At 43.3% G+C, this 72,089-nt stretch overlaps 2 protein-coding genes and 1 pseudogene across 2 annotated transcripts; all 3 read left to right on the forward strand.

Annotated features, from left to right (window-relative positions):
• Window positions 1-623: 623 nt before the first annotated feature.
• TENT5D (terminal nucleotidyltransferase 5D) lies at window positions 624-20,772 on the forward strand. Its single transcript, XM_090061114.1, has 3 exons — window positions 624-752; window positions 8,167-8,289; window positions 15,182-20,772. Exon 3 carries the CDS (start codon window positions 15,201-15,203, stop codon window positions 16,374-16,376), a length of 1,176 nt encoding a protein of 391 aa, XP_089917240.1. The 5' UTR covers window positions 624-752; window positions 8,167-8,289; window positions 15,182-15,200; the 3' UTR covers window positions 16,377-20,772.
• A 31,551-nt stretch (window positions 20,773-52,323) lies between these two features.
• LOC149858221 (uncharacterized) lies at window positions 52,324-54,483 on the forward strand. Its single transcript, XM_090059038.1, has one exon. The coding sequence runs from the start codon at window positions 52,387-52,389 to the stop codon at window positions 54,481-54,483; it is 2,097 nt and encodes a 698-aa protein (XP_089915164.1). The 5' UTR covers window positions 52,324-52,386.
• Window positions 54,484-55,302: 819 nt separating this feature from the next.
• LOC149858222 (endogenous retrovirus group 3 member 1 Env polyprotein-like) lies at window positions 55,303-56,254 on the forward strand (annotated as a pseudogene).
• The last annotated feature ends 15,835 nt before the right edge of the window (window positions 56,255-72,089 follow it).

Genomic DNA, 72,089 nt, shown 5'->3' on the forward strand with positions numbered 1-72,089 from the left:
TCCCCTACGTGGGGCCAGGACAGACGTGGGATAATGCCAGATGATTCTGCACGGAGAAACTTGAGCAGAGAACTTGATTTGGTTTTTGGATTGAGGTGAAAACAAAACCTGTCAGGAGGAGGTTTGAAAGCGGTTCTAACTCTAGCAGTCCTCCTTTATTCTCCCGCCTCCACAAGGGGTTTGGGCTGAGGGAGGACTGCAAGAGGAGGGCTTTTCATTCACTGTTTTGCAGCCTGCTCCCCCCTCACCCTCGATCCTGCGGAGGGGGGATCCCAGGGCACGAGGAATATGGGACCTTCTGGAGATCAGGGGCGGGGAGGGGGTTAGGGAGGCGAACTGCTGCGGGCGAGAGGAGGCAGCTGCGGGCTGGCACGAGGGCGCTGGAGGGAAGGGAGCCCGCTACGGCTGAGGGAGACGTCGGGGGAGCAGCGGGCTCCCGGGGGAAGGGCTGCTTCCCCTCGGTGCCGAGCGCGGGTCGCCCCAGCCTGGCGGGCGCGGGAGCCCGGGGCGGGCGCGGCACCACCTTAAGCGGTGTGACGCCGCGTTGCCATGGCCACGGGTTTACGCTACAAGGGCTGGCGGGGGAGGCGCGGGGAGGGACCATTTCAGCACCCGCCTGGCCGCGGACAGCAGCGGCCGCCCCGGCTCCGCGGCTCGGGGGCACTGGCGGCTGCCTGCGGCTCCGAGACACCCTCCGCGCCCGTCGCCCGCCCGCAGGGCAGGGAGGAGGCGGCGCCCGCGCCAGCCCGGCGGTGAGTGCGGCCGCGCGGGGCGGGGGGCAGCGCCACGGGGCCGCCTGTGCCCCGCTCGGCGCGGCGCGGCTCGGCTCGGCTCGGCGCGGCTGGGCGGGGGCGGGGGCGGGGGCGGCTGCACTTGGCACCAACTTCACTGTGACGCCAGGACCCGGGCGGCGCCGCCCGGCAAGCGCTCGCACAGCCCGGCCGGCCCCGGCTCGGGGTCCCCGCCGCCCCGGGACATGCTTCGCGGCCCGCGGGACGCCCCGGCGCCTGCCCTCGCTGCGCTCGGGGCCGTGCCGGACGGCTCGGCCTGTGCCCGCTGGCGGGCGCCGCGGCGGGAGAGCCGCTGCTCGGGGGACCCCCGAGAACCTCCCCCGCACGTGAGCCGGCCCGGCCGGGAAGGGCGGCGCTGGGCCGGGCGGGCGCCGGCACAAGTGCCCGGGAGTTTGGGGCGTTCGAGGGCGAAGGAGCGCTTCTCCCCGGGCGCTCGCTCGCTCTCCTTCCTCCTGCCGGGGAGTAAAACGGGGCCACGTGGCTCCGAGGACAAATCAGCCGCCGCCGAAACCGAGCCGCAAACAGTTGAAGTGACAAGTCCTGTCCGGGGGAGCCCGAGCACGGCAGGCCTTTCCAGACACGGGCTCTCCCAAGTGACTGGAGCCTGTCGATGGGCAGATAACGGGCAGCGCATCCTTTAGTGATGACTTGCAAACAACCGAGGCATTTCTGGAAATCAGCACTGGCTCCCAAACAACTTGTCGACGAGGAAAGGAGAGGAAAAAAAGACTGTATCGTTTCTTCACAGCCCCTTCTCTGCCCCACCCACGTCTCTCTCTAGTACAGTTTTCAAACCACTGAAAATTTCTCAACTAAACGTATTAATTATTGCATCCAGAAGAACATGGCTGACTAACCAGGGATATTCATGATGCTGCCTGTGTGTTTTATGCCCAGGGATAGTCCTTGCAATGCCTGGTTTGGAAAGGACTGGTAAGGATGTCAGTAGGGAGGCGGATTACTGTTAAAAGCAAATGTTGAGGAATAACTGAAAGAGTTGATAGTGGACTTCCCTGTCCACTGTTTAAACTGTCCTTCTCCCTAAACTTTAGAACTAGATTGGGACTCCTACCACACCTCCTAGGTCTGGATAGCTACCAAAATGTGTGGAGTGCACACAGAGTCTGAACCAAAATAGGTAAGGAGTTAGTACAGAACCTCCGACAGCAGGAAAAGGAATTGGGCCTTGGAGAAACATGGGTCTCCAAAAGCTGCACAGAGAGTTGTGGACTGGTATAACTTACCAACCATCTTTGCTCAGCTGTGTACCTGAAAACAACCTTAGAATGCATGTGTCCCACTGTCTCTTAGTAATGTAAGTCATGCAACATGATGTAAGTACTGTATATGCTGTAATTATAATTCAGAGCTGACCCTAGCACTTCCAGCACTAAAAGCATAAACACCTACACCTCTAACTTGTAACTGTATTGGCCTCAGGTACTTTAAGGACCAGGCACAAGGGGGGGTAAAGTGGATTAAAATACATGAGCAATCATATTAAAGTTGGGGGTTTTTTGTAAGGAAAGAGCATTCAAAGTAGATGGTTTAGATGATTGTCTAAACCTGATCCACAATAAGGCTTAATTCCCTTATCACCTATACTCTGCCTTCAGGTAAAGTGGTGTAAATCCATCACCAGCTTGTAAATCTCTGAGCAGACAGTCCAATTCTTTCCTTAGCTATACTTATTGGCCTGCAATAAACGAAGTTGGCCTAATGCAACTGGGGGATGAATTTGGGCTCATGGGCCTTTCAGTATTTGGGTAAAAGGAGGTGCTGTGTGTTAAGAGAACTGACAAATACTGTGTGCCATACTCCACTATTAGTTTATGTTGAATAGCCCCTTTCTTTGCATATCCCAGTGATTCCATTGGTACTATTTGCAGAAGTCAGTAATACCCAGCACACAAAAGGGTGGCCCAATTAGGTCCCTTTGTGAGTCCAGTTTCAGGGTGTTTAAAAGTTTGCCCTTTAAATGTAATGTACACAGAAGGCAAACAATTCAGCAGCTATGTGACTTTTAGAGAACATGAATTTCAGGCATATTTCTATAACACATGGTAACAAAAAAGACCTGACCTATTTTCGTAGCTTTCACTTGAAAATAAAACCCCTCTCTTGTTGACTTTTGCAGAGTCAACGTCTATATCATGATTACAGGATTGGACTTGTGGCAAATGAATGCTAGTACTATAATTTTTTTGTTTCTGTTTTCTCCTAAAACAATTCCAGTGTTTGGTCTAGACATCCTTGTCTGTGTGGAACTCTCATTAATTTCACTGGGAGTACTGCATATGGGGCTGGATATTGCTTCCACTGAAATCAGTAAAATAACCTGCATGGATTTTAATGGTACAGCACCAAGCTCACTGAGCATTTACAAAATCTGGAACTACATATGGACAACTTTAGCAATTACACCAGGTGCAACCTGACATACCTGGTTTCATCGAAATCCACACAGTAAAAGTGAGAGTGGAATTTGTCTAAGTATGGTGAAATTCTGTTACTTTACAATTAGGCAATCTCTCTGACATCAAAAAAGTGGCATGGGTCTAAGCCAGTATATAATTTATTTTCTTGGGTTCAGAAAATAAAAATCTATCCTTTTACAGATCATACTGCCCCACTGTTCATACTCAGCACTTAACTGACTTCTCTTCTTTAGCCTGTGTGGGTCCATAACTACAAAGAAAACTAGGCCAAGGACCAGCACTAGCACAGGATATCAGCAATTTACACATGAGCTACTGATGTACAAAATTAGAATGTTGTAGCATATAACATGAGAACGTAGTCACAACTGTAAAATGAAGATGTCTGCATATTTAAATATCAGGATAATTGTGTTCCACTGATACATTAGGATTTGCTGCTAGTGCCATGGTCTCCAGCAAATACCAACAAACGGATGGTCTTTTTTTTCCATGCAACACTGTAGAGCTCCATATCAGGCATTGTTTTTGTCTGTGTGTACTGATCTTCTCATTAATTCCCTTTTTCTATATCTTTATGTGTCTGGCAACATTTAGTTTTTTGATATCCAAATGCCATGGTGATAAATCTCTTTTCACAGCTTTGGGTGATCGAAAGTTTGACTAAAGCCATCTTAGCAGTTAGTGTCATTAACCACATGCCATTTGACATGCATTATTGATGGCAATGGGAAAGCCATGAATACAGACATCTGTGCTAGGTCTCACACTTTGCCTTGCTTCATCATTGTTTTACTTTCTTTCAACTGTGTGGCAATACCGGCAGTGACATTTCATTCTACTTTCAATATGAACAATAGCAATACTGAGGTCACTTTCTTACTAATACATCTTAAGTGAAATAAAGCAGCTTACTTTATCACAGGATCCAAAACATATTTGGTCAAATTCTGAAGGAAATCTCTTTAATTACATAAAAACTATGTTTGCGGAAGTGCTCTAGATCAATGGGGACTAACCTTTTTGGCAAGTGCACCACAAATAAGTTTCCAATCGTCTGAGTACCGCTCCAGTCTCCTTCCTCTGCTGCTCTGCCTTCTGCCATGTGATCCTGGATCAATCTGATGCTCTGCTTTGTGCCCTGACCTACTCCATTGCTTCCTGCACTGTCCATAGCTGTGCTGCCTGCCCCCTACTTGGTCTGTCACACACAAGGGCTACCCGTGCCACTTGTGGCAGGTTGGCCACCCCTGCTCTAGAGGAACCCTAAGTCTTCCTGAAGAAAATTAAGACTCTTACTAAGCTGGTACTTAAATTAGTAAATATTTCATACATTTCCCCATGTAGCTCATAAAATAAGTATAAAATAAAATAGCCCAACATTTATTTTATAAAATAAAATAAATATATCCCAAAAATGAAAGTTCATTAGTATATTTTTCAGTCATTGGAATACTGATTTTAACTTTGAATTTTTAAAAATCACTACTTAATAGTAGCTTAATATTATTACAGATTGAAGGAAAAGTCATTCATGAACAAACATCTCAGTTGTATGTAATCAATTATGCAAGTCTTTGACATAAAAGCTCAGAGCTTACTTCAGACAAAGTGGCCCAATAGGCTAATGTTGTTAAAAGTGCACCAGCTTCTGTAGCCAGTGGCACATGAGACAGTAGCTTTTGGCTGCCTTTAATACCCCCAACTCAAAGCACCAGGCACCTACTTATACATACTGAATGCTTAGCCCAGTTAACCCACAAACATGTTCAATAAGGCTAGTTTTCACACCACTAAAAATTAAATAGAGTACAGTACAACATTTCCTAAACTGGAAGTTAGCCAGAGCTACCCATTTAAAAAACACCACTCTTACAAATAACATCAAGAAATTTTTAGGGATAGCAAGCAGGTGTATCCTTAACTTTAGATCCCAGCCAAAGGAGAAGCTTCCAAAGGAAGCATACATCCTAACAGAATCTGACTTATTAGTTCACTCCTTATTCAGGAAAAAGACTACTACTTACTGAATCATGAGATACAACCTCCTACAGCACACAGGTATTCATCAGAGTTCAGTTATGCAAGCACAAAATCTATCCAATTCAGTTCACCTTATGTGATGTAATATAATCTCAAAAAATGGAACTATAACTGCAAGCCAGTTCAAGCCATGGTACTTTCACTGCATAATACCAAACTATGTGGGTGGCTGTTTGTCTCTTTGAGCCATCCTGCCGAAGTTTGTGATCAGCATAGACACTCAAGCTAGAATAAATGAGCAGCTGGCAGGGTGTTCTCAGTAGGTGCCCCCTGACTTTATAACTCCCTCCATCCTTGATCTGAAATAGCCCACATTCAATGACCTTCATAGTACACTATGAAGCTCCTCTTTTTTCTGCATGAACCCAAAAAACAGAGATAAGTATGAGGATAATAAAAGATAGAAAAAGAGGATTGTTTCAGTCTTTAGCTTGCCTGTTCTTTCTGCAGTTCAGCCATAATGATGGGGATTTTTCATGTTTGATTTTAAAGTTGAGTCATGGAGGCTTAGATGAAAGGGTAAGTTTGACCTTCCATTAAAATAAATAAATACAGTGATAAATAATAATAGATTTCATTTAGAAACAGGGATAGAAAAGTAAAATGCAGCATTTTCAGAAGGGGTCACTGATTTTGAGATGCTGCAAGTTTTGGGCCTGAAGTTCTGAAGTGCCCAACTGCTGCTAGTGCACAGCAGTTCTGAATATCAGCCCCAAAATGTCTCAAATCAGACAACCAGAAATGGAGATATCTCAAAACAGCAGCTGCTTTTGAAAATCTGTGTGAGTCATAGGTAGAGCATTACTAATACAACCCATGTCCTAGAGCAGGGGTAGCCAACCAGCTTTATGAATGCCACAAGTGGCATGATCAGCCTTGGTGTGTGGCACACAGCAAATCAGGGAGGGGACAGGCAACATAGCAGCAGATAGGACAGGAAGCAGAAAGCAGAGCAGTAGATCAGACAGGGAGTGCAGGGCGGGGAGCAGAAAGCAGAGTAGTAGATTGGGTAGGGGAAGGTGATTGGAATGGGCCTTGGGGAGGCTGCAGGCTAATTTGCGGTATGTCTGCCAAAAAGGTCTGTCCCCCACTATCAGTCATTATATGTAACAGCACCAATATATGACTGGAATTTGCTCTAATAGACATATATTTCTATTCCCAAATAGTAACAGCCAAAATATTCTCTTAAGAAATAAAAATATAAACCATAAGAGGTTTTAAATTCATGTTTTATTTAAAACTATCTTTCTCTGTAAATTCTGAATCAACAAAACACAACCACTGAGATTAATGTCCAAAGAGCAGCTGAAGCATTTAATCAGTCTCAAATGCTGTTTTATGAGCATGCTACATCCTAATAGGTATTTTTTCCTAGAAAAAATACGAATTCCCTAAATGTTACAAGGACAAACCATTAATGTTGCCATGTTAATTTATTCCATCACCATGAGATACTTAATATCCATCATCCCCCATCCTCACAAACATACACAGCTACACTGTTAAAAAACCCCCCACACAATGTAAAACTTATGATTTTTTGGTTTAAGACTAATTACTTAAACATTTTTATTTTATTTTACTTTCTATGCTCTCCAAATGATTTGACATCATTTTCAAACTTTGGAGCTCCAGAACCTCTTTTTCCTGCCAAAGCATCCACAGAACCCTTTCGAGCTGCATCTCACCTAGAAGGTTCCCCAGGCCTCAGCCACTCCCAGCCTAAACACTCTTCCTCCATTCTCTGGTTGCAAAATGGACTTCAACACTGGCTCCTGAACCCCTGCTGCTTGGTTCCACAGAACAATGCAGGGAGCATGCGCTGTAATCCAATTAGCTGTTCATTGTGAAGAGCTAAGCAAAAGACAGCTGCAGACAGGTCCTGGCAGGGCAGAGACAGCAAATACAATATCAGGCTCCTGGCTGTAGAAAAATGGAATATTTTGCTACAAAAATGTGAATCCTGTGGCATTTTGGAAAAAGTCACAAGGCCATAATGGAAATGAATAAAACAGTTCACACCTCACAGAGCTGTTTTAGGAACTCTGCAGACTCACTGTATGTAGATATCAGACACTGATTTTCAAGCTTATACCTGCAACCACAAAGACCAGAAACATAAATAGTTGAAACATAAAGAAAGAGACTGTGGAATGCAGTTCTGCAGCAAAGAGTAAATTCTGCGGTTATGAATAAATATGGGCCCCTGCTTGTGATGCTTTAAGGGTCCTTGCTTTTAGAATTGCCACACATTGGGTAGTTTAATGCTAGAGGGAAGATGAAAATAGCTTTTCTGATTGTCAGCAGGCCTTGAACTGAATATGGCATAGAAATGAAGATTGTTGTGACAACATATGTGTGTAATATTAATAAAAAAAAATCCCTATAATTTATGCATAGATAGTCAAAGACCCATTCAATTTATACACTCTTAGCATAATTTATAATTCTCATAAATTACTTCGAGAATTGCCTAATTTGCTAAAGCAAGAAGGTTTTGGAAAGTGCAAGACCATCTTTGCATTTATGTAAATTTAATATTTAATTTTTGCTGGGTTCTTATTCTAATTTTTCTCTTGCACAATTCTACTACATTCTTGTTAATTTACTTATCTCAAAGTATTAAAAATTCTTTAAGCCCTTAAAGATATAGCAAGACATTAACATCTTCCAAGTACATTGGCAGAAGACTATGACTTGAAGCCAAGATTGTTTTTAAGTACTGCTGTCTTCCCATTCATAGCTCTCACCTTATCATTCATGACTAAAAAGGCTATTGTCATGACTGCAGCAGTGCCAAGCCATAATGTATGATTTATTATGTACAGCAGGTGACTGGTAGTTAACATTTATCTCAAAAAAGAATGTAATTGTTTGGTTTTTTCCTGCAGCTTTCTCTGGGAGGTGCATGTTTGTATCAGTGACAAGATGACAATTCATATTCTTACCAAAAGAACCAGTGAGTCATCTTGTTAACTCTACTGAAATACATGCTTGGCAACAGTCCTACCACGGTAAGTCTATATTTTTTTATTCTCCCTGGAAATATAATTTAGGAATTAGTGAGCTGTAGTATCCATTCAAGAGTAAAAGCATTTTTCTTTGCAAAATGTAGTAAATTAATACAAATGGCAACAGTCAAAAGTAGATCAAATATTGTGCACTTCACTCTATTTTTTAACATTTATAACAATCTTTTAGAGCCCTGGATGTTATTTTGCAAAATGAAGTATTGTGAGAGCCTTGTTATTGACATGGAGTATTCTGTTTTGTGCATTGCCTGTATTGATATGGAAAAAAGATAAATAGCAAAACTTCATGTGTTACATGAAGGAGATTGCTTGGTATAATATCCTACAATATATGGGCCTGAAAAGTGGTTGCCCATGTGATGGCTCCACAAGCATCTGAAACATGGTATATTCTGAAACTTAGTGGAAAGATATAGAGGGCAAAAAGAATGGGCTCTATGATGAATTATGTGCAGTACTGCACATATAAAGCCAGCTGCTTAATTATTAACTCCTCTGCATCCTACCCCTCTTAAAGCTACCAGTTCATCTGTTTTGATAGAGGCTAAAAATTATGCTAATATTTTATACTTTTGGGTTTCTTTCTCAAATCCACAACTGTGCATGATGGAATATTATGGCTGCTTGCATATTTCCCAGTTCTGAAAACTGATGTGTGGTTAGTTTGTGACAATGCTGCTTTTTCTCCATGGCTTTGGTTTAGCTGGGGGAAAAGACATAACATGTTTTCTCTGACCATGACCCTGCTTTTCTTTGAATACTTACTTGTTCTGTCCTGAGGGATGACATGCGCTAGGAGAGTCCAAACCATTTGCTTTCTGCTTAGATTTATTTGCACACATTGCAGGCAGTCTTTTCTCACAAAAGAACATATGGGCCAGAGTTACAATTTGTTATTTCAAGGTAACTAGATGGTAACTGTACTGAAAACTCATGGCAAATCAAGCATTAGCTCAGGTTAACAGAGTAAATAAATAATCGCTGAACTGTATGCATTAAACCTTAGCTTAATGGGAAACATCTTGAAAACCAAGATCTTTCTAACTGGTCAGAATATTTTCTTAATTCAGGTGCCCTTTGCCCCTACACTGCTTAAACTTCTTTCTTGCACACTAGAACTGTGAACAGAAATCCTTGGATATTTGCTATTTCTGCTTAGAGGACCAGTGGTGGTTGCAGTTTACAAAGCTGATGAATATGCAGAGTACAGCAAAACCTGGTTAACCGGTCACCGGGGTTAGGGGGACAGACATTACACATAAACCAGTGTAAGTGATCAGAAACTGATTTAAGCCTGTAACTGGACAGATGTTTAATGCACATAAAACACTTTGAAAATGGCTGAAACCAGTTTGAGATAAACTTGGTTGAATGTAGTATCAGACTTAACTGATCTGGGTCAAACTGGTTTATGCAATGTCTGTCCCAGACCCCTTGGTGCTTTAAGATAAATCAGACTCTCCCAGCATGCTCTGTGTTCTGGGAGGGGCTCTCTGCTCCACAGCAGGGCTGGCCCCTCCCCTCTGCTCCCTGGCTGAAGCTCTGGAAGGGCTTGCAGGCACAGAGCATCTGCCTGGCTTCTCTCTCCTAAGCAGGGATTATTCTTCCCTCCATTCTGCTTTAATGCAGACACCTCAGCATTAGCTAGCAGACCACACACTGACTATGGTCTGTGCTATGGGGCAGACAGGCTTTTTGGAACTAATGGTAACTTAATGTTCTTCCTTGGAAAAGCTGTTTAAGAAGAGTTCCATTAGTTAATGGAGAGAGACTTTGTTTTCTTAATGGGTTGATAAACACTGAATTAGGCATTATTAATATTCTCTGCTGGGCTGTTTAGGGTGGGGTAGGGTTGGGGTAATAAGAGCATCCTGAGGGGTCTGGCCACACCCCGTCAGCACAGCCTGCGGAAGCGAAGGGAGGGCTGCTCTAGTGCCCACCAGCTTCTAGCCTGAGCCACTGCAGGCATGTGCCTGCATATCTGGAATGAAAAGAGAATGTCTGTCTACCTCCAAATTGGTTCAAGCTTTGCAGGTTAGACTAATCTGCAAAGATTTATCAATTCAGGCTCAGGCTTTTTGAATGTCTGTCTCTAGCCTGGGATAACTCATCACTAGTTTCAATTAGCCAGTACACTGAATCTTTGCCAGAATCCTACTGAATTGTACATAAAACACTTTGGGAAATTCATCTTCTGTTAAAGCATAGTCATTTCCAAATATAGAGGTATATTGAATTTCAATGGAATTGACTCCTGATAATTAGATGACTTAAAACGCACTGACCTATATCCTCCATTGCACGTGTGAAGCCAACCCACTGTTAATAAAGCATCCACTTTTCTTCAGCTTTTCAGGGATCTGGGTTTTCTGTTTGTAATGGAAAAATGTGGTAAAATGCAGATTTTCTCATTTTAAGGAGAAAAACATGGATTTTCTCATTTTAAGGAGAAAACCCCAGATTTTCTTTTTTAAAGGAGAAGAAGCTGTTGGAAATGGTGGGTTTCCTTTTGCAGGCTGGCAGAGTTCCAGCCTGCAAGGGGCTGGGGGGAGCAGGAGAAGGAGAAGGGCAATCAGGCAGGGGGCACCATGTGCATATGCTTGCTCACACAGGTACATGGCCACCAGGCAGCCTGGAGAGCAGCTCCCAGAGCTCCCTGTGGGTAAGTCAGGGGAGAAGGGGATTGAGGCCCTCATAGTGATGGAGGGAGTTGGTCAGGGCTGGGGCTGCTGCCCAGCCTGTTTGTATGTGGGACTTGGGGCCTAGGGCAGGAATGTGCAGCTGCAGGGCCTGGGCAGGGATGGGATGGGGCTGCGTGTGGCTCATCTGGGGGGGAGGGGAGTTGGCTTCTTATCTCTGTGCACACTTCTGGGGGGGAGTGAGGGACACATCCCTCCAGATTTATGTGCAGGGCAGAGGCAGGCTGCCTGCTGTGGGCTCAGGCTCCCAGCTCTGTTGCCCTCCCCCTGGGGCCTCTGCAACTGAGCAAGTGGAACCTGGCATGGAAGGGCAGAGCAGGGCCGGGTGGGGAAGTTTGGTGCCATCGCCATGAGCCCCAAGTCACCATGATGAGGCTCCCTCTGCCTACCCAGCAGCAGCAAGGGGCACAACTCCACATTGGCACTTCTGCTGCTGCTGGGCAGGCAGAGTGCACTTCGCCATGGCAGTGTTTTGCTCGCAGCTCACTGAGTTTCATTGTTCCACTTTGCCCCACTGTGCCCTGAAGCACTGGGTCTTGACTGCTGGGCTGAAAAAGTCCTGGTGGGAGGTCAATGGGGAGGAACCTGCAGCTACAGTGGGTCACCCACACCTGCCCCCCAATGGGCTATGCTCTGGCTGTGCTGCCTGTGGGGGAGGGGGAGTTAGGCTCTGCTCCACTGAGGCAGCTTCCACCACCTCTCACGGGCAGCAGCTGGGGTCAAGTGATGCTGCAGGAAGCAGGGGGCTACAGACACAGGTCCCTGGCCCTGTATATCTGGCAGCTGGGATCCCCCTCTGGCAGGGTTAGGTTGTTGGGATGCTGTGGATGGGGAGTGAGGGGCATCAGCAGGGGTGGGGGGATCTGTGGGTCAAGAGTGAGGCACCAGCAAGTCTGGGGGGCTGTGGGTCAGGAGTGAGGGGCAATAGGGGCGTGTGAAGCAGGCCAATTCGATTTGAATTGGTCCAATTCAGGGACAGTGATTTGATTAGTTGATTTGGATCACTGTCCCTGATTTGATTCCGCTGAATTCAAATCTGAAGATTTGATGCTGATTCAGATAATCAGCAATTCAGACATAGACACAGCTTTAAAAGTTTTTTCTACATACTTTGAGTAAGCAGGCGGGGCTCATGATGGCTGTGATGCTGGGGCACATGGAGCATCCCACGGGAGTGTGGAGGGTTCTCCACATGCATGTGAACACTGCTATGGTGGGGCAGATGGAGCATCCCACAGGAGCTTGGGGGTGCCCTCCATGTGCTCAGTGGTGAACCCGGAAGTGGACCAGAAGTACTTCTGGCCCACTTCTGGGTCTGCTGGGGAGCATGTAGGAGGCCTTCCTGCATTGCCCTGGCTTCATGATTGGCCACAGGGGGACCCAGCTGGGGAATACGAGGGCTCCCCCCACCCCCCACATGCTCCCCAGCAGACCCAAAAGTGGACCAGACTTTTTGTTTTCCAAAATCTTTCATAATTAATCTTTCAATTCTTCCTGTCTGCCACTGAATACTAGACTTTTTATTCTAAGCCTTTAGCAACTTAATGCACCTTTTTAATAAAACAACAGGAATCCTAACTGGAAAGGCATTGTGACAAGGGAATTTTGTATTTTACTTTACAGAAGATAAGAAACAAATAATACTGTCACAAAACAACACCCATTTTGTCTTTGCACAGGTATTCAGGTATATTAGGGGCTGTTCTCCTGATCCTTCTGTAGTGTTGTAACAGCACATTTCAAGTGCAATCACATGAAAAATCCTCCCTCACTCTTTATACACAATTTGAGGAAGAATTTCAAAATAAGAGTATCTTTAGTTCCACTGAAACTTCTACAAGCTAATACACAAAACCAAGGAAAGTATATTTTAAAAATAAGACTTGAACTCATGTAAAATAAGGAAGGGGAAAAATCATAAGGCTAATATAGGAAAATAAACCCCTTTCAATTAACAAAGCCCAATTTTTAGTACCATACGTGTCTAAAACGGTATCTATCAGATGTCTAAATAACAGCCTCTCATATCCAGAGGAATGCTCACTCCTGAACATTTCTGTTAGTCTCCAAGAGACTTTAACTAAAGACTTTTTCCCTTCTTGAGCTGAAAAAGAAGGCCCTTGCATTTTCATAATCACTGCTTTCATTACCCAGCCATTCAGAGCAAGAAACAGCCTTTCAACTTAGCTTCACATTCAGCACTATAAGTTACAGAAACCAAGCACCAAACTTAATTGAAAAGTCAACAAATCAAAGTATCTGTTGTGATGGGACTTATAGAAGAGTGATGGAAAACTTTATGATAGGATTCAGCAATGAAACTCCTTAAGACAGGTTTGCCTTGCTTTATGCTGTACATGCCTTCCTGGAAAACAGTACATAAGTTGAATTCACATAAAGGGAACCCACTTTACAATGTAACAAATAGGAATGTGTTCCAAGACGTCCACCGTACTGAATCCGGAGTCATTTCTACCCCTTTTACAAGACAATTTTGGTACTCACCAACAGTACATACAAGCACAGAGCACTATCATAATGGGATGGCAACTACAGAAACACGTGTTGCAGAGTACAAGTGAGGAGCACAGATCCACACAGGAGACTATATTTGGGTGCGCATCACCCCCACAATACACAGCACAAAGCAGCTGACTGTGGGCTTTCACCACACCGATCACATAACAGTGAATTTACCTCGCATATAATACATTTTTTATATAAAAAAGGTCATTGCATAAGAGCAAATTCACACATACAGAACCCACACAAAGTGAAGGAAACCTGTATGTGGTGATCCCCTGCAATGCAGGAGTTGAGGAAGCTTAGGCAGGTAAGGAGAGAATCATAACTAAAGAACATGAACAGATTCTGGGAAAAGTGTTTAGAAATTTGGACAGCATTTTTCATTCAATACCAACAATAAAGATTAGTAATAAGTAATATTAAGTTAGTTCTTCTTTCCTTACACAATGGAGACCAATGCTAGATTGTGATTTTTTTTCACTTTGTGTAACTTCTTGAATGCAATTCTTAGCGACTTATGCAATTACTGTAATTACACCTAATTACCTAATTGTATAATTGTTTTTAATTACACTCATAGTGTACATACTTAAAATTACAAAATTAGAGCATTTAATTACATAAATCCATTATGAAGCTTCATGAAAATAATGTTTTGCACATGTTCAGTTAGCAATATTGTAAGCCCAACATTTTGGCCTTTGCAGTTTTTTCTGATTATAATATTAAAACAATTAATCTACATTATGGCTGAATTGCCTGCTAAATGTGACGTGGTAAAGGCAGAAGTTTAGATGCAGGTGTGCTAAAGCCAGAATTTTACCCAATACCTTTTATATCAATTTTCTAGTCGCATGTAGTGGGAGTGAAACAAGGCACTTCTGACTAGTTTTTACTTCATGGGAGCCAAACTTCATTGTAAACAGACATAGGTTTATCACAATCCCTGAAGACTAAACCTTGTTGTTAGGTTAGGCAGAAGAGAGAGATTTTGCTTCAGAGATGGGATGAAAACAATTTGACAGACTCTTAGGTATCCAGCTCTTAAATGACAAAGAAAAATATTAGATGCTCTGCATACCTAGATGGCATTCAGAGACCAAAGTGATAGGTGTACTAGAAACGTTAAAGATCAAGATCAATATGATGCTTTGTTTCTGTTGTTCTTATATCATTTCCTGACCCTCCAGCTGTTCTACATATTTAAATCCCAGTGAACACAATGGGAGATTTGGCTGCAAGACTGAAAGGTCTGAACTTAAATATTTAATTCTGAAGGTTGAAAAACTATTGAATTTAACTGTAACAACTGGGAAGCTTGCACAGCTAATCTCGAGTGGTTTTGCACTGAATCATGTATGGCTTACTAAATTGACTTTAAATGTCTTTTGTCTCTCTATACAATAATAAATTGTTGCCTGGTAGGATTAAAGCATGAATAAATTAAAATTGCTTGATAAGAAATTACAGTGGTTTAGTCAGATATCCAGCTCATGTTACAGTTCCATGTAAAATGCATTAATTTGTCATTGTACCTAAATTTGCCTTCTATAGCTATGATGTATTTGTCAGTTTGTATGAAAATGTCAGGCTTTCTAATGTTTGAGTAGATCCTAACATTTTCCTCTTAACTATTTTCTTTTTCTTAGTTAACCAACTGACTTCACGATGACTGAGGGCTTAGATTCCAGATTCAGTAACCTCAATTGGGATCAGATTAGAATATTGGATCAAGTACTAACTGAAGTGATACCTATTCATGGAAGAGGAAATTTTCCAACACTAGAAGTAAAACCAAAGGATATTATTCATGTTGTAAAGGAACAACTGATTGAGAAGGAAATCAGTGTTAGAGACATCCGCCTGAATGGTTCAACAGCTAGCCACATCCTTGTAAAACAAAAGGGAACTAGCTACAAGGATTTAGATATCATTTTTGGTGTTGAACTTCCAAGTGAACATGAATTTCAGGTTGTTAAGGAGGCTGTTCTGAATTGCCTACTGGACTTTTTACCAAAATGTGTCAATAAAGAAAAAATCACTGCTCAGACTATGAAGGATGCATATGTGCAGAAGATGGTCAAAGTCTCCACTGATCATGATCGCTGGAGCCTTATATCATTGTCAAACAACAGTGGCAAAAATGTAGAACTAAAATTTGTAAACTCGCTCAGACGACAGTTTGAATTTAGCGTGGACTCTTTTCAAATTATCCTGGATTCCATATTAAATGTTTACAGTGACACAGACTGTGAATTGACAGAAGACTCGCATCCTACTGTTATTGCAGAGAGCATGTATGGTGACTTCAGAGAGGCAATGGACCATTTAAAATACAAACTTATTTCCACGAGGAACCCTGAGGAAATCAGAGGTGGAGGCCTTCTGAAATACAGCAATCTCCTGGTTCGTGATTTTAAGCCAGCGGATGAGGCTGAAATCAAATCATTGGAACGTTACATGTGTTCCAGATTCTTCATTGATTTTCCTGATGTGGCTGAGCAGCAAAGGAAAATTGAGTCATACCTGCGCAACCACTTCATTGGGGAAGAAAAGAGCAAATATGACTACCTGATGACTCTGCGTGGAGTTGTAAATGAGAGTACAGTATGTCTCATGGGACATGAACGAAGACAAACTCTGAACATGATTACAATTCTGGCTTTAAAAGTACTAGGAGAACAAAATATCATCCCAAATGCAGCCAATGTTACATGCTACTATCAGCCTGCTCCATATATCAGTGATAGAAACTTCAGTAATTACTACATTGCTCATGGACAGCCACCTGTCATCTACCAGCCATACCCATTTCACATACAAATGCAAAGTGGCATGGTTTAGAAAAACATTAACCTCTCACTGCACACCCATCCCCTTCCAATACTTTCCACAATAAAGGCCTCGTTAAAGCAAGTTTTACAATCACTTTTGATTTTAGGACTTTCTCGCAGATTGCCAACAGTCTTGATCAGTCAGTACTTAAAATCATCGTTACACAAGGCATCAGATAAGTTATGTACATGTAAAATTGCTAGCCACTATTCTACAAATTCATGATGCTCTTCATATTTTCCTAAAACAGAAATACTCTGTGACTGAGTTTTACATTCCTTTGAGCCAAAAAGTGAGAGATATAAACAGTTCTAATTTTATAAAGTACTATAGACAGTGGTTCTAAAGAATTCTTTCATATAATTTAAACAGTGTAATTGGAAAAATATGCTAAAAGGTATTTAAGGTTGTTCAGTAGAAAGACCTGATTTTGAAGTTAACAGATTTAAAAAACATTGGCATTACAGATATAGTAAACAAACTGGACCAAATTTGTCAGCTGTACCCAACTCAAATACAGTTGGAGTCGCAGTGCATTTTGAAATTTGCACTGGTCAACTGACTTTGTTAAATACCCCAATAGGTTAAATTCTGCTTTTTGGGTGCAAGCCAGCAAGATGCCAAACAACTCTCAACTCCCATTAAAGAGATTAGTACTTGAGGATAATTTCCTCACCTGTGTGCTGCTCAACACCTAACAAGATTAATTAACACCATAGCCCAATTCTACAGTATGGGTCCACCCCAAATTCCCCCTGATTTCATTGAGAGATACGGGTAGCCAAGGAATGCAAGGCTGGCTTCTTGGTTTGAATTCCAGACAATAGAAGTTGCTTAAGCAGGTGATTTAGTCATTCTGCTCAATTAGTCATGAAAAGTAAGCCAAAATCATGAGGGAGAAGGTGACTATTCTGCATGTGGATGTTTTCTTTCCGTAGATATTTAATAGTGACCAGAAATAAAGTAAGGTAAACGAATACCAAATGGTAATCAGGAAAAAAAAGGGACTGTGTGATTTTTAAGTGATTTTAAAACCATGTTCTTAGCAGGGGCATTTGATATACTATTTTATACTAGAAGTGTCCTGTATATGCTTAGACGTCTGTGCACATACAATAGTAGCAAATCAAAATCTCTCTCATGATCTCATTTTTTGAGTGTGTTTACCAAAGATAAGTTTCAAACATGTCACTTAAGTGCCTCCCTGTGCCAGTTGTTCCATGAAAAGTGTAATGTATTTTAGAATATGTCATGCTAGATAGCTCCTGAAATAGAAACAAGGGTACGTGAAATATTGTGGCTGGAACTCCACCTCTGGCTTACAAAATATCCTCTTCTCTTAAAAAGTGGTCCAATCCTGCAGCACTGAAGTCGATGGAAATGTACCATTCACTTCAATGTGTCAGAATCACAATCCTACTCCCATTGAAACAAGCCAAGTTCAGCAATTGACTACAATGCAAGGAGCAGATATTGGAAAAGCTCCCTAATAAAAAACATAATTAGAGTAGATTCTGTTTCAAAATATAAGCTGTAAGCCAGTTGAAAAATGCAGCAAGAGGTATTGTTAGTTCTGACGCTTCGTATGTCACTTGCTTATCCTTAGAGCTAATGATAAAGTGATGCATCATTTTACATCATGTTATGCAGACCAAAGTATTGACTACATTTTATTTGAATAAAAACAACTCTCCAGTTTTAGAAATATGTGCAGTTTGAAAAAAAAAGGTTTGAGTTAATGTATGTATTGGTACATTAAATCATACATTTCCAAATTTATATTTCTAAGAACTATGGTCTGTAATTATCTGCTTGCCAATGAAAGTAACTTTACTGAGGCCCACATATGATCTCGCCAGTAGATTAAAAAACTGTTTGTAAGACTGTTTTGTTGACTTTTCCCTCTTGAGTAAATTCCTTTCAGTATAATGTAGTGCAATATAAAACTACTCCATACTATGGAATGATGTACATGAAATGATTGTAAGAGGAATAAGGGTGCAATAATCCACTTGGAGGCAAATGAACAGTGCAATGTCTTTCATGAATACATTATCTTTTTTTATTGATTTATCAAATATGTCCAATTGCATGTCTCAGGGCACATTTAGTTCAATTTTCAATGATTATGATCTTACCACTTGCGTCAATTGTATTTAATAAAATAGGCAATTTTAATTTCTATGTTACTGTATTGCTGTATGGAACTGAAGCACTTCCAAAAAAATTCCACTAGTAAAATAGTGGTCCACATACACAGCGCAGTAAATTTCTAACAATAGAACTTGTGATTTTCATCTGCTTTTCACCAAAAGGAATAGTGCTGTATACTGTTCCATAATGCCATTTATACTATGACTCTTCTGGTACTTATGCTTGTACTTAATTTTCAGCCCATCTGCAATCTCATTGACTTCCATGAGACTATTTATTAAAGTTATGCACAACTAATTTTCAAAGAAGCCTTAGCTGGACAGTTGGGCAAATCTCATGGAATGTCAGTGGGAGCAGGGTTCTTCTGAAAATCCCTATCCCACAGTTATAAATGATACAGGTTTGGGGGTACTGATATGGTGATTTTATACTAATTGAAACCAAAAAAAAAATGTAAAGCTTCCTTAGCTGTGATGGGAATTTTGTAGAGAAATTTGATGACCTAAAGAATCAAAACACAGATCCGTAAAGATGGAGGGTTTTCTTACATCCCCTTCACATCCAACACATCAGTAACTGGAGAAACATTTAAGAATGTTATCAGTTTATACTAACAAGTAGTAGTATCATAATGCAACATTTCTGTAGTAGGACTATCATGGCTATTTGGCTAGTGAAGAAGTCCTTGTTAAAAAGTACAGCTAATGGTGAAATAGCTGCAGGTATGTATAAACTAACTCATGCTATCATACAGCAACTGCTCAGATTTTCTTTTCTTTTCTGGATTTTTTAAAGTACTTGACACATCTCTGTTTAAATCCAGGTTAGACAATGAGGGATGGATCCAGAAGTCACTGAAGTTACTGGAATGAATCTAGTTGGCTTAAGTGGGCTTTGGATTTGATTGTAAGGGAACATAAAGGACATATTTATAGTACCTACAGGTAAATATATAAAAGACATCAATATGCAAAAATGTCTCAGGTATAAATAAACCCTTTTAATTTATTAAAAAGGTCTTGTATTTCTTAGGTAGAGGTAGTCATTCAATTTTGAAGGCTATTGGGGGGTAATGATTTGATACACACACACATACACACACATTATATATACATACACAAACAATTAAAAATACAACTTTTAAAATGTTTCATTGAATAGATCATATAAATAATTAGCAGCAGTATCAAACCTGGAGATTTTTAAAGACAGTACTGATTCTGTAAATTAATATTAGAGACAGGGATGTGATATATACATATATGTATACTGCTGCTTGAAAAACATTGACATCAACATGTAAGATACGATACTGTAACCTCTTCTCCAGTCCTTATCTATTTTACTATGTGCAAATATAAATCTCTACAAAGAATTAATTCTGAGACTTTTTTCGGTACCAGTATCTTGAGCTTCATGTTTACATTATTAACTTGTTGTTACAATCTGTTTAATAATTATAACAACTGGGAAATGTAATGCTGATTTTATTTAATCATATTCAAAACTTCTCAAAGTTTACAGTTTAAAGTAATCTAATGTTGTCAGGATGTAAGTGTAAAAGTTTCAAGTGCTTTCTTAAAAATGTCATTTGAATTTTGTGTTATATTGTAAAAGGTCCATTTGAAGCATATTCTTTCTGGTATTTTGTTTCAATTGTAATTTGTGAGCTTTATACTCAATACATTACGAGGTTTTTGCAATGGATAACCAAGGTGTGAAACTGTCCTCTGTCATGATGTTATATTGTCTATTGTGTTACACTGATCCTACAAATGTATAAAAAGTAAAACTGATAGATCTGGTTTACCATAGAGTTACTCCAGTTTTATACCTTTGCAGCTCTACTGATGTCAGTGGAGTCATACCAACATGAAACTGGCATAGCAAAGTGATGAATTGGAAATTATGTTTGTAATTAGAAATATTTTTGGAAGGACAGCAAAAGAAGTTTAGGCAGTTCAGTATTGCAAGAAATCCTACCTATCCTCTCCCGTTTGGTGTGTTTTTCTATTAAAAATTATGAATATTCAGGAATACATCTGTTATGATAAGGAAGTATTTTACTTAATGTGCCATCTGAAGTTGTTGAAGAATATTGTAATGCTAATACTTTGTATTAACCAGACAAATTTGTAGGTCATTAGTCCACAGTGTTGACTAGTGCCTTTGGGTACTTGGGGAAAAATCATTAAAATAACCTTCTTGTTATTCCAGATGCCTGGTTTACTTCAAATATATTTGTTATTTGTTAAAATGCTGTTCTTAACATGATGACCACATGCTGTAGATGCATGACTGGCAGATTGGCATGTTATAGTAGCAGGAACAATTAAAGAGGATAGTATGGCTAGTTAAATCAGTAAACCATAAATTGAATTTTGCCATTGATCCACAGTCAAAATTAATAGTTATTTAAAGGAATTCCACATGCAAAATGAGTTGGTCTTAAAGTATGATAATTATGATAAATTATAACAACCCTTATACTATTCATGCAAAACATCTTAGGTCAACAATTCATATTTTAAGTATCTAAATAAATATTTATCTAATACAGATTTAATAGATTTCATAGACATTAGGGCTGGAAGGGACCTCGGAAGATCATTGAGTCCAGCCCCCTGCCCCAGGGGCAGGAAGTCAGCTGGGGTTATAGGATCCCAGCAAGATAAACGTCCAAATTTCTCTTGAAGGTGTTCAAAGTAGTTGCTTGAACCACCTCCGGCGACAGTCTATTCCAGATGTGATTGTCTATTGGGTAAATGATACATGTATCAAAATACATACTTAAATGGGTAATGTATTTGACTTCAGATATGTTTGGATTGAGACCATACCTACTGTGAATACCTATTTACATATGCCTTACTACATATTTATCCAAGACACTTAAATCTGTGCTGACAGAGAAGCAATCCTTATTTAATTCCTCATGACTTCATTGGACATTACAACATACAATATGCATTCTTGAGAAAAGAAAAGCACATACTTTACTTTTTAAATTTAACCTTATTTTTCTTTAATCTTGTATTTATTTTATTTATTCCCTTTATTCATGTCCTAAATTTTTACTTAATTAAAATCCCACTGGAAGCTGTGAGAGAATTCATGAGTTTTTCTGTAAGGTGTGTAGGATTAGGTCTCTGCGTTTATATTGGCCTCTCACAAAAACTCTGTCCAATTTCTGAGCAGTCTACAACATATGCTGGACTCCTACTAAAATATTTTTTTAAATTCTAAAATGTGAGGCAATTTCCCTTGGTCATATCCTATAACAAATCCAGGGCAACAATAAACAGTACTTCCTTACCCCTTCCACATAAATGCATGAAATAGAGTTGTACTGTGACATGCTCCTGGTTTAACTTAGTTTAGATGGTTACTTTCCTGTCTTCCATGTTTTTCTGATGGGTCTAATATTCCCTTCCCAGATTTTTGAAAGTTGTCTTCCTGGGTTTCATAGAATGACAGCACAGTTGCTGTCAGAGGTCTCATCTCTTCTGGTATGATATCATGGCAGCTCAGATCACAAAGGCACTCCAGCTAACACCACTTGCTAGACTGGGAAAGAGCAACCTTAGCTCTGGTATTTATTTCAGCCTTGTTTTAACTTATATCTTTCTCAATTTTTTGGTGCATGGCTTACCAGAAATCACAGACTTTTTTCCAGCAAAAGAATGGCTGTGTCATTCTGGGGGATGTTGGGAGTGCTTTGGAGAAAGTCCAGCAGTATTTGGCAAAAGGGTGTTGATTTTTTTTTTCTATTTTGATCTCCATTATCTTAATGTTTTAGTTTCTGTGCAGTTGTACAAAGCACAGTGATTTATTTAAAAATATCCTGGCCTAGAACCTAAACAACTAGTTCCTGAAAAGTCTAATCTGAAGGGTTCAAAAAAGATCCATGCAGTTAAAACCTCTGGAAATGTGGCTCATAGTATCCTGCATCATGTTTCAGTCAAAGACAAGTGGCGATTCCCAGTGACATGAAAGAGGGAGTGCAAAACAGGTTGGGTTTCTTAATCCTACTTAACCCTGCTTTATCTGAACATGCCTTAAATGTTTTCTGTTGTCAGTTACACTAATATACAGTTGTACTATTATTTCCTTTGCAAGAATTGACTAAAAGCCCTATAATAAGAAATTGTTACAGAACATGACAGTTTATCCTTTTTAAGCTGCTGTAAAACGACAGGCACAATTTTCTAAAGCTTTCAATATTGGTCTAACTCTTCCTATTGAAAAAAATGAATTCCTAATTGACTTCCTATTCAAAAAAATCCTGTCAACTTCAACATGAGAAAAATTAAACCAATCCTCAGCATTTTTAAAGCCACACCTGATACACATGAAATTCATGAAAGCTACGAAGCAGACTGTCAGTCTTTTAGTCAGATGTACATTTCTGCTAAGAATGATTAGCAGGAATACAGATAAACGAGCAATAGTGTGCTATCTATAATTTGATTTTTGGATGTCCTTGCTGGCTTTCCATGTAATGAATTGAAAGATGATTGTATGCGTTGCCGTGTACAACCAAGAAGGTTTACAAAATACTGATCTCTGTACACTGTTTTTTTAGCGTAATTAGATCATTAGTTTGAAGTAAGCTGCTGTACCTTCCTCTTGCACATTGTTGCTTTCCAGAAAAATACTTGGAAAGCCAGTTTCTGCCATTAGCATGTCCTGCATGCAGTTATTTCATTCTTAGCCTACAATAAAGGCAACCTTGGGTGTTTTTTCAGATCTTTGGCTTGTGGCATTTAGAGAGTCTGCTGATAGGCCTTGACCAGGCCTAATGGTGCAAAAGGGTAATGCTGGATATTGCTGAAAAAAAATCAAGGGCAAACCATAGAACCCTCGTGTTGTGAGCACTTTCTCATGCAAACACATCAATGGGACTGCTCAAGTGACTAAACCCCAGTCTGCATGCCAGTAAGTATGCCTTTGTTACCTCCTAGTGGCTGGAACTTAAAACAGATTTATGATGACTATTACCAGCTTCAAGCTAGCAGGCATGACAGCTTTGTTCCACCTGTAGAAGCTTGTCTTTTTAGGTTCATAAATCCTTGGTTTGGTCCTTGGTTCAATACCCAGTTGGAAGCTGTGTTACATAAGAACTGCACAATCTAACCCTAACTAATCTGAAAATCACTTTACCAGTTTTGTGTGGGAAATTTTATTCTGGTAGGAGGATGACTTTCATATACCCTCTACATGTAGGCTTCTCCACAGCAGCTATTTAAGTCCATGAACTGGAATAATCCCCTGCAAGGAGTTTTGTGGCCACTAGATGCTGCAAGTGCAGAGCAAGTTTCCCTTTTCCTGGTTTATTCTTGGGATAGCTCAAAACACAACAGCCCAGGTCAGGAAAAAAAAGCCCTCTTCAGGGAGTAGGGGTGCCAGAGGCCCCTTCCACTTGACTTTTTTTTTTTTATCCTACTCCTCTGCAGAGGATAAAAACTGGGCTGCAGTGCTTGGCAGGAACTCCGAACTGTTCATTTTTTGAAAAACCTGCTAGTTTCAGAACAGGAACCCACACTTCATTTGCAGTAGTTTGTTATCAGCAGAAGGACAATATAACTGTTTACCAATTCCTCTGCTTCGTGCTGGCTCGCAATCAGAAGGAATTTATATGGCATGAAGTCATGGCCCTAGTGCAAGATCTCAAAATTCCAGTCTGGGTTTTATTTATTTGCATTGTTTGCTCTCCATTCTTACCAACACACTGACCTGGTTCACGTACAGCGAGGGCTTCCTGCCTTGTTTAGGCCTGATTGATCTGACTCAACCAGTCATTTAATGAAAACTGTAGCTGATTTGCCCCTAAACCATGTCTCTGACTGTCTTTATTTTGCAGTCTGGCACACAATGGAAGACTGTGCAAAATCCCACACAAATGCCATTTTTGGAAACAGGTACTAGACCTATAGCATTTCCATTTGTCTTTCTAATCTGAGGATATAGTCAGACATAGCACCTCTTTGGCCACAGCAATTTTAAGGCATTCTAAATCAGCCAGAGTCTAATCAGATTGTTATCTTTGGGAAAATATTTACTCTTCTCCCTACTTCTGTGTTGTTCCTAACTTGCATTAAAATTGTCCTTAATGTTCTGTCATTGTTACTTGTCATTCATTTTGATTAGGTCTACATAAACTCAGATTTTGGAAAGTGTTATTTTACTGTTAGCAAATGAAGTGGAATGTTATATGCACAGGAGCAGGGGCCATTTGGGTGGAAACATTTTTTTCAAACCTGATTTGGGCTGTTGTTAACTCTCCTGGAGTTTTCTAAAGCATCCGCAATGGTTCTTTTTATTATTCTCAGTTTAAGTATTTTGTGCATTGCATGGAGTCAATACTTGAAATACTGCATGGTGAAGCAGAAAGAAATTTCAGATAAAATCACCGTGAACTGCACAGAAACATTCCAACACTCCCATAAGATACATAAGTGGGTTCACGGTCATTTTCTAATTTCAGTCTACTGGGTTAGACTCTACTCTTGATCGTTTGCACAGGACTCCTTCAGCTTTAAACAGCTGTACATTGTCCACAGGAGAAAAAGGTTCCCAAAGTCCACATGGATTATTTTTAACATGTATAATCAGACTATTTGAAACAGTTATTTTCAATAGAAAAATGGAAAGCTTTTGTAAAATGCCCTTCTCTCCCACTGTTAGATCAGAAATAGTACAGCTGGAGTGTTGCCATGCATCAAAAATAAAATATTTCATTGTAAAATACTTTGCCAGCAGTTGGAGAGAAAATTTCATGGCCTCGGTTTTTAAACCACTTTTTACTACAATTTGAAACGAACAGCTTCAGCAAATGTGATCTTAGCCATTCTTAAGAATTACCCACATTGTACTTTGCCCCTAAGTTTAAAACCATTTAGAACAGCATTAGGAAAACTGGAAAGCAGCCTACAAAAGGGCTATTTGTTTAACAAACTATCTAATACCTTTTTGAGGAAACTAATTTGCCTCTTCTGAGCTACAGGTGTCATGAGAAAAGTAACAAAAGGATAGAACTTGGGCTATTTTTTGCACTATTTTCCATTATTTCTTCCCAATGGGCACATCTACACATGTACATTTACTGCACAGTAACTGAAATTATTGCTCAGTACAGGTGTGTGTCTACATGTGTCTGCTCATACTGCACAGTAAATATGGTAACTTATGCTGACATGAGCATAAATTTGATAAATGCATCATGCAGGTATCAAATTTAGGCCTGATTAGTTACTGGGCAGTAATGCACATGGAGACGCCTTACTAACACTGTAACACTGTGTGTGGGGACTGATTTGGGACTAACTTTAGTCCCAAGTCAGTCCACACACAGCATTACTGAGCTTTAATGCCTGCCAGTATAGATGCTAGCCTGTTCCTGCTTACTGCACCGTAATTTACTGTGCAATAAACTTAAGTCAGCATAAATGCAAGTGTAGACCTGCCCACTAAATCTTATTTTATAAGCAAGTGACTATCTTCTTTCTAGCTGCTTCCATATTCAGCTCCATTCCATCGTGTACTATTACAGAATCCGTGCTTCTAAAATCACAATTAATTGCCATGGAAAGCAATTCAATATCATAATAAATACATTTTGAAGCGGCACATTTAGCTATGCATTATAAAATAAGCCTCTGGGGAACAGGGTACAAATCATACACATGTCTGTATGTGTGCCTGTGTGTATATTATAATTTGGGTTTTAAAGGTGTTTTCTTTATTTATCCTCCTTTGATACATTAAAGTGATAATATTCAGCACACACAAATAAGATCATAGATTGACTATTGAGCTGCCACTACTGCATTACCACAAGTTGGTCAAGTAATCCTTCAAGGATAATTCACTCATCATATACCAATTTAACCCACCTGCTCCCACAAACCTGGAGTGGCAGAACCTCAGTCTCTGAAGGCTGACAAATCCAGGCTTTGGGGGACCATGTTTCAGGAAAGAACTGCAAAACCAGAGACCTTCTGTGGAAAATGTTTTGGCAGGTTCCCTCCCATTTGCAACACAATTGAAAGATTCATAGCATTTCTACTGCACTTGTGTAGCACAAGGAAAGAAGCAATCTTACCTAATTTAGTCCCAAATGGTTTAGTACTTCATAGGTTAAACTGAAAGATGCTTCAGAATTTAGCCCCTTCAGCAGCATCATTTTAATCTGGATTATTTTGGGTGTGTCCAGATGAGCACGGTCGTGTGGTATGTGGAACTGCAAACATTTTTGCAGTGCCACATACTACTCGGTCGAGAATTCTCTGAGCTGCAAATGCATGCTGCCTGAGCGTGTACTGCTTTGTGTTTTTTTTTCCCTACAGCTTTTTTTGACCCCTGGATATCCAGGGATAGAATAAAATTGCAGAAAACCCACCAAAGCAGCTCATGCTCAGGAACCATGTGCTGCTAAAAAGCAGAGCAGGGCCATTCAGAGCCATGCTGCAACTGCCAGCCAGGCTCTGCCTGGCAGGACTGCCATGGCTGCTGCTCTGGGAGGCCCCCAGGCCTCCAAGACCACAGCATAGTGCTGGCCCCAGGCTCCCCTACATCACCCGGGGCAACTTGCTGTGCACCAAAGGGCATATGGCATGGGTGTTCCCCAGGGACAAGAAGCAGTGGCACAGGGTGTGCTCTGTTACTCCTATGGGCATGGGCAACAGCAAAGCAGCCTGCAGCTGGCTATATTCTCCTATCAGGCTTAATTACATGATTGGGAAAAGGGCCAGCTGTTCAGTATAAGAGCAGGGTCCTGAAAAGTAAAGTCAGCAGTCTGCTCCTAGCAGCTGGGAGTACACCACCCAGCTGAGCTGCTGCTCATGGAACATCCTTGGAGGTAAAGGCAGGAGCTATGAGGATGGCTGGAGGCTCCTGGTCCTGTGGCACGACCTAAAACTACACTCTGCTGAGACTGGCTGGTGTGGTGGGACTGTCAGTGCAGGGCAGTCTCCAGGAAATGCAACACCTGGGGCCTCTCCACAGCGAAGGGCAAGTATGGGGTGCCAGAAAGCCTCAGCCCCTGCTGCCTTGCATGTGACCCCGTGGAGGGGAAAGGCTAGGGGAGTATACCCCGAAGAACAGAGCGAGGGCCTAGGCTCACTGTGCGCACTGAGGCAGGGTTCTGGCCAGGTGAAAGGGCCAGAGACAGCCCAGGCTCACAGTGAGCACTGAGGCACACTAAGGGAGCTGGGAACGAGGCTCCAGTGGGGTGGGGCCCTTAGCCTATGGGGAGCTATGTGTGAAGCTCAGGCCTGTAGCCCAATGTAAGGCAGGGGATGAGGCCCCACCTTGGGGCATGATGGGATCAGGATGGTCCTGAGCCAGGCTCAGAGCACCAGCAAAGGGTAGGGGCTTGGAGTCCTGAGCTGAGAGCGGGGCTGGGAGCCCCAAGTTGGGTAGGGGCTGGGAGCCCTGAATTGGTAGGGGCTGGCAGCCCTGAGTGGAACCAATCCGGGAGCCTGAGGAACAGTGAAGGACTGGGAGCCCAAGTGATTGAGTGGCTGGGTGTTAGGCCAGACAAGTAGGCTGGGTGTTAGGCCATGGATGCCATCTACAAGGCATGGGGCACAGTATAAGGGAAGGTTTGGAGCTGTGTGCATAGGCCCTTAGCATCAGGGCAAGTAAATGGGCAGCCTCCTGCCTGATTGACATCTCTTAATCATTATCATCAAGGTGTGGTAGGCAGGGAAGGTGGGCCAACAACTGACCGGCCCTGGGATGCCCACTTGTTACAGCATCGCTGCTCTTGTCCCTGGGGAACCAAACATCCACGCACGTTTGGAGTACCCCTTTACTCCAATTCTGATTTCAACTTCTTCCAATAAACAGGAGAATGAAGGCCTGCTTTATTAAACTTCATGCATGGAACTCCTTGTAATGCTCTGCTTCCAAAGTGTTTGCAGGAGCTGGCTCTACAAAGAGTCCCTGTTCAACTAGAAAAGTTGTATTTGGAAGCAAGAGAGGAATTCTAACATTTACAGCACTGAGTTAAAAGGCCAGAAAAGAACAGCCGAAGGGCTAAGAACAGACATTGCATTTGTCCCTGGATAAGTTGTGCCTGTGTTTGTCCCAGAACATAAATGTCCTGGGATTAGTGTGTACACACATCACATTTCTAATCAGGGAGTAGTAAACAACTGAATGCCTGGCTGCTTTTCTGTGATTTTTATTCAATTACACCATCCCAGAATAACCATTCAGATGCACTTTGCAATATCCTGGGACAAACTGTTAATACGTCTTATCCTGTCAACTTTTTAATGATTTATTTCAGGATAATAAATATGAACGTCTGAACGATCACATTTTGTCCTGGGATAAAATGGTTCATCCCAGGACAAATGCAACACCTGTTTGTAGGCTAGGTGTAAAACAAAAGTACTTTGCCAACTCTGGCTTCAGCTATGTTTCACATTCTCCAGATGTGGAATCCTTTCAATCATGTATAATTTTTTTTATCTGTAAACCTTTCCACACTATTGTTGATGAGAATTCACTCCTTGCTAGAGTTGCTGTGCTTTCTGTGGAAGACAGGAGCATTATGTTATCCTTATGTTCATTTATTTACATAAATGGAGGAAAGCTAGCATTTCGGATGTCATTGCAGCTGTCACTGTTGCTGCTTTTTCAGCCCATTTTGCATAATACACAAGGAGATGAAGTACTGTATGTGTGCATGCATGCATGTGCGTGTATCCATATCCCTCTCTGCCACAAAAAAAGCATGATCAAAACAGACCAGATAGAGGCAGAAGGCTCATTACTATATCCAGCATGATGAAGGGCTCCATGCATTGTTCTGTACTCATTATCATTCTGAGGATGGTTTGCCAATAGGTTCCAGGTCCTGATAATCTCTCCGGGACCAACTTGTAAACTCCCACTCCTAGAAGCAGACTCACTTAAGTTAATTACTTGTATGAATAAGAGCTATGCATGTGACTAATGATTTGCAGCCCTGTATGCATCTTTCTTTCATGATAACCTTGACCACATCATTTCCTTTAATGGATGCTTCTCTTCCTCTATCTCAAGGTCAAAGTCCCCATTTTCACCTTCAAGGCTATCTGCTTACCTCTCTACTCTTTTCAAGTCTCCCTCCTCAGATCCTTTTTTGCTTTTCCTGCCCCTCCGCTTCTGCTTAAATCAGACTTATTCTTCTCCTGTATGTCTGTCTGTTCTCAATCTCCTGAGGCTCCTTAAAAGAACACTTCATGAAACGGTATGCTTTTCTGTTCTCCTATTCATACTGCCCCACAGAAAATGTTGAGGTCTTTTTCTGCATTTTCAGATCTTAAGTGATCCACAGCATGCAATAGGGATCTCATGGATGTCTCTTACTTCCCTCTAACTCCTGCTGGACGGCAGAGATCATGGAGTGTGAAGGAGCCACAGAAACCGGGGCTCCCTGAATCCTTTGTTAATTAGGAGCAGGTACATTTCTGCCTCAGACACCTGTCTCCAGCTGGCCCAGCTCAGAGTGGAAGTACTGAATCAGCATAATTCATGTAGGTTTTTTATGAATAGCTTCCTGAATATCTGAGAGTTGTCATCTCAACATTGCAGATGCCAAAGCATTATTGTCCTATTGAACAATGTCCTACTGAACAATAATCACAAGACAGCACTCTGTTAAGAACATGTATAGCACATGTACAGTCCACATTTACTGTGAAAACAGGAGCTCTTTCTGATAAATACCAACCTGCCATTATAATTTTCATTATTAATTAAACTGGTTAGATGCCACTATAATGCTTTATATTGCTAGCCTATGATTCCTTCTTATAGCATTTTCATTGACTCCTGACATTACAGAAGATGCGTCCTATAGATTTGCTGAAAGGATAAACACATGCTTAAAAAATATCTTTTTTATTGTATTGCTTGCTTATTCCTGGTGGCTCTCAGAAAACAAAATTTCCCAATAAGGAATCTACATTCATTACATGCTTTTAGTAGTTTCTGTAAACCTCTACTACTCTCCCCCAAGAAAAGAACCAGGATCTGGGAATTATATTAAAGCACTAGCAACTTCTTACACTTCTTTTATAGTTGATCAAGCTATAATTTGCAGTCAGAATGTTCATTCTGTTATGTTCAATTATGAAAGTAGCAAGTGTATGGTTTAAAGAAATGTTGGACTATAATATAACAACATCTATAAAAGATTTCTTTAAGTAAAAAGAGGTGGCCATGTACATGTCCCTAAATAATTTATTCTATTAATTTTACTATTTTTATTAAATAATTTATTCAGCTATTTACCCCAATAAACTACCAGCACAATTTACAAGAAACAGCAGCAGGTCTTCTTATATAATGCCCTAGGGGAACAAAATATTTAAGTATGTACCTAACTTTGATTTCAACATGACTACCTGTGGACTAAAGTTAAGAAGTATAAAAGAATTATTTACTGAGGATCTCATTAAGAACACACACACAAGTTCCAAATATTGTAGTTGCACAAAAATCCTAGGTAGAGCATACTTGAAGTGAAACCATGGTTTCCTTGAAGTCAGTGGGAGTTTTCCACTGCAGCCTAGGTCATAGTCAAAAAAGTAATTTGTTTTTCCTTATCTGTTACATGGTACATCTAATTCACCCCACATCTTTTGCAAACCATGAAAACCTGCTCATGCTTAGTAATATACTATATGGAAGATGGCTTACTCCAAATAAATGAGTGGATTTTGAGCATACTCCAGGCAGTTCATTGATACCAGCTATTTTGGGGATGGAGATCATTGATTATGATAAGCTTTACAAACCCCATTAAAATAATGGATCATATGACTGCACCATTGTTTGGTTTAAAAGGGAGAAAACATATACCAAACATATATGCCTCTGGAAAATGAAGAACTGGGAAAGCTCTATCAGGTGCTCTATCAAGTATGTTGGGCCTGCTAGATAACCAGCTCAAAAACAGTAGTCTAACCTTGTGACTCAGCTGAAGCATGGGTAGATTGGAGAAACCCCCAACAGGAAGAAGTTGAGGCATATGATTACCATGTCAACAGAGAGCTGGAAAAGGGTCTCTCATAGAGCACCTTTGGTGCTTATCACTTTAAAGACTTTGAATGGCAGCAGGGCAGCCAGCAGGTGAAAGCCACACCTGGAGAAGCAGTCACATGACCCAGTGAGGGCCATGTGATTGGAGGAGAAAGGTAAGCAGACTCCATTTTAGCTCAGGCACTCAGGGCTGAGATAGCAGTCTGCTATTGGCAGCACAACATCTGTCTGAGCGCCTGCTCAGGAACACCTTGGAGGTAAGGGCAGGAGCTATGGGTATGGCAGGAGGCTCCAAGTCCTGGATATGACTTCTGCAGCTCCCCAGAAATGCCAGGCCAACTGCCTCCCCAGCGAAAGGTGGGTAGGGGTGTCTTATAACCACTGAATAGTGGGGGCTAGAACAGACAGTGGGGCCAGGCATGCTGAGGAAAAGGCACCCAAGTCACGGGGGATGTAAGACCCCAAGCCCCAGGAAAGGGGCACAGAGTTAGCCCCAGTGAGGGGTAGAGAGTGGCCCCAAGAAGGTGAGGCAGAAAAAGCCTAGTGCCTGGTGAGGGGCTAGTGGCTAAAGTAGGTCTAGTGTTAGGTGCAAGGACTGTCACCCATAACAGTCCTTGTAGGACTGCAGGAGGCACCCAAAGGGCTGTGGGAAGATTGCCTGGAGTGGAAGTAGGCAAGCTTAATGGTCAAAGGGGTGATTCAAGAGGAGCAGGGCAGGTTGGGAGTGGCCCAGTGAGGGGCAGAGTGAATGAAGCCCTGTGAGAGAAGGCAGAGTGTATATGTAGTAGGGGTGTGTGAAATGGGCTGTATTCAATTCAGATTCGGCCCAAATTGGGGACAGTGATTCGATTAGTTGATTTGGATCACTGTCCTGATTTGATTGAGCTGAATCTGAAGATTCAGTGCTGATTCGGAGAATCAGTGATTTGGCCATAGACACAGCTTTAAATGTCTTTTCTACATACCTTGAGGTACCAGGTGGGGCTCATGAATGTTGCGATGGGGGGGGGCAGATGGAGAATCCCATAGGAGTGTGCCCCCCCCCCGCGTGCTCAGCGGTGAACCTGGAAGTGGACTAGAAGTACTTCCGGTCCACTTCTGGTTCCACCGCCAAGCATGCAGGGGACCCGCCCCATGCCTCACTGGCTCAATGCTCAGCCATAGGGGGACCCCAGGTGCACCCCCAGAACCAGGAGGCACCAGTCCCTGAGCTGGAGGGCAGGGGGGTGGGTCCCCTGCATGCTTCACAGTGGACCCAGGAGTGGACCGGAAGTGCTTCTGGTCCACTTACGGGTCCGCTGCTGAGCACAGTGGGGACCCTCCCACCTCCATGCTCCTATGAGATGGTCCATCCACCCCAGCATCTCAGCATTCACAAGCCGCCCAGTACCTTGAGGTATCTAGAAAAAACATTTAAAGCTGTGTCTATGTCCAAATCATCGAATCTCTCTAAATTGATTTGGAGGGTTCTGATTCAATTTGGAGAGATTAAAGGGTCTCCTGATCTGATTGAGAGATTTGGCCGCTGAATTGGGCCAAATCACTACTGAATCAAATCAGTGACTGAAGCTTCTCAGAGCCCTAATATGTAGTGTGTGGGAGGCCCAGCAAGGGGCAGAGTTTAGCATGGCTTCTGGCTAGAGCAACTAATAATTTGGATGCCATCTATGAGGCATGGGACACAGTAAGGGAAGGTCAGAGCCATGTGTAGACCCCATGGCATTACGGCATTAAGTGGGCAGCCTCCTGCTTATTTCATTTGCTGTTATTGAACAGCAAGTCGTGGCAGGATAGACAGGGTGGACTGCCCTAGACAGAGGGGTGGGCTGGCACTGCAACTGGCCACATGATCTTTCCCCTTTTGCATTATCTCAGAGACAACCAATCCAGGGACAAATAGAGATTGGATCCCAAGAGGTATTGCTTTATTTTCCAATACTTGGATCCATGGAGTTCACTGCAGCAGGACAACGATGAAGTTAACTCAGCACTCAGAACAAAGACAAGTTGTTTACCTGGCTAATGGGTCAACAGATTAAAAAATGAAGAAAAAATTGAAAAGTATGGGCGGGGGGAACCCAAAATATTGTTGATCTACATGTTCCTAAAAGGAACAGCTTTTCTCTTAGTTCAAAACTTTTATGGGAAATTTTATTTTTTTTAAATGTTTTTTCTAATTTAGTTATTTCTCTTCTGTTTCTCCTGTGTTGGTCTTCCTGTCCACAAACAGGGCAGTGATAAATACTGGTATTCAGCAAAGCACAAGCCATTAGCAGCAATCCTTAACTTTACAGCACCTTGCCTTGTAAGTTACTGCTATACCTTTGAAAGGCTTTTACCTTACTAAGCCGATAGCTCCTAGAGTAGAGACAGTGGAAGCCTATAACTGCAAAACTATCAGTACTAGGATGGGTGTGATTGATCGCAAGGCCAGTAAGACACAGACTTTCTGTTTGACTATATCTAAGTTCATGGGATAGGAGGTAGGATTATCTATTGATCCTCTGGTCTGCACTGTCAGGAAGACACCTTTCCTGTCTTGTCTTTGCTTCCACTGATGCCTCATACAGCACATGAGTGTAGCACAGTTACTGTATTCTTATCCAAGTGCTAGACCATTTAGTAAAAAAAAGTTTAAAAGGAACATTCGTTGGTTAAGGCATGGGCAGTGGAGGGGGGGCGCTAATGGGGCTTAGGCCCCCCAAACACGGGGCAGTGATAGGGCTACAAGGAATAGGGCTGAGGGCTTCCAGAGGCTGCAGCAGGGGTGAGGAAGGGGCGGGGCTGGAGCTAGGGAAGGGGCAGGCACAGTCAGCTGGGTGTGGGACTGAGCCGTGATCAGCTTGTCTGGGGAGTGCAGCTCCTGCTGCTGTATGCACCTTGGAAGGCATGGGGGGGTGCCCCCAGATCTGCATGGGGCATGGTGGGCTCCCACTTCAGGCTGGGGCTGGGGCCATGGTTGTGCTGGTCTCTTCCCAGGGATGACTCAGAGCAGGGCAGGGTGGGATGGGCACAGGGGTCCCAGGGACTCTGTCCCCTCCAGCCCAGTGGTGCAGCTGATGCTAGTCCCGTTTTGGCCCTGGCTCTGGGCTCCCCTGGGTTGTGCAGGGCCAGGGCTGGTGTGGGGAGGCATCTGGGGCCAGTGCTGAGCTGGGGGGTGGCAGATTTGCAGGTCGCACTGTGCAATGACCCCAGGCACAGGGGAAGGGATGGGTGCAGAAGACACCCATCCTGATCCTGATCCTGGGTCCAGCTCCGCTCCACTTCCTCCCGCTTCCTGCCCAGTCCTAGTTCTAGCCTGACTCCCTCCCCCTGCCCCTTCTCCCACAGACCTTTCCACCTGTGGGGGGTGGGGGCACGTGCGCTCAGACCCCCCCCCCCCAATTTTTTTCTCCCTCCACCAATTATTCTTTAGAAATGACTAGAGATGAAAAACAACCATTCTGGCAATCACATTGTGTAAACAGACCTGATTGGCCAGTTGAGGACAAACAAGGCTAGAACTCTGGGCTGTCAAGACAAGGATCAGGGTTACTGGCTTGATCCTGATGTTCATTTCCTTGTATTTCATGGACAGACTGGTCTATACAGGGTTTCTTTCATTTAGGGCTCTATTCTCCTTGGTTCTGATCACACACAGCTCTTACTGAAACCAAACCAGAAGTGTACATGGGAGCTTAAGATAGAAAAGTAGCCATAATTTCTTTTTTTTTTTTTCAGGAGTTTAAAAGATGGGTAGTTTTTTCTGTGTGACAAAGCTTGTGCTCAAATCACCTGGCTCATTCAGACACCAGCTGACAGCCAAAGCAGTCAAAGCAAGTTAAATTAAAAAGCTCAGATGTGCTTTGTAAGAGTTTAAGGGAAACATTTGAGATCTCCCCTCAGGGCTGTTTCCATTACATTTTTAATAACCAGCATCTAGCATTTGGCAGGGATCACAACAAAGATGCATTTAGACCAATGACAAATTAGCATCAGGACTATTGTTGTTTTGCTTGGGTTCTTTATGGGACATTTTTGAACACGCATCAAAATAAATTAAGGCAATACTTTCAGTATAATCAACTGCATAATAGTTTACAGACATTTATGTGGATGGGGTTAGAATGTATTTTTGCTAACATGAACTATGCATTACAGATTTTGCATAACCCAGCAACTCTTCAGGTTTTTGTGGGAATCAAACCTCCAACTGGGTAGGGATTAGGAACAGTTTATAAAAAATTATGAAAAAAATGTTATGTGGAAACTGAGTCTCACTCAGAGCCAAGAGAATCACTTACAATGACTAATTTACTCAACAAATGCAGGCCCTCATTCTGACAGCACTTAAGCATGTGTATGCTTAAATGCATTGTCCTGCCCCTTTCATCAGTGCTTCCTACTATCCAGCTTATATACATCCTCACTCAGAATCAGGGACCTTACTTTTCCCTTGTATTATCCCTTTGAAGCCAACTCCAACAAGTCAGAGTTGCGCTCATTACTATCCAAAAATGAACCAGTTCATTAAACCCTGAGAACAAGTGAAACAGTTGCATCTGGCACTCAGGATTTCTGTTCGCAAAACGCTTTGGTGTCCTTTGTGATTAAATGATATACTACAAAATGTAAGACATTATTAATTATTAATTATTATTATTATTATATACTGATTTCACTGAAAGCCTAGTGTCTTGCTACATCATATCAGAGTGATAGAAAAAGGCTTTTGACGTTTTTACTGATTGTGGGTTGAATGCATGGAGATTTACTGTCACCATAAAATATAATTTTAGCTCATGTGAAATTTTTATTAGAGGGTGCAGAGTAAAATTTGAAATTAAATGAGACAAGTTTGTCATCAGCGGTGCTATTACCGAGATCTCAGCCTTTTGATTGATCACTGATTTTATAATGCTTGAGTGGGGGAGGGGGGGACCTTCTTTTTACTAGTTACCCTGACAGGGAGAGAGTGTTGAGATTGCCATCACATGCCAAATCTTGGTCCTCTGTCATAATGGGGTAACAGACATCTTGTTCCATATTCCCATGTATTAGATATGCTGTAGGCATCTAACTGGCCTTGGGGCATACAAGTGCACAGAGCAGCTTGATAGTTGGGAACCATGCAACTGTTAAAGGAAGATACTACTGAGTTTCTTCTTGCTCTTTCCTGACTTTTCCACTGTGGATTCTGCCCTTGAGCCTGCATTGCCCTGTTTCTACAGTAACCCCAGGGAGTTGAGACCAAGGGCTAGATTCATAAGAGGGACTTGGGTCTAGCTTTTAGTTGCTGTCCTGCCTCATGAATTCACAGCACCAAGTAGGTGCCCAGGTGCTCAGCTATAAACAAGGAGAGAGTAAGGTCCCTGATTCTGAGTGAGGATTTACATAAGCTATATGGTAGGACACACTGAGGAGAGGGATAGCTAAGTGTCTAACTCCCAGCCTCACTAGGAATTCACTTATGATTCAGACTTAGGAACCCTCTCCTGGCATAAGATAACTAAAACCTTCTCTCAAAAAGAAAGGAGGGGTCAATATTTTTCTTTTTTCGAAGGAAGGAAAGAGGTCGTGATATCATCCTTCTATCCAGTGGCTCTCTGCTTACTGTGCCCATCCGTGCTGTTGGTGGCTTAATGTAAGTCTCCCCCCCACCTGACGGGTTGTAAACACACCTCTTCCATCTCTCAAGAGACAGCCCTAACTGGTATCTCCTGTTGAAACAACTCCACTTCATATAAAATAATCTCACATTTTCTAGAACTGGGGATGGAATGACAGTCTCTCAAATTCCAGGTTAGAGTTTTAGCCACTTGCCTATTTAGTGAGAAGGAAGCACCACCGCCCCTTCCTCTTTTTTTGTCTGGGGTTAGAAATACTCAGAGCATGCCTCTCATGTCAGGTCCTACAGGTAAAATGAGGGAGAGGAATGCCTGATATAGAGATCCCAATGGCCTCTGGCATGAGCTGGGTTCCTGGTTGCTAAACACTGGCAGACCTTGGCCAGTGAGTATATGCTCAGAAGTAGAAACTTAGCTGCCAAAGGGACTTCAGTCACCAAGAGGGTTAAGGTGGGAGTTTTGTGAATGTCCAACATTTAGGAACTATCGACATAGGTGAGCCTCTGTGGGAAGTAGTCGGGAAGGATGCTGTGCTGTTCCCTTAATTCCCCTGACCTCTGATTGGCCCATCCCTCTGGCTGTCAGCTAAGTTCAGATACTGGTCCATGGCCCCTGTGTGATGCTCTGTGGCGGAATGTCATTGGGATCAACAGCTGGAGAAGCTGAATTAGTGCATAGCCCTGACATGACAAGAAACAGGAGAGAAAGTTAGGCTATGCTCTGTTTTAGGTTCTTTGAGTGATTTCAGCAGAAGAATGGAAAGATTTGCCAAGAACAGTGGCGACTTGTCTCATTTTGAAGTTCCCAGCTTTCTTCATAGGTAAAAGACACCAACTGTCATTAAAATATAGCTAAACCATGCAGAAGGTTGTGCTAAATTGCAGTTATCCAGCTGCAAGCAAGATGGATGTCTCTTGCTTGATGAGATTCTCTCACTGTAACAAAGTACATAGCACCAATGGAGTCTCTTTGGTTAGGCTCAGAGATCATGTAGTTAAAGATTCCTCACCTAAAATGAAGAATTATTGGGTGTTTTTAGCAAATGCAGCTAAAACCTCTCACACTTCTACAAGTCTCCCTTGGCATCTCACTCCCTTATTTGTAGCTAGGCAATTGTACATCAAATCGCTTCTCCACTAGGAGATTATTACCTTCTCAGGAACTGTGGTTCCAGTTGCTTCCCATCCAACCCTGAGCATATGTTCATGAAGGGAAAGGTTGTGCAAGTTCCCGGATAGAAAGAGCAGATGAGCACAAAGCAAGGGCACTCCCAAGCCAAAGAGTCAAGATCTTTGTTTTCTTTCCTGATGCTTTGCTCCATCAGCAATGCCTTTCTGAAACAATTTCTCAGTAGCAGAGTCTTGTTTGACTGGCACAGGCAAAACAGCAGTCTCTGAAACCTCCACTATATGGTGTTTGGCCATGCTAGTTGTTTTAGACTAACTGAATCCATTCTGCTTCCCCCCATTTTTCTACCAAAACTTAGTTGCAGTCTCTTAGCTTATATGTCAAGCAACTGGTTATTTTCCCCTAATTATTTATTAGCATTCTAACATGTGGCATGATGAAAAGATTTATGCTGAACCTTTGCAAGCTTTCAGTTGGAAATATACACCCAGAGGCTCCTTTTGTTGAAGTGTCCTGGTTTTTGGACTTCACCTATAATTACCAATAAAGACGTTCCTGGCTGCAGGGATCCAATTTAAAGAGATGTTATTTGGTGTCTGCCCAGGCCAGAGAAAGTTTTAAAAGCTCAGAGTGAGAATTGGTTGCAGGTAAATAATTTAACAGCTTTGAAGCTGTTTGCTAGCACTAAACATAATGGCTAAGTACACATGTTCAAGAAGCTCGAGATGGAAGTGCTTTAACTTTGGAGCTTTACATTAACTGCCCAAGGTTAGGTCAGGAGCAAACAGATATTAGCCCTTTGGTGAGGCATGGCATGGAGCCTGTCTTCATGGGCTGAGCCCAGCAGGTGGGGGTGGGGGCTCTTGCACTCCTCTGAGTGTGCCTCGTGGCTTCCTTGGACTGCTGAAGACTCCTGAATGGAGATGAACAGCCAAGCCAATCCTGATTGGCTGCTGGGTGCTGGTCACCACACCCCCAACCCCCTGCCTTCATGACCTGCATGTGCCTTTGTTTCCTAGCCTGCATGCCCAATCAAGCAGGGAGACCCAGAAGCTGCAACTGAGTCTCACCGGAGGCTGCAGGGACATCACAGCTGCCCGCCTGGACCTGGCAGTGGCTCATCATGGCATGCACCCTCATGGCCATGAGCCACCAGCTGGCCATCCGACACATGACCACCCAGGAAAACCTGTGCCCACCAAGTGTATGTGCGTGTCTTGGATGCCTGTGGGGGGGGGGAAGGGGGTTGTGTGTCCTGGACACAATGGGTCGTATGTGTGTGTGTTCAGAACACCTAGGTTCTGTGTGTGTGTTGTCAGAGAACCCAGACATCCACGGGACACACAGAACAAGGGCATCTGGGGCATGACTGTGCCACTGACTTTAATGCAGCCAATAAGGAAAGAAATGATCATTCTGAGTAATCCAGTCTGAAGTCTATGCCTAAACAGTTTTATACCAACACCAAAGCTAGTAGTGCCTAGGTGACCAAGCAGTGCCTGGGGATGGTGACCTGTGTGACCCAGCAGTGCCTCGCTACAATGCCCAGGTGTCCCAGTTGTGCCTAGGTATGGTGTCCGGGTTGCCTGGGGGGTGGTACCCAGGAACCCAGCTGTGCTTATGTGGGGTGCCCAGGTGACTTTGCAACTCCCACATGTGCACATACATACACACATTCTCCACTGGCACACATGCACACACACACACTTTCACCCATAATCCCAGCCCAAACACAGCTTCTTATTCAGTGCTATGTATGTAGCACAGAGGCTGGGGGGGCCATCAGTTGGCAATCTAGCACTCAAAAACTGAGCTTTAGGTCAGCAGGGGCCTGCCCAGGCTTTTTCAGGGGTCTCTCAGTGGCAGAGATATGTGTGGTTTGGGGTGACCCAGAAAGGACTTTCACCCCACATCCCTGCCCAAACACTGCTCTTTATTCCCTCCTGAGGAAGCCTGGGCAGGGCGGTGTCTGACCTGCATGCCAGCCTGCCTCCTGACAGACCCCAGGCCTGTGCGCCCTGTTCATTGCCCAGAGCCAGGAGCTGTCTTTGGGTTGGGATTATGGGTGAAAATCCTTTTCAGGTCACTTCAAAACACGTATTTTGCCACTGGGAGACTCTCCTGAGGAAGCCTGGGCTGGGCGCTGCCCCATCTGAAGGTCAGTTTTCAAGTGCTAGCCTGCCTCCCAACAGGCCCCAGGCCTGTGTGCTATGTACACGGCCCCTGACAGGTCCTATGGAATTTTGTCTCATTACCTGGATTCAGTTTTTTGACCTTTTTGTCTGTATTCATTACTTGTTTGCCTTTCCCACTACTGCCCTCTCTCCTCCCTCTCTTCTTCGCCTTTAGTACTCACTTTTCTACTTGATACGCTGTTCTGTACATGTCCTTTCACAGCATCTGATGAAATGAGCTTAGGCTCATAAAAACTCATGCTATACATTTCTGATTTAGTTAGTCTACAAGGTACAAAAGCTTCCTGCTTGACTTCAGACTAACAAGGCTAACTACATGTCTCATGAGCTTAAAATCTTATATTTGACGGGGCTGTTATATCTGATTTTGGGGGTTTTTTAGGGTTGGTCAGATTTCAATTTCTCCATCCATACTCAGATAATATAGCTCTTTGCATTTGAGCTCTTCCTTTAATGTAAGGCTGGCAGAATTATCAAAAGCTGCGATTTTACAAATGCCCAGATGGGGTAGATGAAATCCGCACACTGAGTGATAATACCAGACAGGGGCTCGTATATTTGGAAGTTGGTACCTGATACCAAATGAAAGAAGAAGTAGTTGGACCCTGGAGCTGTGGGCCAAAAAAAGCCTTGCAGCATACCAGGTGCTCAAATGCTGGGTACCTGCCAGCAATGCCTGAGCCATGAAGGCCACAGGGTTGCCTTTGCCAGACCCAGGCCTAATCTTCTGGCCCCTGTAACTCTGAGCCAGCAGAGGCGAGCTGCCTGCACCAGGTCCTGGTGTGGGTAGTAGGCCATGCTGGGGTCTGACCAGCAGGGTGCCTGGACCTGTGGGTTGCTTAGGAGGGTGTGCCAGTGCAGGGTCTGGCTCCCGTGGGACTGTGCCCATGTGTGGTGGCTCTCTTGGTCTCAGGGTCTGTGGGGTGCTTCATGAGTTGGGGGAGAAGGGAAAAGTCCGAGAGATGTGGGTGCCCTGGTGCTGGGGCTAGTTTTCGGACGCAGACCCCTTTCCCAAGTCAGACTTCAGCCCACATGTGGTTGGAGGAAACAAGTGGTATTGGGGGTGGCAATTAAAAACAGGATCTTTGCTGCCTGGGGTCAGCACGAGATTGGGGATGGGGTTGGCCTGGCACTCAGACAGAGAAGACAAGCTCTGGCCTAAGCTAGACCATTGGGGTTAGCAGTGCGCCACCATGTTCCATGAAATGTCGGCAGAATACAACCTCACAAGAGGCACGATGGGAACTGGTACAGATGTTCGTTACAATGATCTAACCTACAGCCTTGAAGTCTGATACCACATCCATCCAGGGTTATCTTAGAGCGGGATCCACCATTTTTACAGCACTCTGTGTGCCATGACCATCTGTACAGTTACGGTCACAGAGCACTTTCTGCATGCTTGCTGCTCAGTAAGTGTAACATCCATGCCCGGCCATTGTAACTGAACTGCAATCTCAGTCATTTAGGTTTTGCCAGGTTAAAATGCCTCTCAGTATTTGCTCTGCTTTGCTTGTGCCAAGTAAGGTGGAGATGTCATATGCTCATATACTTCTGGGTTGTGAAGCTCTCATAAATAAATTGCCTGTGGTGATCGATCAGACAGAATGATCAAAGGAAGGTTTCCCTAAAGCTGACCTTACAAACCAGCTTCACAGCCTGGATAAATCTAGGTGTCATGTCTGGAGAGTTGCTTGATATCTTCATTCAGTTATATTATAACTATCATTTGCCTTTAAAAAAAAAAAAAAGAGGAGGAGAGGAGAGGAAAGCTGTCTGCACAGCAGGAGCTGTCACTAATACATAAGGAAACTCTGAAAAACCCTTCTTCACATCATGATAAGTGGAAGTGCCTTGCTGTTTAGGGCAGGATTTGTGTCTTCCTCTATGTCTGAATAGTACTTGGAACATTTTGGACTTCACAGTGCATAACAATGGCACTGCTTTTCCTTTGTATCAGGGGTGTCAAATGCATTTGGCTGCATGGGCTGGATCCAAACTGCAGGGCTTCCCATAGGCCAGATGACCCATAAGCCATGGTGGCATTAACCCTATGGCTGCCAGAGCTGTTTTTTCCATATGTCTCCAGAACCCAGGAAGTTAATGCTGCTACTGTTTGCCCCCACTTCTCCGTTGTTGCTGATCTTAGACTCCAGGATAAGTAAAACCCCCAATTTCAGCAGTGAGTAAGGGGATGGAGGGAGGTGATAACTTCCTGGGTTCTGGAGCTGTTTTGAAACAGAGCTTCAGTAAATGTGGGGATTAACACTGCCACCACAGAGGCTCTGACAGTCAAGGGAACAAGACCCATGGGCTGAATATGGCCTGTGGAGGTGGGTGGTCCAGGCTGTGAGAAGCCCATGAGCTAGACGACCCACTTCCACAGGCTGGATCTGGCCTGTGGACCATATATGAGACACCCCTGTTCTATATGAATGGATCTCCTTCATTTCTTCCCTTGCTGTCAGCCCTTTCACGCAATACTTGTTTCTTTTCTCAAAAAAGCAATTGGTCATGCTAGCAGATACAAGGGAAATGGGTACCTGGGAAACACTGACAGTAGCAAATAGTAGTGACAGGCCAGGGCCTAAGAGATGTGACAATTCTGCCTCATTAAGGATTCCTTTAAGATGTCTCATAAAGTATCAGTGATTTTTAGATCTAATATCTGTTTGTCACAGGCTGGCTGAGCTGGTCATGGCATGGAAACACACAGTTTCAGGGGAGCAATAGTTGCTTTTGTGTCACTGTCCTTGTCGATGTTGGTTTGTTGAAACAAACACTTGCCTTGGTTGCTGCTGCTAGTTTAGCTCTGCACATGAAGGACAGCAGTGGGAACATGCCTATAGTTGTGTACTCGTGCACGGGTGGCATAAAAGCTAGCAACTGTCAGAACTTTTGGTCTGAAAAAGACTAGGCTAAATACTTCCACAGTCTGAGAACATACTGCAGAGCTCTTCGGCATGCTGAGTGCCCCGACCCCTGAACGTGATGGATATTCCATTCCATCATCATATGCACAGGGTTATCATAAGCCCATCTTCTCTCAGGTTCATCTTAGAGAGCCAACCTCCCATTTAGAAGTAAGACGATCACAAGAACTGCTGCAGCTGGACTCTGTGTGGTGGCACAAGAGGTAGTAGAATTTCCTTTCCCTGAACAGAAGCCAAGCACACTCTGGCTTTTAATGACTGAAGTGGATGGATTATTTTAGCCCTATGTGATGACTAAGTGTCATGATTTCAATAATTCTATGCTGTGCATTGTACTTTAGCTAACAAAAAAAATCCAGCATGTAGTCTGAATGGCATATAGAGTAAACTAAACAGACACCTCAAAAAAGGAAAGAGAGACTGGGTGATGGTGCAGAGGGAAAAGGCTGGTTTGTCTTTGGATGAGAAATGGATGATCAGTTTGTGACCAGATTCTCCACAAGGGAGAAGTGGATATTTTTGTGATTTAAATCACTGGATAGGGAATCATGAGTTCTAGATCAAGTCACTTTGGCTTTATGCTAGAATCATAAATGTGAGTGACTGGTCACTTTTGTAAAGTCTAGCAAAAACGTAAGTGTTTGCAGCATCAGAGACTTAAAATTCACTATGGTTCGGGTTCCCTATGTGTGATAATGACACCTACTTCACAGTGCTGTTCTAGATCCCAGTTCATTCATTTCTGCACTGCATCTTCAAATCTTTGTAAAGAAGATGCTATTCAAGTACAACTTATTAGATCATTTTAAACAAAAAATGTTTAGTCTACATTTTCAAGGATGATGCATCATTATTAATACATTTTGGCTACTGTACTATAAAGAAACAGTCAGTCTCAAACAACATAATTTGTGTGTTTTGGTATCACATTAATAACATTTAATGCTGGAATGCAAACCAGGTTTGGGGTATTTCAGCTTTCACAGTGATTTTGATTTACACAGCAATCAATTTGGTAATATGTTTGTGCTAAACTAAAGGAGAAATAATATTATATTACAGAAGTAAGGCTGATTAACAAAGCATCACTCACAGTTGGGTCTCATTACAGTGTTAAAATGGAAATCTGATAGTTCTTCGAGGAACATGCTGGATTCTAGTCACGTTGTCATAAAGTACAGAATATAAATATGATCACTGCTTTTGTTAAGAGATGTAATGAATTTAACTCATTTCCTTGTAAAAGAAAGGCAAATTTATGAACTAGTCTTCATTCTGATTTACAAAGAACTAAACACATCCTATCATCACCTCAAATAAGTTAGGACAAGCTTGGCTTCTACAAAGATTGTTTTCTTGCCAAGAAAGAAAGAAATAGGTGCTAAGGACTAGATTTACAAAGGTATTTAGGGGCTTAAAATCTATGGAGTAGAGTGAAAAATCAGGGAAGTTAGGTACCTAATTGCTTAGGCACTTTTGAACATCTAACTGTAAGTCTTTGACTTGGCATGATTTTTCAGAATTTGCCTAAATGTAAGCACCTGAATAGTACCAAGGGAGTCAGCAGAACTAAAAAAACGTTAAGCTTAGGAAGTTAAGCACATGGTTAAGGACATTGTGAAACTTGGGCCTTACTCTAGACATTAATTCCTAGACAGTTTTCACTTATAAAACACACAGCCTTTGTTACTGTTCTGACCAAGAATGGATAGTAATAAAACCAGCAGATAAAGGAGGAGCCATGGTTATCCTAAACAGTGAAGACTACATAACCAAGGCCAACAGACAACTCTCTGACACCACCTACCACAAAGAACTACGAGAAGATCCTACTCCCCTTTTCACCATGAAATTCAAAAATACCATCAAATCATTTTCATCACAACTACAAGAAAAACTACAGATCTTGATCCCCCCAATACCCAACCCAGGGACTTTTTACATGCTCCCTAAAATCCACAAACAAGAGAACCCTGGCAGATCTATCATTTCCAACCATGGGACCCTAACTGGGGAAATACCAGGTTTCATCAAATCAATCCTAAAACTGCTGGCCACCCAAAGAGCACATTTTGTCTAAGACACTACAGACTTTCTACAGAAACTTAGAAACATACACCACTTTCCCAGCAACACCCTCCTAGCCACCTAGTTACCAGCTTATATACCAACATCCTACACCAGAATGATATCCAAGCCTGCCTTACATAGCTACAAGAGCAAGATTACAACTCAGAGTACAGATCCAAAGATATTACTGACCTTATACACGTCATCCTCACACACAAAATAATTTCACTTTTTAATAACCAACATCTCCTCCAGACCATGGGCACAGCCACAGGCACCAAAATGGCCCCACAGTATACCAACCTTTTTCTGAGCCCCCTGGAAGAAGAATTCTTCAAGGACTGCACCATCAAATCCTTGCTATGATTGAGACATATTGAGGGCATCTTCATCATTTGGACTGAAAACCTGCAATTGAGTTTCATTCGAAATTTAACAATCATAACAATCATAATCCCTCCATCCAACTATGTCTTGAATACTCCGACACCAACATCTCCTCCTGAGACACGATGATCACTATTCAGAATGATAAAATACAGACCATGTTATACAAGAAACCCACAGACCAACATACATATCTGCACAGAACCAGCAATCACCCTAAACACACCAAGAAAGCTATGATATACAGCCAAGCCCTTAGATACCACTGAATTTGCACTGAGCAGAACACCTGGGATTGCCACCTCATCAATCTTAAAAAGGCTTTCACCCAACAGGAACATTCCTCCGGAGAGATAGATTGCATGTTTGAAAGAGCCACCTGGATACCATATGAGAATTGCTGCAGTACAGAAGGAAAACCAGCATGAATCGCACACCACGGGTCACGACATATCACCACTCCCTCGAACCCATATGGAAAATCCTCAAACAATTGCAACTCATACTAGAAAGAGACCCTATTCTTAAAGAGATCTTCCCAGAACCACCCATCCTAGCCTTCAAATAAGTACCAAACCTTGTTAACCTCATCACCAGAGGCAAACTTCCTCAGGCCCAGAACACACTGAATAGATCCAGACCGTGTCATGACAAGAAATAAAAAACTTGCCAACACTTCTCCACCACCCCCACAATTACTACACTCCACAACAGAGCCATCAGCATTCCCAGATCTTACAGCTGCACGTCCAGAAATGTAATACAGCAAAAGCTGTGTTAATCGACACTTTATGAGCTGGAAAACTCTACTAATCAGCATCCAAGAGACATGGCAAAAGTTAAACTGGAAGTACCACTTCTGGGAGACTTCTGGTTTTACTGCCATGAGCTGAGTTTTTCTTTGTCATTTCTTTGGCCTATGGCCCAGGGCAAAGCAGCCTGTGTGGGGCAAAGCAGCCTGCGCAGGGCCCTCCTCCCTGTCCCCTGGCACACTGATGCCGGGGAGTGCACCAGACAGTGTACATTTGATTAACTGGCATACTTGATAAACTGGCATCTCCCATTCCCAGGGAATTCCAGATAACAGAGCTTTTACTGAATATCTCATCCAATGCACCAAATGCCCTAATGGAAAATATGTAGGAGAGACCAAACAACAACTGCGTACCAGAATGAATGCACACCGGAAATAGATCAAAGACAATTGATCTGCCCCAATTACCTGTGGGGGCTCATTTCTCACAAGCAAACCACTCTCTCTCCAATCTCTCCGTTCTAATCCTCAAACAAAACTTACAAAACACATTTCATAGATGAGCCTATGAACTTCACTTCATCAACCTCCTGGATACAAAAAATCATGGACTAAATATAGACACTGGATTTATGACACATCATAACCTACCTGACATCTGATTCCCCAGGTACCTCTCCACTATTTAACTGCTACATTCATCCCCCTTCCCCACCCCACCCAGCCTGTCTCTCACCCACTGACTCCTTAATTTACATCTTCACTGACTGCCTGTCTTACATGCATACCAGCATCTGACTTCTTTACTATTCATTCCATCCAGGAAGAGCAAACACCAACTGCAGCAACTTCCTCAGCCTGACAAAGGGTTTTTAAAGCTTGCTAAACATTTTTTTCCAATTAAGTTGGTCTAATAAAAGATATCAGATTCACCCAAAGAACCTTGTCTGCCTATAATCAACAAAAGCAGATACAAGGACATCTAGCACCATGGTCAGATCCAGCAAAACTAGCTATCACTTCACATCCCTGATTACAGTGCGGTACTTCTATGGCCTTGTCTGCACTAGGGATATTTGGAATTCTGCCTGTCATGGAAATTGTTTGAGTATGTGCTGCCAGCACAGAAGAGGTTAAACTGACATGCGCGGTTTGAAGCTGTGAGTGGAAATTTCCAAGGCTCACCCAGTCCTTGCCCCCTGGGTGACCTGCGGAGCTGTCAATCATTGTTGACCTACTTTCCCCACAGACGCATGCTCAGATTGTGTCAGCTCCTGACTGAGAGCATGCTCAGTCAGAACCTGACATGAGGTAATCGGACTAGAAATTTCTCTGCGGAGAGCACGCTGATTGGCTACCAAATTGATATAAAAGTTCTGTGAGCCCCTCCCTCGGGGGGAGATCGCGTGGACCAGAGACAGAGGCTGCTGCTGCAGGGACTGTTCTCTGAGTCAGGCTTCAAGGCCTATTGATCTCTTCCTTTGGCTCCGTGGCTTAGTTCTTCGTATTGCTCATTGTATTGCGGGTTTTGACTACGTTCATCTGGCTCCTGACTTACCTTTTGAACTGATTAATGGCTTACGATTTCGGATCACCCTCTGGACTTTGTTTAACCCGGTTCTGGATCATCGACCTCGGCTTTCTTCACCAACTACGACTCTGCTCATCCCTCCAACTGACGTCTCCGCTGCTTCATCTTCTGGCTCCTGACCTCGGCTTTCTCATTCGACCACCCGATTTGTCCATTGCTGTGGACTGGCGTCACGCGGTTCAGCATCAACGTGTTACAGTTCGTTTTGTTGTTTGTGATCCCCATTTATGAGCTGTTGACCAGCCCTGGGACTAGGTCTTCGGACTGAACCTCGTGGGCCAACAGACCCCTTTGTTGTTAACTGTTTGTTTGTGTTCAAAACTGTAACTGAAGACCTTTCTGCCTACGCCTGAAGCGTAAGTCAAATAAATTCACCTGTTTTTCTCAATCTGCTCCGAGTCCCTAACTCCAGACTCTACGCTGCTAATCCCACCTGTCCGTATCTAATTGCCATCCCGGCCCACCGTGACCTTGGGGCCCGATCCTTCGGTTTTCCCCGACATGGCGTCACGAACAGGATCAATGGGAGGCGTATTGGAGTCGGAGGTTATAAGGAGTTGCCCATGGAGCAACCAAGTCCAGCAGACCATCGGTGCCGAGGACTTATGGGACCACATAGCGTTCCATCAGGCCGCACCGGCTGAAGGAACTGTGAGCGGGTACCTGTCCCTCCGAGGAGAAAGTGGGGAAGAATGGGCCGTTCGGCTCACCCCAAGTGCACTGGGTTGTATTATCCAGGATCCTCGGGCCGTTTACCGCCCAAGGGGGGAGACCAGGACCGTAGCCCTGGCCCGTAAGAAACCTTCGGGCATGGCAACCTCAGGCCCGGACCGAGAATTCGCCCGGTGTATAAAGTATGTGAAGGAGGGTGGTGAGGATACCCCTCCTGACGGGTTTAACTGCCCGACCCTTGCCATCGGGTCTAGGGGGCATGAGCTCTTGGTCCAGCTACGAGAGTGCCTGGAGAAGGACGGCAGAAAAATAAAATGGTCGGGACCCCGGTGGAAGAAAGGCCGTATAATAAATGTGCTTTTCCGGGAGTACGTTGTCTTACTGAGGGAGCTAACTGACACTAGGGCCCAGCTCATGTCAGCAACCAGAGCTGTGACACAAAAATTGGCCGAGCGGCCATTACAAGATGGCGCCGACCAAACTGTCAGTGCGCCAAAACCAATGCTGATGTCACGACGCCCAGCTCCACCCATCCCAAGCCCGCCTTCCGGAAAAACCCCGTCTATGGTTCCGCCCACTGAGAGCCGGCCTCCCGCAACAGCGCCACCTGCTGTACGCAAGCCACCGCCTCCGTACGTCAGCCAGCGCCACCAGGAGGACGTACGCGAGAATTGCACCCAAACGAATAACGAAGACTGCAACAAAGTAATTAAGCACAGCATAGGAACGGAAACAACTGAAACAACAAGCGAAGATAAGACTAACAACGTAACCATAAGGAAATCAAGAGTGAGCACGAATACTATTGGAACCGACATGAATGATGTAATAACAAGAAGCTTAACGATTAAGACAAGTACCATCGGAACAAACACAAGCAACGGATTAATAGAAATGACTAAACCAGTAACCAAGATGAATTATACAAACGAAACCATAAGTGCTGATGAAACTGAGAACGACTTCATAAGGGTAACACGAAATAAACCAAGCCAACAACACAACGATTACACTGAAGAATTAGTATCTGCTTTTCCCATTGCAGTTCAAAAATGGGTGACTGATCCTCAGGGTCAGACAAGACAGACCATCACGACACGAACCAGAACACGTTCTGAGATGAATGAGTTGAGAAAGGAAACCGGCATACGAAATGATGAAACACCGATTGCCTGGCTGGGGTGTCTAGTAGCAGAGGCAGGGAGCGAGACCATCAATCAAGATGAAGCCTTGCAGCTCGTGCGCAATTCAGCTTGGAGCCGAGCGAAAGTAGTGGACCCGGTGCCAGTGCTGGCCAATTATTATTGGCCAATACCCATTCCAGCTCTGGTTACTGAGGCACTTCAGAGAAAGATTCACACGTGGCATGAGGGACATACAGGCCATACAAGTGCCACTGCGTTGGTGTATACAGTTATCGGAGCCTCATACGCCATGTGGAACCCAGCCCACCAAGCTCTAAATCTGACACCTGCTCAGGTGCAGGGGGCATGGCCTCACAGATATGTATTATCATCCGGAGACGTACCCTGTCTGCAAGAAGCGGTTGATGCAGCCACGGAAATATACGGAGGAAGTCAAAGTATAACAGCAAGACTCCTACTAAGTACATCGGTAAACGGACCCGTAATCCATACCCTGGGTCAACTCGATCAGCTGAGAGGGGCGATGGAAAGATCGAAGCCCCAAAAGAGTGTACATTCTGTGGAGGAAAGGGAATGGTAGTCAAAATGTGCCTACTCAGTGGAAAACCCTGTCAACCACTCAAGAGGGGGTGACAGAAGGGAATATCTCCGAAAGCAACCCCGAGTTTCACCCACAACTCCGAAAAAGTATTATACCCGAACCTCTTCACCTCCACAGCAAAGAGCCCGAGCAAGCTACTCACCACTGCAGAGAACCCCTCTAGAAAGAGCCATGTTTGGGTTCCTTCTAGACAAGTCGGGCCTAAGTAAGGAACAACTGAGGGCCCTAAAAGATGAGGGACAGCAGGCTCTTGCCAGAGCTCTAGGGTTTGTTGAGAAGACCAAGCCAAAAAACGAGTGATCGCCATCGGCGTAAGTCCGGCAATCGATGGCTTGACCGGCTCAGAAAGGCGACAAACGGACTCAAAAATCGAAGTAACACAAAGCGAACGTAAGCAAGACGAATCTAAACTGAACTCAAACGAGGAAACGATTAACGGACTGAAACGAAGCGAACTAAAACGTGATGAAGCAAAACTAAGCGGACAAACCGAACTGACACGGCGTAACCCAGAACGAAACGAACCAAAGCGTAACGAATCTACACGAAGCGAAACTCAACGAAGCGAATCCAAACGACGAAATGAAAAAACCGAGGTAAAGTGAAGAACACAAACCGAACTTAAAGAAACCGTGATAACTGAACCAAAGCGTACCAAAACAAAACAAAGTCTGAAGCGTAACGAAACCGCACGAAACGAATCAAAACAAAACCAAGAAGACCCAAGCGTATCGAACATGAAACTTACCATAACAGAGACTGTTTTGACTGAAGGGGTGCAGGAGGAAGTTGGAGTTAGAAAAATGAATTACCCAGAACTGGATGTTACCGTAGCAGAAAACAATGCAAGGATGTTCAGTAGCGACCAAAGACCATATGCTCGGATTGAGATTCAAGATCCTAACGACCAAACGAATACAACGTATGCAAAGTTCCTCCTGGACACGGGAGCCCAAGTAAATGTCATAAAGTCATCTATACCGCATGTAAAGACAAAGAAAATGATGATGGTACAGGGGCTAAATGCCGTAACAGCGACGTGCAGGGTAAAATTCCTAGTAAAAGGCTACGATAAACATCTTGATGCAGTCTTAGGGAATGTCAACATCCTAGGGGTGCCAGGAATTCGGGCACTAAATTTAAAACAGAAAATGATCGAGGCCTTACCGATCTCTACGATACCCAACGAAGAGAGACACAGACCGACCTTGCAGATCATGTCGACGTGGAGATACACCCCAATACCGACTAAGCCGCAACTTCTTGACGCTCTAAGTAGTTTGTTAGAAGGGCTAGAGAAGGAAGGATCAATAACCCCAATTTATGCAAGCACCTGTCTATCACCGGGATGGGGTATTCCAAAGCCAGGACGACCTAGTGAAGTAAGATTAGTAGTTGACTATAGAGAAGCAAACAGGAGGTGCAGAACTCTAGCTCAAGCGACACCATGCACCTTAGTACAGATGATACAAGAGATGGCAGAGTACCAGTCTGAACCCTGGAAAGGCACTACGATCGACTTAAAAGATATGTTTTTCTCTATCCCTATAAATGATGAGGATGGAATACTGAACATGTGCATAAATGGAAGAATCTTTCGATGGAATGTCTGCCCACAGGGGTATTGCAATGCTCCGGTGTTGGCAACGGGCGCGATGAATGATAGCATAGAAAATTTCAAGAAGTCCAATCTCGAAAGCCGCGCAGTTCAAATTTGGAGCTACATAGATGATATAGCGATAATGGGTAGAGGAGAAACAATAGTTAAGAAAGTTACCGAAGACCTAATAGAACATCTATCTAAAGATGGCTGGAAAATAAACAAAAAGAAGTCGCATTTAGAACCATCAGAGAAAATTTCCTTTCTGGGAACTGTATTCTGCAGATCCAAGCGACACGGAGCAACTCATAACGATACTGAAGTAAACCTCTGGGAGAACAAAGCTCCAGTGACAAGAGCCGATTTCCAGTCACTGCTGGGATGGTTAAACTGGTTCAGAAATTACATTGGACCAGGGCACCTATCTATGTTAGCTCGGATCCAGCGCCAGATACGCGAGAAGACTCGAAAGAAAACACCATGGAGCGAAAGAGATGCAAAAAATCTAAAAGAACTTCTAGATACAGTGAAGAACACCTCACTGAGCGCTATTGATATAACATCTGTTCTAATAATCACGATAGGATTTACAGACGAACATCTCTTTGCAACAGTAAAGAATGAAAAGGGAGAGTTAGTACACTTGATTCACCGAACTTTAAAAACAAACCAACACCGTTATGGCACGATAGCGAAAACATTATTGGCAGCTCAACTAGTTGAGTTCCTATCTATCGGAAAAGGGAGATTAAAAGCAACAGGAGCTACTTTACTGCCTAAGTTAATGCACGACCGACCAGATCCAACATTCCAGGGAGAACCGTCAACCTGGAGCGCGATGGTGCTGAACCACATTTACCACTGGCATGACTGGAGACATGAGGATCTACCACCTATCCCAGCTAGTGAGAGAAGCCCCAGGATCATCCTATATGGAACCACCGAACCTGCATGGATGGCCTCCGATGGAACCACCCGAGGCGAAGGCAAATATGGATTCTATTGCGAACCATGCAGTGAGGCTATGATCTGTGAGGGAGACATTTCAGCACAGAAAAATGAGCTATTGGGATTTAAAAGGGTTGTAAAGCACTGTTTAGCTAACCATAATGGAACGCTACCGATTCCCGTAATAGCTATCGATTCCATGTATATATATAAAATTATCACGGGTACCGCATCTCCCAATGAGCATATAGAAATATGGGATAAGATATACCATCTACTTTTGGAATTTACAACTCTACCACTGATAAAACATACTAGATCTCATTGTACTGACACTGATCCAGTACACGAATACATTGACCGACTGCTGCACGAATCAAGCAACGTAGGACGTGTATATACAGCTCAAGATAAGGAAAGTGAAATACAAATCGATCCCTACCTCAAGTGGTTACATGAGAATTGGGGCCACCCAAGCTCCAAGAAGTGTTATCAGAAATGGAACCACGGAAGTAAAAAGGCTGGAAAACACCGGGAGTGGAAGAAAATCATTCAAGCATGTGAAGCCTGTGCGAGAGAGAAATGCCATCAAATGAAAAACACCAAAGGAGTTTTTGATAAAGAGAAATTTGAGCCAGGAAAAACGTGGCAAATAGATTTCTTGGGCCCACTACCCGGAGCAGCCGTTCCAAATAAAGGCTTAATCATTGTAGATTTAGGCACTAGACAAGTTGCGGTAGTGCCATTGAGAAAAACGCATGCCACTGCGGTAATAACGGCGCTAACTGGGGTATTCGCTATGTGGCAGACTCCACAAACCATCCAATCAGATGGAGGACCTCCATTTACCTCCACAGCGATCGAAAAATTTGCAGCCCTAAACAACATCAGATGGCATCGCCATATCCCTTACCACCCGCAGTCAAACGGAGTAGTCGAAAGAGCAGTAGGTCTATTTAAAGAAACACTTCGCCTAAAAGGAAATGGAACCTACAAAGGATGGACGCGGATTTACAACGAAGTATTGATAAACCTAAATGAAGGAAAAGAATTGTGGACAAACAGAAAACCAGTCCCCATCGAACCATGGGAAAGAAAATCTAAAGAAAACGAGCTCATATGGATAACATTTCCAGATCCAAAGAATAAACACCCTAAGATCTTAAAAGGAATAGTACAAGCCGAAGAGTATCCAAATACTTACCTAATAGAACTTGAAGACAGCGGAAAGAAAGTGTTGGCCCATCACAATTGGCTAACCAGAAGGGCAGTCACTAATAGCGCAAATTAGGCCCGTAGTATTGAGTGTATATAGTTCCTTTTGAAAGAACCTGTTCTGCCGATTTGTTTGTTATTGTTTCAGATTCATGACCATTTGCGACCCGCATAATTCATCGGAAACGAGATCACCAAACACCATCAGAGCTGACGGACACCATGGCGACCAGACCCGAGGATTTTGGACTAATTATTGTATATTGTATATATTTCGGATTTGTGATTGTAAAATTGTCAGCAGAACCGGTTACCGAATTTGACCACTCATCGAATTCAGTTCTTTATCTATTATCCCTCTGGGCAAATGCCACAGGGGATGAAACAGGCCAGGGACTAACGTCATGCCTTAAAATTCCCATGTCCGTAGAAGATTCTGTTCTTACCCCGTACCCTGTGCCTTTCGATGTAAACGAATGGTTTACAAAGGTTTCCCAGGGGGAAGAGACCACTATCAACGTCTCTGTCCCTTTAGAAGGTGGGGGCCATGTTACAACCAGCTATTCTTGGCCCAGAAATTTTTCGGTAAACGATATTGCTCAAGTCACGATCCCTCCAAAATTGGATTGTTTTAATAGAGAAGCCCAGTATGCCTGCTCCGCCATCCCATGGGGGATACACCCCCAGGGGGACGAATGGTCTAGACCGGATATGTCGTTAAGGTGGGATCCGCATGTGATGAGCCCCCCCTTGGTACATCGACCTAAGCCCCCGAGGTGGAAAAAGGGGACCATCTGAATTTGTTTTAACACCTCTGATCGAAGCCATTCCTTTAGCAAGTTGGAATGAATCACAAGCTGTAGACCTTACGAAATCTGGCTCTCATGGAAAAAATTCTGCATTTGGGTTTTATCATCCGACCCTCCGAGCCATACTGCTCCATGCAGCCTGTCACGGCTTAGAACAGCCAATTCGACAATCGGGGCCCCCCGAACGACCAGCGCTTTCCTATCCAATCCCAGGCCGATGTGACGAGTTGAGCACCCCAGCACCATTTGGCCTAGCTTGGGCATGCTCAGATGGATGGATATACACAACTTTGCCGGCCACGCTAACAGGCATAAAATGTTTTTTGAGCTCCATTTTATTCTGCCCCCCATTACAGGCTTCAACGGCACATCCGCCGAGTCCCACGATCACGCGTCGCCAAGCACGGTCAGCTACACCTATTTGGAGCTCGCTGACTCATGGGGAAAAGACCGCTCAGGGCCTCAGTTGGGCCGTTGAGGGCTTCTTCCTATGGGGATATGCGATTGCCAAGGCTCGGATCGCACTGGCTCTCAGAAAGGGTTGAGATTTTGGCAAACCATACCGCTGCAGGTTTTACGTTAATTAATGAACAGGTACAGGCCACGTCTCGAATGACGATGCAAAATCGTTTGGCACTAGATGCATTATTGTTACAACAAGGCGGCCTATGCCAATATTTAAACCTGTCCAAGGAAATGTGTTGCATTTCTATCCCTAACGTGTCGGTCCCGTTGCAACATCAAATAAATACCATTAGAAAGATCGCAGACGAGGTAAATACCATCTCGGGGATTGGACAGGGATGGCTATCACGCATCTTTAAGTGGTTAGGTTGGAATCCGTCGTCATGGTTAATGAATCTACTTACACCCGTACTGTCATTTCTGTTTGTATTTGTAATCATTGCATGTAGCATTAGTTGTATCTTTAAAATACTAACACGTAGAGTCGCAAATCTGTCAGCCTATGTATATACTACCGTTCCCACGCATGAAAAATTCGGGAACGATGGTTCCGCTGGAGGGGAGGAGGTGTAATTCGGCCTTCTAGCTTCTGTACTGACAGCAAGGGGGCATGTCATGGAAATTGTTTGAGTATGTGCTGCCAGCACAGAAGAGGTTAAACTGACATGCGCGGTTTGAAGCTGTGAGTGGAAATTTCCAAGGCTCACCCAGTCCTTGCCCCCTGGGTGACCTGCGGAGCTGTCAATCATTGTTGACCTACTTTCCCCACAGACGCATGCTCAGATTGTGTCAGCTCCTGACTGAGAGCATGCTCAGTCAGAACCTGACATGAGGTAATCGGACTAGAAATTTCTCTGCGGAGAGCACGTTGATTGGCTACCAAATTGATATAAAAGTTCTGTGAGCCCCTCCCTCGGGGGGAGATCGCGTGGACCAGAGACAGAGGCTGCTGCTGCAGGGACTGTTCTCTGAGTCAGGCTTCAAGGCCTATTGATCTCTTCCTTTGGCTCCGTGGCTTAGTTCTTCGTATTGCTCATTGTATTGCGGGTTTTGACTACGTTCATCTGGCTCCTGACTTACCTTTTGAACTGATTAATGGCTTACGATTTCGGATCACCCTCTGGACTTTGTTTAACCCGGTTCTGGATCATCGACCTCGGCTTTCTTCACCAACTACGACTCTGCTCATCCCTCCAACTGACGTCTCCGCTGCTTCATCTTCTGGCTCCTGACCTCGGCTTTCTCATTCGACCACCCGATTTGTCCATTGCTGTGGACTGGCGTCACGCGGTTCAGCATCAACGTGTTACAGTTCGTTTTGTTGTTTGTGATCCCCATTTATGAGCTGTTGACCAGCCCTGGGACTAGGTCTTCGGACTGAACCTCGTGGGCCAACAGACCCCTTTGTTGTTAATTGTTTGTTTGTGTTCAAAACTGTAACTGAAGACCTTTCTGCCTACGCCTGAAGTGTAAGTCAAATAAATTCACCTGTTTTTCTCAATCTGCTCCGAGTCCCTAACTCCAGACTCTACGCCGCTAATCCCACCTGTCCGTATCTAATTGCCACCCCGGCCCACCGTGACCTTGGGGCCCGATCCTTCGGTTTTCCCCGACACTGCCCACCATTTGGTTCACCTAGCCTTCCTGTAACATGTCACCATCTGTATGTACAATTGCTGACAAAAATCTACAATTGCACTACAGTCTATAGCAGACCTGCTTTGCACACAGCTAATTATTGTGTAGTTAGCTATCCTGCCCAACTCCACACCTAAGGTCTGTCAATGAAGACAACTGGACCCAACGTAACCTCCATAGTGCAACTAAACCTCTCAGTGCTGTCCTCCATGGTGGCCACTGCATAGGTGAGTACTCTAATCAGTTTTCTGTTCTCCACTGGCTAGGGTTCAAGTCTTTCAGAAGACACATAACTGCATACATACACAACCTATCCATACACTATTTCACTGGCTCCAACTTCTAGAGCATTATTTGACAATCAAGTTCTCAGAGGAGTAAGCTCCTCTGAGAAGACACCTTTGATCACATCATCAATGGGACAGAAATGGGCATGTGCATGAACACATGGAGCAATAAGAATTTCTCATCACAACTAAATTCTGTCATATGGAAAACCCTGATCATTGGTGGAGCCCCACTACATGCTCACACTCAGAACTGTGGACAAATGGGGCATTTAAAATGTAACAGAAACAGCAGTACAGAAACAGTATAAACAGAATTATATTGCAACAGAGTACATACAGGCAGCATGGCCCCAGCGTAAATATGTGTGTGATAGGTTGTTTTCAGATTTATACTGATGCATTTGAGATTAGAACATGGTCTATTGATCTTGTAACAATAGCTATTTTTAATTTAATAGAGACAAGAGAATACAAGTCCTCTTGTGGAACAAAATCAAATGAATATTTAAAAAATGCAATAAAAACATATTCAATGTTTTAATCTATATTTTATGGCTTATAAATTATTTTATCATCACAATATGAAGTTAAAATGAGAGAAGCTGTTCTTGCCAGGTTACAAAATATATATAGCACCATTGGATGACCCATTAAGAATTGCCTTTAAGCTACCAATTAAGCTTACAATTAAGCTAAATTTACAATTAAGCTTACAATTAAGCTAAAGCTTCCTCAGCTATGTATAAGTGCAGCTTTGTCACTGAGATGTTAAAATAATGGTACCCATGATTTGTTCTCTTTTTAAAGTCCAATGATTGTCCTTTTTAGGCTTTATAACAGAAACTGATCCTTTGGAATGCCAACCAATGACAAATGAAAAGGTCATAAAAATAGGAACCTTGCTCGCCTAGGTCTTGTTAACATGGATTCTTCAGTTCTCAGTTTTATGTAGTAAGTGAGCAAGTCACTATCACTGCTTGTTGTCATTTCATACACTGTGCCTAGGATAACACCAGACATAAAAGCCTCAATATTCCTCTTAATACACTTCGCAAAAATCATCCTTTAGCAGTGAGCTTGTGGAGCTCCATTTTATTCTTCCAGTTAAATTGAGAGTAAATTTATACAGTTTAAAAAGTTGAGAAATGATTTTTAAAAGAAATCTTGTCAGACCTCCAAACTTAGCTTGGGATTTGAAAAATAAACTCTGATCTTTCAGTTTCCTGCCTCATCACCGCAATAAAAATTGTGCAATTGCAATTTGACTGACAATATTATTAATGATGCCTGACACCAACTAGAGCATGGCTCATTCTTTCATACTTGTCCTAACTTTGCAGAGCTAATGGGAAAAAAAAACTGTAGGAAAAAGCAGCAATATATTTTAACAAGGGAATCTTTCTTTAGATTCTGATGTACACTATGGTTCAGGCATACCTGGGTAACCCGAAAGAAGTGTGGGACTTAACAATCACTTCTCCCCCCCCAACCAAATAAAATCATTTCTCAATACAATAAAGCAGGGAAGGAGGCAAACTAAGCAAACAAAACCATGTTAAGTCCATTTCACTCAAAATATTTAAGGCTAAGTACAAGCATTCTGTACCTGGCCTAAATGTCCTTAAACAGACACCCTAAGTCTAATAATAAAAATTGTCCAACATCTCTCCCCACTACACAATTGATTCAATAGAAGGTATCACAAATTGAAAACCTTGCCTCTTGTACATTTCCCAGTCCATCACAGCTACCAACCCTAAGATTGTGTCATTTAGATGGAATCTGCTGCATGGAAATAATTGGAGAACTCACGAGGAGAAGAAAGTAGCAGAGTTGCCAGTTTGGGGAATGGTAGCAAACAAGCAGGATTATGGAACAGGTTTTATGATTTGTAAAATTAGGCTTCTCTCATATTTATCAGCTTACTGCAAAGCTTAAGTTGCATTATCTCTTGCCACGTTCACATACAAATATCCACAGACCAATTTGTCATCTTATCTCTAAATTTGTGTCTGACACAATGGAAGAGACAAGGTGGGAAGATAGCACTCCTTCTCTAGTCCCTGCCTGGACTATCCAAGAGATTCCCTAAGCACATGGCCTGCAATGATCTTAGGGGATTGTTCTGCAAACAAGGATACACAGGAGTTTTGTTCAGTCTGCTCAGCTGCTGCTTCACCTGCTATATTACACATGTCCCCTTCTCATACAAAATGCACCAGTGTGGCTAGTTGAACTGGCAAAATTAAAATACACTTTCTGCATGTGTACTTTCTGCAAGTGTACCTTAACCTTTCCTTACTGTCAGATGAAAACAAAATGCAAATATCTGTACATTCATTTTTATTTTCTAGTTAATAATAACATCAAACCTTCCTCAGCTATTCACCGGAACCCAGGGCAGGAAAGACACTGTTTTTGACAGAAAGACAGAATACTAGAGACCAGGAACCCTCCCGCTCTCCTAAGTTTCAAGGTAAATTACCTCCAGATGTGAAGTACATAGTCTCTGTACAATGAGCCAAACACTCCCTGGATCTGAATGCTCCAGGCTTCTGTGAAACTACAGATTTAGATCTAAAATTTTGGGACTTGATGGCAATTCTATCAGTCACTTTCATGTAATAGGCTTGTAAACCAAATACCCTACTAGCACTACCTGAAGTACAATACAGGTAGATTGGCTAGATTAGATGTAATCAATATTTATGGTGCCAGGGAATATTCACAATATACTATCATATAATATATTATTATTATAATTATTGCATTATGATTGTTCCCTCTATTACTAATTGTGCAGTTCCCTCCTTAAACTTTTTTATGATGTATGAAAGAATAAGACAATGACACCATGAAAATATAGAACTACCTAATAACATAGTAGGCACTGATAAGAATTCAAATATTTTGAAGTATGGCTGTACTTTACAAAGTGGCCATTTGGAAGAAAAGCTTTGGAACCAGCAATTTACTCAGATTGGTATGGAACAGTCAGCATTTTCTCTAATGCTTGTCATAAATGTAATAAATTTCATAGAAGTTTAGGTTTGGAAGGGACCTTAGGAGATCATTGAGTCCAACCCCCTGCCCTGGGGTCAGGTGACCCCAGCTAGGTGCTTGTCCAGTCTCCTCTTAAAGAGCTCCAGAATAGGGGAAAACACCACCTCCCTTGGAAGCCCATTCCAGCCTCTGGTAACCCTTACCATAAAGAGGTTATCCATCTAACCCAGGAGGTGCACAGCTCCCCCAGGGGAGATGCCTTGTTGGATCTGATGCTGACCACAGGTAACGACCTGGTGAGGGGTCTGCAGGTGTTCGACCACCTGGGCAACAGCGATCATTGCTTGCTGTAATTCACCATCCAACGCAAGGTGGCAAGGGCCTGCAGCAAGGCAGCAACCCTGGACTTCAGGAGGGTGGTTTGCAATGTGGTAAGGAGAATAGCCGGGGAGACACTGAGGTCCAGGAGGGGAGAGGAGTTGGGTCTCCAAGAAGAGTGGTTGTTCCTCAAGGAGATGATCCTCCACGCCCAAAGGGAGGTAATCCCAACACAGATCAAATGCAGCAAGAGGGTGCAAAATCCCCCATGGGTCACCAAAGGCATCCAGGAACATCTCTTAGCTAAAAAGCAGGCATACACTCAATGGAAGGGAGGGACCATCACCAGGGAGGACAATACCTCTGTTGCTCGGGGCTGCAGGGGGGCGGTCAGGAAGGCCAAGGTGGAGATGGAACTGGGTCTAGCTACCCAGATCAAGGACAACAAGAAGCCCTTTTTTAAATACATAGGGGGTAAAAAGAAGGTACCGGGTAATTTGGGGCATCTGCAGGACACGCTAAAAAATCTGGTCATTGCACCAGACAGCAAAGCTAACCTATTTAACAATTTATTTGCCTCCATTTTTCTGAGCAGGGACCGGGTCATCGCCCCGCCCCCCCTGGGGCCCCTGTAGGCCCCAGGGGAGGCGCACCCAGGCCTAGGGTCAAAGAGGACCTAGTCAGGGAACTTCTGGAAAGACTGGACATACTTAAATAATCAGGTCCTGATCATCTCCACACCAGAGTGCTGAGGGAATTAGCAGAGGTCATTGCGGGACCCCTGGCATGGCTTTACGAGCACTCATGGTGCTCTGGCATTTTACCAGAGGACTGGAAAAGGGCCAATGTGGTTCCCATTTTCAAAAAAGGGAGGAAGGAGGAACCAGGAAACTATAGGCCAGTCAGTTTTACCTCAGTCCTGGGTAAGCTTTTTGAGAGAATTATCCTGGTGCATGTCTGCAAGGGGCCAGCAGGGGAGATTATGCTTAGGTACAACCAACATGGGTTCATTAGAGGCAGGTCCTGTCAGACCAACCTGGTGGCCTTCTATGACCAGGTCACAAAAGCCTTGGATGCAGCTGTCTCGGTGGACATAGTCTTTCTGGATTTTAGGAAGTCTTTCAACACTGTCTCTCACCCCGTTCTCATTAAAAAACTAGGGGACTGTGGTGTCAACACCTATACAGTCAAATGGGTCACTAACTGGCTGGAGGGCCGCACCCAGAGAGTGGTGGTGGACGGGTCTTATTTGACCTGGAGGAATGTGGGCAGTGGGGTTCCGCAGGGCTTGTTCCTTGAGCCTGCACTGTTCAACAACTTCATCAGTGACTTGGATGAGGGGGTAAAAAGCACCCTGTTCAAATTTGCAGATGACACTAAGATATGGGAAGAAGTGGGCATGCTAGAAGGGAGGAATAGGCTGCAATTGGACCTGGACAGGTTATAGGGGTGGGTAGATGAGAACAGGATGGGTTTCAAGATGGATGGGTTACTGAACCTGGGGAGGAAGAACGAACACCATACCTACAGGCTGGGGACTCCCTTCTCATCAGTGCGGAGGCAGAAAAGCATCTCGGAGTTATTATTGATGCCAAGATGAACATGGGCTGGGAGTGTAGAGACGCGTCCAGGAAGGCCAACCGTACCTTGTCATGCATCCACAGATTCATCTTGAGTAGGTCCAAGGAGGTGATCTGCCCCTCTATGCGACACTGATCAGGCCGCAGTTGGAGTACATCCAGGTCTCAGTGCCACACTTCAGAGCAGGGCCAGCCACATGATCAGGGGTCAGCAGGGCAGGCCCTATGAAGAGAGGCTGATGGACCTGAATCTGTTCAGCCTTCACAAGAGAAGGCTGAGGGGCGATCTAGTGGCCTGTTACAAACTAGTCAGAGGGGACCAGCAGGCACTGGGGGGGTCCCTGTTCTCCCGAGCACTACCAGGAGTGACCAGGAATAACGGTCCCAAGCTGGCAGAGGGTAGATTCAGGCTAGATATCAGGAGGTGCTACTTCAGTCAGGGTGGCTAGGATCTGGAACCAACTTCCAAGAGAAGTGGTGCTGGCTTCAACCCTGGGGGTCTTTAAAAGGAGGCTGGATGAATACCTTGCTGGGGTCATTTGACCCCAGTACTCTTTCCTGCCATGGCAGGGGGTCAGACTTGATGATCTGCTCAATTCCCTTCCAACCCTACCAACTATGAAACTATAGGTTCTTCCTGATGTATAATCTAAATCTGCTCTTGGTCAGTTTGTGGCCATTGTTTCTAGTAACTCCAAGGTTTGCCCTGGTAAACAGAGCATCTCCTATTCCTTGCTGTCCTCCATCCGCGTCCCCGCTCCCCCCCCCCCCGATTAATTTGTAAACAGCCACTAAATCACCTCCCAGCCTTCTCTAGGGGAGACTGAAGAGATCCAGGTTGCTCAATCTCTCCTTGTAGGATCTTACCTGCAGGCCCCTAACCATCCGAGTAGCCCTCCTCTGGACCCTCTCAAGGTTTTTTACATCCCTCTTGAAGTGCAGTGCCCAAAACTGAACAGAGTACTCCAGCTGCGGCCTTACCAATGCCACATAGAGGGGAAGTATCACCTCCCTAGACCTGTTTGTGATGCACCTGCCAATACATTATGGAGTGCAGTTAAGCTTTACTGATCACTTTGTTACATTGATGACTCATGTTCATCTTGGAGTTGACTATGACTCTGAGATCCCTTTCTACTGCTGTGTTGCTTAGGAAGTCACCTCCCAGTCTGTAAGTGTGTTGCAGATACCTTCTCCCTGGGTGCAGTACTTTGCACTTATTTTTGTTAAACTGCATCCTATTCTGCTCTGCCTACTTTTCCAACTTGTCCAAATCTGCCTGAATCCATTCCCTGCCCACTAGTGTGTTTACTTTGCTACATAATTTGGTGTCATCTATAAATTTGGACAGAGTGCTCTCCACACCCTCATCCAGTTCACTGATGAAGATATTGAACAGCACTGTTCCAAGAACTGAACCATGGGGGATGCCACTGCCCACATCTTTCCAGGTCGATACCGATGCGGCCACTACCACTCTCTGGGTGCATTCCTTAAGCCAATTCACCACTCACCTGACCATGTAGTCATCTACGTTACAGCTGCTTAGTTTATTTATGAGAATGGGATGAGACACCGTATCGAAGGCCTTTTTAAAATCCAAGTAAATGACATCAACCTCCACTTCTGCATCTAAGCATTTTGTGACCTGGTCTTAAAAAGAAACAAGATTAGTCAGGCAAGATTTGGTTTTGAACCCATGCTGGTTGCCCTTCAACATTGTTTTTTCTGTTGGACTCCCACAAACGTAATCCTTAATAACTTTTTCAAAGGTTTTCCCAAGGATAGAGGTGAGACTAACTGGCCTATAGTTACCCAGATACTCCTTCCTCCCCTTCTTGAAAATAGGGACCGTATTGGCCCTTTTTCAGTCCTCTGGGACCTGTCCTGAGTGCCACAAGTGCTCAAACAGTCATGCCAACAGTTTTTCTATGACACTGACCAATTCCTTCAGCACCCTTGGATGAAGATCATCTGGGCCTGCTTACTTAAACACATCCAGCCCCTCCAAGTGTCTCTTCACTAAGTCGGTGCTAACATTTGGTGGGCTGGTATCCCTTTTTGCCTGTCTATGATCCAATTGGGAGATTTGTCCTGATCCAATAGTAATAGAGAGGCAAAAAACTCATTGAAGAGCTCAGCGTTGTCCCTCTTATCTGTCACCAACTGCCCTAGTCTGTCCTGGAGGGGTCCTATGCTATCCTGAGCCTTCTTTTTGGTCCCTCTATACTTGAAGAAGGACATTTTGTTGTCTTTAATTTTTGTTACCAGCCTGAGTTCCATTGCTGCTTTGGCCTTTCTAACTGACTCCCTGCAAGTGCAAGCCAAGTAGATATACTCCTTCTTGGTGGCTACCCTCTCCTTCCGCAGTCTGTATGCCTCTTTTTTTATCCCTAGGCTTTCTTCGATTTCCCTGTTCAGCCAAGAGGGTTTATTGGCCCTTCTGTCCCCTTTTGTGCCTGAAGGATTGTTCCCTTGAGGAATGACCACCCTTCCTGGACTCCCATTTCACCAATGCTCCTGTCCTTCAGTGCCTCACTTACTAATCTCCTGAGCTCATTGAAGCCTTTCTGAAGTCTAGCAGTTCTGCCCTACTAGCGTTTTTCCCCACCTTTTGCTGGATAGTGAATTCCAACAATTGGTGGTCACTATCCCCTAGGTTACCTTGTATCTCCCACCAGGTCTCCCTATAGCAAACCCCAAGTCCAGTAAGGCATTTCCCTTAGTGGGACTGTATATCTCCTGCATTAGGTGAAGATCCTGTATGCAGGTTAAAAACCTACGTGAATGGTTAGATCTAGCTGGCTGCTCCTCCCAGCAGATGTCAGGGTAGTTTAGGCCACCCATGACACCCGTGTCCCTTGAGGGTACTGCCTTTGAGAGACCCCTTTAGAATTCAAGGTCTAGCTCATCCTCCTGGTGTGGTGGTCTGTAATGGTCCCCACTACCAAGTCCCTTTCCCCCCGATCCCCTTGATTTCTGACCTACAGTACCTCAATTTTCCCCTCTTCTGATCCCATCTTGACTATAGAGAATGTGCATCATTCCTTAACCTAGAAAGCAACACCACCACCCTTTTTTCCCCACTCTGTCACATCTGTACAGCCTATAACCTCAATGCCTACTGCCCAATTGAGGGTAGGGTCCCACCAGGTTTCAGTTAATTCAACCAGGTGGAAGTCTTTGTTTGCAAGCAGGAGTGTGAGTTCCTCCTGCTTGTTCCCCCTACTCCTAGCATTGGTATAGAGACACTTTAGCCCCCCCAATAGGTGCCTTTCATACCCCCTGTCCTGATGCCTATTTCATGAGAAAGTGCCTGACAGTAAGGAATCATTAATAAAGTCTCTGAGAAGTATATTTTCTCTTTGACAACTGTGGACCTTATCTGAGTAGGCTCTGTAAAGTCCAGCTCCAAGAAACAGAGGTGGACTACTATCCCTTTAACTGAAGGAGCTGAACTGTTTTACAAGGATGTCTGAGAGGCAGGAAAAATTTGCAAATATTTGCATACTGCTCAAGTGTTTGTTACTGAAGCATTCCTGGGGGTATTTTGAAAGCTTTTGTAAGAGTCATTAAGGAACAAAAACATCAACACGTGACTAAGCTGACCAATCATAGCATGAATTATGAATAGTCAATACCAAAGGAAGCTGCCACCAAGATCTTTCCAATATGTTTGTGTAAGCCATTGACTGAGAGATTGATCCTGTCCCAAAGAAGTCAGGTCAACAGTAATAGATAACAAGTTTATAGCATAATACTTTCCTATTCCTTTTTTCACAATTCAGCTATAGCTTTCAAAAATATTTAAAAGAGTAAATTAAAGAACAGTCAGTATAGAAACCCCAGAACATCTTTTAAAAAAAGTCTCCAGATTGTCTTAATTGCATGGGAAGTCCAAACCAAAGCCCACCAAAGTCACTAGGAGTTTTTCCACTATCACCAATGGGCTTTGGGTCAGGCTCTGCCCAATCTTTGTTTGACACAGAGTGAATATGTACATCTACTTTTGATTTATTGCAGCATGATTTTTTTTTCATTTAACAACATGTATTGTTCTCCCTCCAGTAATGCCCTGGGTTTCTAGACTGCCTCCAGTGCCTGAACTAGCACCTTTAAACCTAGTTTGGGTATCTCTGTGCCGCACTGAAGTCAGCTGTGAAGACATGCCTACAGTTAATTATGGTAAAAGATTAGCATGTACATCCACAGGAAGTGCCAAATTCTGGGGAAAATGCTACATTTTAGAAAGAAAAATAGAAATGTCAAAAATCCTCATGTAAAAAATAATATCATTTCAAAACTACCAATTCATGGGAGCTCTAGCAGTAATGGCTCAACAGGAGCACAGAAGCCTGGGGACTAAGGCTCCCTGGCTTTATAGTCTCCCAGCTTCATGACAAAGAAATCCTGGAATCTTTGAGTTCAAGGTCACTTGCACGTGGGATTGTCTTGGGCTCACTGACCCTAGAAGTTTGGGCTGTCCAGCATCCTGACACACCAATTGGCAAGGTACCGGAGGCACTCTGTTGGACTCTGCTTGTGTTTGGTTGAAGATAGGAACATAAGAATTACCATTTACTCAGTCAGACCATAGGCCCATGTTGCCCAGTATCCTATGTCACACAGTGGTGGAGAATGGATGCTGAAAGGGAGAGTGAACAAGGTACGACCAGGGTCTCTCCTACAGCCTCCAACATTTAAGATCAAAGAAGTTCTGATGCCAGAAGCTGTATCCCTAATTCTCAATAACTAGCAATGCTACTTTCCTCCATGAATTTGACAGCGATGGCCAAAGCCGGTATGTTTTCTGTGAAAAATTTCATAGTTGACAGATCAGCAGTTTCCAGTGGAAACACATGTCATTGGAACATTCACAGCCTGCTTGAATCACAGTGAGATATTGTACTCAGTAGCACAGCTGAGGTCTGGTATTACCAACAGTAAATATATTCCCTTGCTTATGTGCTCATGGCAGTGAAAGGATTGCCACCACACACTACATAAAACATTGCACACTTCAAAGACTGTCAATCTCTAGCAAGCATGAATTGCTTTGATCAGATTCAAATTTCCCTATCAAGGTTTATCAGCTCTTGTTCAATTATGAATTACTTGTATAGTCTGTTTATCCAAACAAAGCTTGTCAGTCCTTGCTTTGCTCTTTAGAGTGACGTGATGAAAATACTTCTGACATTGATGTCTTCTGTACATTAACTGTTAAAAATTGAATCCCTATAACTTGTTTTTTCATACACAATAATTCTAAGGAAACAGTGTGGACATTATTATTTATAATCACCCTAGAAACAAAATATATGCAACCAGACATGACTTTTACAATAGTTAATTATATCATTAGTGTCAGTACCACTTAACAACTTGCATAAACCTTTGTAAGTCTAACACTGAAAATGTTGCTATGGAAATGACCCAGGGTTCTGACTTGTTTTATACATGTGCAAGATGATGCAATACTATGATGAAGAATGGCAGGTTTCTGCATGTGTTACACTCCCATGGGCATGTTATTTAGGTGGGTTGAAGATAGAGTTAATTTATGCACTTAATTCAATAGCTCCTCTGCAACATAAAGACAATTTTCACACAAGAGGCTGTAAAATGTTTATTTTTCCATCAGCTGATTAATAAACAACTTATGACTTGACATGCAGGAGTGAATTTATTAGGGCTGCGTGAAACTTTGGTAGCTGATTTGATTCGGAGGAGATTTGGCCCAATACAGCGGCCAAATCTCTGAATCCAAACTATTTATCAGAGACCCATTAATCTCTCTGAATTGAACTGGAAGAAACAGCTTTATATGTTTTTTTCTATGCTGAGATGGTGGGGCAGATGGAGCATCCCACAGAAGTGCGGGGAGGTCCACTGCGCACTTGGAAATACTTCTGGTCCACTTCCAGGTCTGCTGCAGAGTGCATGAGGGACCCCTTGCCCCCCAACTCAGTGGCTGTGCCTCCTAGGTCTGGGGGAGCACCTGGGGTCCCCCCGTGGCTGATCGCCAAGCTGGCAGGGTGCGGGAGGAGGGGGGGAGAGTTCTCTGCACGCTCGGTGGTGGACCTGGAGGTGGACTGGAAGCACTTCCAGTCCACTTCTGGGTCTACCACCAAGCATGAGGGGGACCCCCCTCGCTCCCGTGGGATGCTGCATCTGCCCCACCATCTCAGCGTTCATGAGCCATGCCTGGTACCTTGAGATACGTAGAAAAAACATATAAAGCTGTGTCTATTGCCAAATGGCTGATTCTCTGAATCAGAATCAAATCTTCAAATTCAGCTGAATCAAATTGGGACAGTGATCTGAATTGAATCACTGTCCTGTAAATTGGACTAAATCTGAATCCGAATCAAATACTGTCTGCTTCACGCACCCCTAGAATTTATCCTCTAGCATGCAGGGAGCAAGAAAAAAATGAACAGATTATGTGTTCAAGTAATCCAAACTATTTACAGAGTGCTCTACTGGGCACCAATTTACACTCACGCATCAATGGACCTACATAGGAGCTTTCCTAATACCTGTATATGCACAGATGGAGGAAATTGCATGAACAAAACCTACTGACTCCAAAACTCATACAGAAAATTGCAGCTATAATGCATGACCCTGTGATGTGCATGTTCCAGTGTGTAAGTTTGCAGAGTCATGGATCTTAGTCATGAAACTGAATCCTAGATGCTTTTCTGACTAAATCAGCCAGGATGCATAGGCTAGGGCTAGATCGTGTCTAATATCCATGATGCAACCATTGTAGTTTGACCCTGTGGAAGGTTGTTATCTTCTCCACCTACACAAAGCCAACTGAATATGGACCTTGACAAAACTAAGTGAATGATTTTTTAAAATGTTTTATATTTATATTAAATGGCCCATAATGGCAAGCCAAAGCTAAGACATAAGACTTTGAACTTCTGCAGAATTTTCAAGATCTGGTAAAAAATCAGGAGGTTTTTTTTTTTTGGTGAAGAGCATATTTGTGAAAAAAATGCAGCTAGGGGATCAAAATTTTTGCAAATTTGGCAAATCATGTTGGCCAGAAAAAATGGAGAAATCAAAATATTTTCTAAACAAAAGTGTTTGAATTTTCATTTCAAAATGATGTCTTCTTTTCAAATTGGACCTGTATGAAAAAATAAAGTTAGAAAAAGGTTAAAACAGCCTGAAAATGATGAAGAAACATTTGATTTCAGGTCTACTGCAATGCTGTACTAAAACGGGGATGGCAATTATTTCAGGCGGAGAGCCGCTTACTGAGTTTTGGCAAGCCATCGAGGGCCACATGACAGGTAGCCAGGGGCAGATAAATATTAATTTTCTAAATTTTTAGGTGCCCCGCAGGCCGGATAGAATAGCCTGGCTGGCCACATCTGGCCCGCGGGCCACATTTTGCCTACCCCTGCACTAAAACTAATGTTGGATTTTCCATTTTGCCAAAGAATGTGTGTCATGTCAACACAAAATTATTTTCTTTTCTGATTTAGTCACCATTATTCACACACATCTAACTCATACTGGTCCCTTATGCTGAACCAAGGCAAAGTGCTTCTTTGCGGTGGTGTGGAGACATCTGCAGCATGCAATAGTAGGCAAAACTGGATTGCTAACTAAGTTCAAGAAACTGTTGTGGCCCTCAGAGGCCTCTAAAAGGACTGTATTTGCAAGATAGAAAACAATACAGAGTCCCTTTCAGAATGCCTATATCTCAGTAAGGAACTTCTTTGGAAGAAGGGAGACGCACAGTTTCTATAGATGTTGGTTACTGCAATTCTGTTGGCCTGATTCTGCTGCCACTAAATTAAAAAATAAAATTCCCAACAGATTTGATGTGAGCACTGTTAGAGCAATGCTGAGCAACTTTGAAACACAGACCCCAAATGATTGGATCATATCCTCAAAATATAAAATCATCATAATTTAACTGATAGTCCATGTATTTAATTCCCTGTTTGATAACAACCACTCTGGAATTGAAGCAATCAGTGATTTAATGCACACAGGAAGTCTTCTGTCATTCTGCATATATATGAAATTCTCTCTCGTTTCCCTAGTTACAGGTTCTTAAGGTTTGGGGCCAAACAAAGTCTGCCATAGCTCCATGAAGTCTAATGTAATTACACCAAGGAAAAATTTGGCCTTTGGTTTCCAAGTAGGAACAGCAAGCAAGCATCTCTGTAATGAGCTAATAAATGATACTTGGAAAAAACGTTATTAGATCCCTATCCCGAAGGCTAAACTTATCAACTCTGCACTCCTATCAATCTCTCTTTGCCAAAGGAAAAAATGTTATGGATTGTCTGGTAAGATTTACTCTATCAAGATTTAGCTATCTCAGAAAAATACTACCACTGAGACTGCGTTTCATCCAAAAGCATTTACTGGGCAGGATGCTCATTTTGACATATTTTTCCTAACACAAGAAGTGATGAGGGCAAGGAACCAAGCAAAACTTGGATAAATCCTGAGAAACCCTTTTTTATGCACAGCTGGGTGATACTTCCAGCGCATGGTAGGATTCTGTAGTTTTAATTATTCTGGGTTAGTCTAATCCATCCATGGACAAAAAAAGAAGTGAGGAAACTGCCTGTGAATCCTCTCTCCCACTTTTGAAGCTATCAAATGTGACTTAAATTATTGGCCCATGCTGGCTTGCTGGGGCTGAAGAGTCTTGAGTTCCTTTGGAGGAACAGTGGATGAGTGCAGGGTATCACCTGACCTGGAGTGGCCTCTTTGGGTAATGATACTGAGAAGACCATAATGATTTTTCTACCCTCCTGCAGCAGTTTTAGATCAGAATTCTGAAGGCTGATCAAGACTGAGGAATGCTCAGAATTATGTTCTAAAATAAGGAAAGCAGATAAACAGACTGCCATAGAGATCAGGTTGTACCAACACTAAGGATTATCTGTAAGGGAACTGTGGTGATTCTTCTTCAATTCTCTGTGATTGTTGTTTGAGTGTGGGTACTAAAGACGGCTGCAGAAATAAACTGTACATTTCCCAAGTTGGTTGTTATCCAAGATACGTCCAATTGCTGATTAGTTTGATACATTTTTTATTAATTTATTTTCTTACTTTCTTCAGTAAATGTCTGGTTTTCAACTCTGCACAGAAATTAATGGCTTCATTGACGTGTGATGACTTGTATATCTTGTCACAAGTTGAAGATCACACTATGATGTTAAAGCTTTTATTAAAGTCTAGAGGGGCATATATGTAAACTAGTGAAGAGATAGATGTTACAGACATGTGCCCAAAGCACTGGTAATATGTCCTTGTGCCCAATGGATATTTTCTAGCAAAAGACAAATTGCACGTATTTCTGAGATGGGGTTTCAAGGAATTTTTGAGAATTGAGATTGCTACACAATGGCTGAGGGAATGAAAGTGTTTTGTCTACATGAATTTATCTTTGCTGTACTTAATACTGAGCTTTTTGAAATGCTAGATGTATGTGATTAGGAAGTGAATTTTCTCTATTACATACCAGTAAACCAATATTCTTAAGGGGCAAGATTTTTTGTGACATCTTTTATTGGACCAATAGTATAGTTGGGAGAC

The sequence above is a fragment of the Crocodylus siamensis genome, chromosome 8 (assembly GCF_052110815.1).
Source record: "Crocodylus siamensis isolate JL-2025a chromosome 8, ASM5211081v1, whole genome shotgun sequence".
Classification (NCBI taxonomy): Eukaryota; Metazoa; Chordata; order Crocodylia; family Crocodylidae; genus Crocodylus; species Crocodylus siamensis.

Excerpts from the sequence above, each read along its gene's own strand:
- TENT5D (XM_090061114.1), top strand. The coding sequence starts at position 15,201 with ATGACTGAGGGCTTAGATTCCAGATTCAGTAACCTCAATTGGGATCAG.
- LOC149858221 (XM_090059038.1), top strand. The coding sequence starts at position 52,387 with ATGGGTAGAGGAGAAACAATAGTTAAGAAAGTTACCGAAGACCTAATA.